The sequence below is a fragment of the Elaeis guineensis genome, chromosome 15 (assembly GCF_000442705.2).
Source record: "Elaeis guineensis isolate ETL-2024a chromosome 15, EG11, whole genome shotgun sequence".
Taxonomy (NCBI): domain Eukaryota; kingdom Viridiplantae; phylum Streptophyta; class Magnoliopsida; order Arecales; family Arecaceae; genus Elaeis; species Elaeis guineensis.
The window spans coordinates 19,489,750-19,561,838 of NC_026007.2; positions in this window are offsets into that span (position 1 = coordinate 19,489,750).

The window sequence follows — 72,089 nt, forward strand, 5'->3', positions numbered from 1 at the left end:
ATCAATGATTAAGAATCATTCTAGGGTTAAACGATCAATACGATTGACATTTAACCTAGTGCAAGTGTGCAGGGAGGATCGATTAGTAATTCGATTGCTAATTGGCTTAATTTGATTAAACCAATGGATTGAGATTAAGTCTAATTGAATATAATTTAATTAAATTTAGTTTGAACTTGATTGGATCAAGTCCAATTGATTTATTGGATAAGCCAAGTGTAAGAAAAAACTAGTCCTAGTTCAATTAGGACTTGGGTCAACCTAATTTCTAATTTGATTAGAAATTAAATTAGATTTAAATCTAATTTAATTTGATTAAATTAAATTTTTAATTAGGTTAAGACCTATTTTAATTGGATTGATTTGGTTTTGGTTTGATTTGATTTGAGAAACCAAATTTGAACAAGTCATAGATTGAACCCTAGTAAGACTAGGATTCCACCTTGTGCCACCTTAGCCCCCCATGCCCACTATCTCTTATTTTGTGCAAACAAAACCTTCTCTCCCAGGCTTTCTCACATGCCCAAAGCTTTCCACTCTTTCTCTCTTACATGAAATGTAGTTGTGAACCAAGTCAAAGTAGGAATTAATTTGGATTTCAAATTCTATGAGATAGAATTTTAGGAAACCAAAACTCTTTCCTTATGGCACTGATTTTACCTGAATTTTTTTTGAGATTTTTATTATTTTTATGACACATGTTATCCATCCTTTTCTAGTGGTCCATGATAGAAAAAGGAGGGGGCACCCAAGTGTTGAAGCACCCATTGTCTTGCCCTGTTTGGATTTTCTTTGACTAGGTATTTGACCTAGACAAGGATTCTTTATATCTTTTGATTTAAGATAAATTTCTTCTTAAAATTTTTATGAATTATAGAGCATTGAGAGACCTTTGGGGTGTGTAAAAATTAGGGTGAAAGAGTATTGTGGCATGGAGATATAATGACACAAAACTAAGTGTCTGGGGTTAGAGCAAAGAGAAGAAGAAGAGGGTCTTCTTCTAGGGTTGCTGAGTTCACCTCTTTTCTTCCTCCATCTGTGAGTTTTCTGAGAGTGTCTGATATCTAAAACTCCTTCTCCTACTTTTCATCTTTGAAAGAGTCCAAATCAAGAAGAAGGAGGCATCTGATCGACCATCGAAGAAGGATCAGTGCAGTACTAGCATACTATGCTGATTTCTTGGATCAGGACTTCTGATCGTGATTCATAGGCTTGTGTGGATGACTTCTAAAGGCCAGACATATGTACGGATCGCAACATCATCCTCAAGGCCGGATCAGCAAAGTTAGAATATCTAACTTGCAAGGTAATAGATCTGATCTATTATATTTTACATACATTAGATGTAATATAAAAACATGTTGATATGATCAACATATAGTTCTTGCTCTTTATATTTTAATTTTTGATTTAATGCCATATAATAATCATGTAATAGATCTTAGATTTAGAGATTCTCTAATTTTATAAGAAAAATTTTAATTTATTTTAGTCTTCCGCTGTCTGATCTTGAAAAAGTTTCAAGATCTAACCCTGAAATCCTAGATCTGGTTCCTTCAATTGGTATCAGAGCCTAGGTTATTTATTACATGATTATTTATACATGCTTAGATTATTTTTTAGATTAGATCTAATTTATAATCTGATTGTTAAATCTAAAATTAAAAATTTTTAGATCAATCATGAACTGTAGGTTATCCTGCTGTAAGGTTTACCCCTCACAGTGGTAAAGGTTGTCCTAGTTCGTATAGATCTATCTTTAATCATAAATTTGTTAGATATGATCTAGATTAATTTATGATTTATTAGATTTAAAAAATATTTAAATTTAAAATAAAATTATTTCAATTACATGAATCTATTTAGATTAGATCTAAAGTAGTTTCATGCTTATTTCACTTGTATTTTGATTATGAATCAAACATACAACTTGGTGGGTAGAACTATGTGTGTAAAAATATTTTACAAATATAAAAATTATTTTCGAAAAGTCGAACCCCAATCTTTAGCCCCAAAACTTAATTGAGAATTAAGAAGTTGTTTGATTAGGTTCTAGGATTGTGAATTGAAGAACCTAAGACACAAACCATAACACATTGGATTAATAGGTTAGTGGGAATTAGGTCCATTAATTGGGTTAGACCTAAGGTTAGATTAAAGATGAACTTAATTAGAGAATTGACTAAATCTAATCAATTGTTGTCTTAGATTAGGTCAAGGATTCTCTAGATCAATTACAATAGTTGTAGTTGGTCAAGTTCATGTCTTTAACGAGAACCAAATGGACTTGATTCTTGGCTAAGCGGTCTAGCATGAACTATTAGGTTGATCTAATTGAAACTAATTAAATCAGTTGGTGTCTAAGGTAAACCAGACCGATGGTTTTAATTGGCAGCCCGCTTACCTAGCCATTTCTGATTGTGTCTAAGGTAAGCTTTGGCAGACCCTCCCACCATCGAACTTACCTGGCCTCTTGGTAAAATTATATTTTGATCGGATCACTTGACTATCCGAGCTGACCCATGTCAGCTAGATAAATCAATGTGACTGATTTAGGTGCTCATAGACCAGCCCTTTTAATGGTCTCCCTTAAGCTGACTTGGTGAAGCTAGTGGGAGGATCATGATAAGCTGGTTCATCTGACCTCCTCATCTAAATCAATTAAATATTCTAAAATTATTAGGTCCTTAAAATGAAATAGTTATGGTGATAACTAGATCATAGCCTCCCATTAAGTGGATGATAATGGATCCATCAGTTCGATAATCATTGGAGGCCCAAAGGCCTGGTGCTTATCGACTGATAGGAATTATCATTCATAATATGATTTCATGACTGCATCTTTCTAAATGGTGGTTAGGTTAGCCAACCAAAGTTGGGTCTAATCATTCATTGGCTAGATGGGCCAAGTATGATCATATTAATGGTTGGACCTAACTAGATCTTTTCAGTGGAGGCCAAAGCCTACTGATTAGGGACTGGGAAAAAATTAAAATTACTAAAAATTATTTAGAGAAATAATTGGTTATGAACCTACCCTTAGATGTACATGGGTTGGCCAACCAAAGTTGGACTTGTGTGCAGTCTAAGTGGATTCTAATACCACTAAGGATTAAGGTAATTTCTCGAATTGGAGGTAGAGGCTACCAATTCGAATAAAATATTGGGAGAAATATTTTGATTAAAGTCCAAATCTTTAGGTTTAATGAATCAATTGCTAATTAGGTTAAGGTTTTCCTTTGTGTAGATATGGCCACTTCCCTATCACTCCGATCATTGTTGGACAATGATAAGTTGGTGGACCCAACTTTGGTAGCTGGTACCGAAAGTTGAAGATGTCCTAGAGCATGAACGGATCCTATATGTGATAATAGATCCTGCACCTGAGGAGCCAGCTGCCAATGCACGTAGAACAGTCAGAGACACTAACCAGAAGTTACTCAGTGATCGGATCACGATGTGCTACATCATGCTGGCTGCCATGAGCAATGAGTTCAATCGTAGATTTGAGACGGCTCAGCCAAAGGACATGCTTCAAGTATTGGAAGATGCCTTTGGCACACCCGATGATGTGGAGAGGCACAAGACTAGTTGTGCCATCTTCAATGCCAAAATACGAGATGGTGCCTCTATCACTGATCATGTATTGTACATGATCGAGCTGATGGAGTATTTGAGCAAGCTCAGCTTTTCCTTGCATGAGCAGCTTAAAAAAGATGCAATACTGAACTCACTACCCAAGTCTTATCTCCCATTCCTCACTCATTATAGAATGACAAAGCCTAAAGTAAACTACCACGGGTTACTAAGGTTACTTCAGAACTTTGAGAAGGATCACCAACTCCACAAAGAGTTAGTGAACTTAGTGGGAGGTTCGTGTTGGGAATAGTATCCCAAAGCCAATCGTCAGCCTGTTGACGGTTGTGCTCCTTTTGTATTAGTACATGAATTATAAATAAATAAAAGTTATTTTGATATTTTTTCATCACAAATGTTTCATCTTCTAATGAACTCCTGTGTTGTGGTGAAGTCCTTAGGACTATTTAGACTCGACAAAGGAGAATTTGTCGCTTAGTCCTTAAACATGTTCGCGACCAAATGATACGTTGTTACCAAGGACGACAACGTTTATCGAGCATAGGTCGTTGTGTGCCATATGGGTTGGTTGTCCTCATAACCAAAAGTGTGGAGACACTCCTATGGCATACAGGTGAGATGTAATGGTACATCTGCACTGAATGTGACCAACTCCAAAGCTATTTCTGCTGTCAAGATTTGCTCTAATGGGATATGGGTATAAATGTCCCTCCGACCTGAGATCGCCACGGTGACTTGCAAGCAACTCACTGCACTTAGGCACTGGACTACCTGAATTTCTAATTCAGTGACGGAAGGCTGCTGGGTGTAGTCAAGTACTTGACTTGTCGGTGCGTGTGTCAAGATGGGATTGACCACTCCAGTTTAGGAGCTGTGTACAGTCGTGTTTAATTTTGTAAAACCTTGGCCAGGGTAGTCCTAGTGAGGAGTCACAGGACTAATTGAGTTGAGCATGATTCGGATGATCTCATCAGGGTTGACAGTTTAACCCTGAGTCGTCCTAAACACAGGGGTCAAAAGGGATGAATTATATGGTAACCATATTCACGTAGGTTCTGAATTTGTGATTGCGATTATTCGACCTATCCGATCATCGGGTACCATTGCTAGATGGTCACTTCGATTAGTACAGGAATTGGTTCCTGTGCTACCGGCTTAGGTTCGAACCTGCAGGGTCACACACATTAGAGTTCCTTTCTGATCTGATGGCTGATTATGAGTCTTATCTATCTGGAACTCTATGATTGAGAATTAGAATTCTCTGATCATGAGTTCCACACATTTTGGATACCGGGGTCAAAATTTTGAATTTCAAATTTTGAATTTAAAATTTAATTCTTTGATCAGGGTTTCATATCGATGGTCTCTGATGCCTGATTGCCCATCGGATTTGGACTCAATATTTATGAGAGGTTTAATTAGTGATTTGATCACTAATTAACTTAATTTGATTGAGTAATTATTTTTGGATCAAGTCCAATTGAATTGGATTCAGTTTGGATTGACCCGATTAGGTTAAATGTTGACCTAATCGCTAAGGTGGTTTAGTCCCTGATTTGATCAGGGGTTAGGCTTAGTTAATTCCTGATTTAATTAGGATTTTATTGAGCTTAATTAAACCTAATTATGTTGGGATTTAATCTGTCTAATTGTGCTTAACCTATTTTAAACTAGGTTGGCTCAATTTGAATCAAACCACCTTGTTTTAAATTCCTGCGACACCCAATTCCTTGCACCCATTTGAATTCACGAGAAGAAACTTCTCATGAAATTTTTCTCATGCAAAACCCTTCCCCACGCCCTCATTTGTGCACCATATGGATGGATAAAATAATTAGTTAGCCATTCAAATTCAAAGCATGTTTGAATTTGAATGGATAACTTATCACTTGCCCCTTCATCTTATCCATTTTGTGCCCACATTACTTACACGAGAAAAGGTTTCTCGTGAAATATTTTCACACACAAAGAGCCACCCCTTCTCTTCTCACCCCAAAAGGATAGGAATAAGTTGGTTTTCGTTTGAATTCAAATTTGATTTGAATTCAAATGTGTAACCACTTGTCTTTATCCTCTCACACGGATAAGACACGTTCGACGTTGTTTTAAAAATGGCAGAAAGGTGGGGCATGTGCAAAAAAATTAAGAGAAAGAAAGTGGGGCATGAGAAAGGTTTGTGCACAAGGTGAAGGTCCAAAACCTTTCGAAAGAAAAAGAAAGAAAAGAGAAACATTGGGCGCAGGGTTTTTGGTGTGTACCCTAAGGTTTCTACCTAGGGATCGGGAAGGAGATTGGTGTGCCACGAGTGTCGTGAGTCCACCAAATTTTAGGGAGAGATCCATCAGCCTCTCAAAAACTATGCAAACAATCCAGAGTATTTGAGAAGTCAGCACACATCGATCGAAGGAGTTCGATCAACATCTGCCATCAAAAGGGTGAAATCATGAACTAGCATTCGTGAGGAGCTGATCAGACGGGAGCTTCGTGTGGATGATCCACAGAGGTCAGACATTTATGTGGCTATGACGTGATGATCAGAGCCCCCCGACGGTGATCAGATTCGGTGATCGACTACCCGCAAAAGGTGATGTGTTCTGAACACAGTACTGTAAAAGGTTTACTGATTCAAATTTGAATTTCAAATTTAAATACATGCTGTTGTATCATATTTAGATCCTAGTGTAGGGTTAATTAGTATTAATTAATGAGATTAATTAATAATTTACTGTAAAATAGTAATTTTGAAAGAGATTTAAAATTACCATTTTGCCCCTGCACTAAATTTTTGCTTCAAATGGTATCAGAGCATGGTTCTAGAATATGATATAAATATGCATGCATAGATTAAGATATAATCTATAAGTTTAAATTTAAAATTCAAAATTCAAAATTTGAAATAAATTTGAAATTGAAATTTGAAATTTGTTAGAAATTTCAAATTTGAAATTCAAAATTTGAAATTTGAAATTTGGTTGAAATCTCAAATTTAAATTTGAAATTTGAAATTCAAAATTTAAAATTTAAAATTCAAAATTTAAAATTCAAAGATTGAAATTCAAAATTTGAAATTTGGTTGAAATCTCAAATTTAAAATTTAAAATTTGAAATTTGAAATTTGAAATTTGAAATTTGAAATTCAAAATTTAAATTTTGAAATTGGTATATTTAGATATACTTGATCCAAGTAGCAAGTAATCTAATTGGGTTGGTTGCCATGGCCGTCGATCATAGGAGAAAATAGGGTTTAAAGGCCTCTCTTCCCATTCGATGGGGCTCCTATGGCGGTAGGGGTGCCGATGCAATTATATCCCATGCCGATGAAGCAGCGAAAGGACTTAATTATAAAATTTATCATGAATTGTTAGATTAGATCTAAAAAAAAATTTATGATTTATTTTGAGTTATTTTCTGTTATGAATGAGCAATAGATTGCTGTTTATGAATTGTGCTGACCCGTTTGTGAAATGAGTCAACACATTTGTGAACAAAAATAAAATCTTTCAAAATTTAAAAATTATTTTCGAAATGCCAAACCCGACCCATCAGCCCAAGTACTTAATTAAAAGAATTAAGTGTTGTCTAGTAGGTCTAGAATTGTGAATTAAGACCTAAGAAATTGCATAAACTTGTGGGTCAATGGGTTAGATGAATTAGGTCCATAATTGGGTTAGACCTAAGGTTAGCTTAAAAAATAGACTAAATGGAATAATTGGTCAAATCTAATCAAAAGTTGAATTAGATTAGGTCAAGGATACTCTAGACTCAACTTCAATAGTTGTAGTTGAATGGGTCCATGTCTTTAACTAGACCAAGATGGACTTAATTCATGGCTACGCGGTGGAGCCCTATTTACTAAGTTGATCAAAATTAAAACTAATGAACCGGTTGGTGTCTAAGGTAAGTTCGGCAGTTTTGACCAGTGGTTCTTAAGCGGGAGCTACTCGCATTGATTCGATCATTGACGAGTTAATGGCAAATCCCACCACTGATCTCACTTACCTGGCCAATCTGGTAAGTTAGATTTTGATTAGATCACTTGGTGATTAGAGCTCACCCATGTCATTAGGTAAATCAGTGTGACTGATTTAGATGCTCCTAATGTCAGCTTTAATTAAATCCTTTTTTAATCTGACTTGGTGAAGTCAGTGGGAGAATTGAAATTGGCTGGATGATTTCTTCTCTACTATTCTTTAATAAAATCCTCAAAATTATTAGGTCCCTAAAATGATTAAGTTATAATGAAAACTAAGTCATAGCCTCCCATTAAGTGAATGATAATGAGTCCATTAGTTCAATGATCATTGGAGGCCCAAAGGCCTGGTGCTCATTGGCTAATAGAATTATTATTCATAATATGATAATTTGATTGAGTCTTTCTGATGGTGGTTAGGTTGGCCGGCCAAAATCGGACCTGATCATTTATTGGTCCAATTCACTAAATTAAGTCATGTTAATGGTTGGACCTAACCAGATCTTTTCAGTGGAGGCCAAAGCCTACTGATTAGGTTCTGGGCAAAATCAATTACTAGAAGTTGCTTAGAGAAATAACTGGTTAAGAACCTACCCATAGATGCACATAGGTTGACCAACCAAAGTTGGGCTCGTGTATAGTCTGTGTGGATTCTAGTACCCATTAAGGAATTAAAGTAATTCCTCGAATTGGAGGATGAGGCTACCAGTTCGTAAAAATATTGGGAAAAACTTTAGACTAAAGTTCAAGTCTTTAGTATTAATTTATGTACTAATAGAGGTCTCATTTTCCTTTATGCAGTTATGGCCACTATCCTGTCGCTCCGGTCATTATTAGATAATGACAAGCTCATGGGACCCAATTTCGATAGCTGGTATCGAAAATTGAAAATTGTCCTTGAGCATGAGCGGATCCTTTATGTAGTAACGGATCCAGCACCTGAGGAGCCAGCTCCGAACGCTAGTAAGGCGATCCGAGACACTTACTTGAAGTGGCTCAATGACCGCACCACCATTCGATGTATTATGCTGGCAGCAATGAATGACGAGTTCAGCCGAAGGTTTGAGAACGTCCAGCCACAGGAGATGCTTCAAATGTTGAACGACTCCTTTGGCACGCCTGACGATGTTGAAAGGCACAAAACTAGTTGTGCCATTTTCAATGCTCGGATGAGGGATGGGCCCTCAGTCACTGATCATGTACTGTACATGATCGAGATGATTGAGCGCCTAAGCAAATTGGGCTTTCCTCTGCACGAGCAGCTCGGTAAGGATGCTATCCTTAATTCCTTGCCCAAGTCCTTCCTCCCATTCCTTACTCATTTTCGAATGACAAAGCCTGCAGTAAACTACCACAGATTGTTGGGGTTGCTGCAGAACTTTGAGAAGGATCACCAACTCCATAAGGAGTCGGTGAATGTAGTGGGAGGTCTTCTTCTCATCGTCAACCCTTTGGGAAGGGGAAGAAGAACAAGAAGAAGAAAAATAAGAAGGTGCAATCTCATGCTGGGACAGTAGCACAGGGTCAGACCAAGAAGCGCAAGCACGACCAGAGCCAGGTGGAGTGCTTCTTTTGCAAGAAGCAGGGCATTGGAAGAGGAACTGTCCTCAATACATTGCCTCCCTGGACCTGAACAGGCCAAAGAAAAGCAAGGTAATTATATGATAACTCCTTGCAACTTTTCGATTTGTGATACTACTGCCTGGGTATTGGATACCGGAAGCTCTTATCATATTTATAATTCGATGCAGGGTCTGCAGGTCAGTAGGAGATTTGATGAAGGCGAGAGGTTCCTGAACGTTGGAGATGGAAGCAAAGTTCCAGTTCTAGCTTTAGAAATCATGAGTCTTGTAATCAATTCTCGTAATGTAATTCTGAGTGAATGTCATTATTGTCCAAGTTTTTTATTAAATATAATTTCTGTAGGCCTTTTGGCCATGTACGATTATGATTTTTTAATAAAAAAAATATTTACAATATCATTTTGAATGGTGTTACAATATTTGTTGGATAATTAAATAATAGAATTTACTTACTATCACAGCCTGTTAATGTGGTTCAAAACTTCGGTAAACACTCTAGAATAGATAATGTGTCAGAAGTCTACCTTTGGCACTGTAGGCTAGGTCATATCAATAAGAACAGGATAAACAGGTTGGCTGAAGAAGGAATTCTTGAAGTTAGTGATTGTGAATCACTTCCAACCTGTGAGTCCTGTCTTCTTGGGAAGATGACCAAGTCACCTTTTACTGGAAAAGGTGAGCGAGCCAGTGAACTCTTAGGTCTGGTACATTCTGATGTATGTGGACCCATGAGCTCAAGTGCAAGAGGTGGATTTTTCTACTTCATAACCTTCACAGACGACCTATCTAGGTATGGGTATGTCTATTTAATGAAGCATAAGTCAGAATCATTTGAAATGTTCAAACTATTCCGAAATGAGGTAGAAAAATAAACTGAAAAGTGTATTAAAACTCTTCGATCTGATCGAAGAGGTGAATACCTTTCCAATGAGTTTCTGACGTATCTAGGGGAGAATGGGATTCTCTCTCAGTGGACTCCTCCTGGAACACCACAGCATAATGGTGTGTCTGAAAGGAGGAATCGGATCCTGTTAGACATGGTTCGATCCATGATGGGGTTTGCTGGTCTGCCGCTCTTCCTCTGGGGATATGCGCTCGAATCGGTTTGTTACCTTCTAAATAGAGTTCCGAGTAAGTCTGTAGCCAAAACGCCATATGAGATATGGATAGGACGTAAGCCAGTACTCTCGCACCTTAGGGTTTGGGGGTGTCCGACTTATGTTAAACATTTAATTACAGACAAGCTTGGACCTAGGTCTGACTAGTGTAATTTTATAGGGTACCCAAAAGAGACCAAAGGGTATTATTTCTACCTTGCTGATGAGCAAAAGGTGTTTGTCAGCCTTAAGGCAATTTTTTTAGAAAAGGAGTTCCTTAGTGAAAAAACTGTTGCCTCTAAGGTCGAACTTGACGAAGTTCGAAAGGTAAAAAAATCGACACATGTTACTGAACCTGTACCGGATCTGATTAGATCAGATCCGGAGCCCATTGATTATGCACCCTTAAGGCGGTCTGGTAGAGTACCACATCAACCGGACAGATACTATGATTTCTTGGTCCGGGATGGTGATCTTGTCGAACTTGATGAAAATGATGAGGATCCGATCACCTACATGGATGCAATGCAGAGACCTGACTCTGAGAAATGGCTAGAGGCCATGAAATCTGAAATGAAGTCCATGAAGGTCAACGATGTGTGGACATTGGTTGACCCACCCGAAGGAGTAAAACCCATAGGGTGTAAGTGGGTCTTCAAAAGGAAGAGGGGCACAGACGGAAAGGTGGAGACCTATAAAGTCCGTCTGGTTGCCAAGGGATATCGTCAACGTTATGGTATAGACTATGATGAGATATTTTCTCCTGTGGCAATGCTCAAATCCATTCGAATTATGCTTGCGATAGCTGCCCATCTGGACTATGAAATCTGGCAGATGGATGTGAAGACAGCTTTCCTAAACGGAGAGCTGGACGAAGAGGTGTATATGATACAACCTGAAGGGTTCACATCCACAGATGAGTCTAAGGTGTGCAAGCTACAGAGGTCCATTTATGGACTTAAGCAGGCATCTCGGAGTTGGAACATACGTTTTGATAGGACGATCAAAACGTATGGCTTCGTTAAGAACGGAGAAGAGCCCTGCATTTATAAGTGGGCTAATGGTCCAGTAGTAGTATTTCTTGTATTGTATGTGGATGACATTCTCTTAATTGGGAATGATGTCCCTGCATTACAGGGAATAAAGATTTGGCTATCGTCACAGTTCTCCATGAAGGATCTGGGAGAAGCTTCCTACATCCTAGGGATGAGGATCTATAGGGATAGATCCAAAAAGTTGCTTGGCTTATCTCAGTCCACGTACATTGATACTATGCTGAAAAGGTTCAGCATGAAAAATTCTAAGAAAGGCTATCTACCGATAGGCCATGGAATTTCTCTCTCGAAGAGGGATTGTCCGACAACACCTCAAGAGAGAGAGCGTATGGGTAGGATTCCATATGCTTCGGCAGTGGGATCTATCATGTACGCCATGACATGTACATGACCAGATGTGGCATACTCACTAGGGGTAGTGAGTAGATACCAATCTGATCCAGGAGAGAATCACTGGAAGGTTGTTAAAACCATCCTGAAGTATTTAAGAAATATTAAGGACCAGTGGCTTATATATGGTGAATCGGACTTGAGACTTATAGGGTTTACAGACTATAGTTTCCAGTCTAATCGCGATGATAGCAAGAGTGTGTCAGGATTTATTTTTACCCTTAATGGTGGGGCTGTCTGCTGGAAGAGTTCCAAGCAGCACACTGTGGCTGATTCAGTATGTGAGGCGGAGTATATTGCTGCATCAGATGCTGCCAAAGAAGTGGTGTGGCTGAGGAAATTCATCACCGAGCTCGAAGTAGCACCCTCTCTTGTTGGTCCAGTTCTGCTCTACTGCGACAGCTCTGGAGCCATCGCTCAGGCGAAGGAACCAAAGGCACACCAGCGGACGAAACATATTCTGCGCCGCTACCATCTCATCTGGGAGATCGTGGATCGGGGTGATGTCGACCTTCAGAAGATCGACGGAAAGAAGAACCTGGCCGACCCATTCACTAAATCCATTACGATGAAGGAGTTCAACGACTACAAGTCGAAGATGGGTATTAGATACTGCACCGATAGGCTTTAGGCCAAGTGAGAGATTGTTGGGAATAGTATCCCAAAGCCAATCGTCAGCCTGCTGACGGTTGTGCTCCTTTTGTATTAGTACATGAATTATAAATAAATAAAAGTTATTTTGATATTTTTTCATCACAAATGTTTCATCTTCTAATGAACTCCTGTGTTGTGGTGAAGTCCTTAGGACTATTTAGACTCGACAAAGGAGGATTTGTCACTTAGTCCTTAAACATGTTCGCGACCAAATGATACGTTGTTACCAAGGACGACAACGTTTATCGAGCATAGATCGTTGTGTGCCATATGGGTTGGTTGTCCTCATAACCAAAGAGTGTGGAGACACTGGTATGGCATACAGGTGAGATGTAATGGTACATCTGCACTGAATGTGACCAACTTTGGAGCTATTTCTGCTGTCAAGATTTGCTCCGATGGGATATGGGTATAAATGTCCCTCCGACCTGAGACCACCACGGTGACTTGCAAGCAACTCACTGCACTTAGGCACTGGACTACCTGAATTTCTAATTCAGTGACGGAAGGCTGCTGGGTGTAGTTAAGTACTTGACTTGTCGGTGCGTGTGTCAAGATGGGATTGACCACTCCAGTTTAGGAGCTGTGTACAGTCATGTTTCAATTTGCAAAATCTTGGCCAGGGTAGTCCTAGTGAGGAGTCACAGGACTAATTGAGTTGGGCACGATTCGGATGATCTCATCAGGGTTGACAGTTTAACCCTGAGTCGTCCTAAACACAGGGGTCAAAAGGGATGAATTATACGGTAACCATATTCACGTAGGTTCTGAATATTGCGATTGCGATTATTCGACCTATCCGATCGTCGGGTACCATTGCTAGATGGTCACTTTGATTAGTACAGGAATTGGTTCCTGTGCTATCGGCTTAGGTTCGAACCTGCGGGGTCACACACATTAGAGGTTCCTTTCTGATCTGATGGCTGATTATGAGTCTTATCTGTCTGGGACTCTATAATTGAGAATTAAGATTCTCTGATCATGAGTTCCATACATTTTGGGTACCGGGGTCAAAATTTTGAATTTCAAATTTTGAATTTGAAATTTGAATTCTTTGATCAGGGTTTCATATCGATGGTCTCTGATGCCTGATTGCTCATCGGATTTGGACTCAATATTTATGAGAGGTTTAATTAGTGATTTGATCGCTAATTAACTCAATTTGATTGAGTAATTATTTTTGGATCAAGTCTAATTGAATTAGATTCTGTTTGGATTGACCCGATTAGGTTAAATGTTGACCTAATCGCTAAGGTGGTTTAGTCCCTGATTTGATCAGGAGTTAGGCTTAGTTAATTCCTGATTTAATTAGGATTTTATTGAGCCTAATTAAGTCTAATTATGTTGGGTTTAATCTATTCTAATTGTGCTTAACCTATTTAGATTAGGTTGGCTCAATTTGAATCAAACCATCTTGTTTTAAATTCCCTACGACACCCAACTTTTTTGCACCCATTTGAATTCATGAGAAGAAACTTCTCGTGAAATTTTTCTCATGCAAAACCCTTCCCCACACCCTCATTTGTGTGCCATATGGATGGATAAAATAATTAGTTAGCCATTCAAATTCAAAGCATGTTTGAATTTGAATGGATAACTTATCACTTGCCCCTTCATCCTTATCCATTTTGTGCGCCACATTACTTACACGAGAAAAGGTTTCTCATGAAACATTTTCCACACACAAAGAGCCACGCCCCTTCTCTTCTCACGCCCAAAAGGATAGGGATAAGTTGGTTTTCATTTGAATTCAAATTTGATTTGACTTCAAATGTGTAACCTCTTGTCTTTATCCTCTCACACGGATAAGACACGTTCGACGTTGTTTTAAAAATGAAAGAAAGGTGGGGCGTGCACAAAAAAATTAAGAGAAAGAAAGTGGGGTGTGAGGAAGGCTGGTGTGCAAGGTGAAGGTCCAAAACCTTCCGAGAGAAAAAGAAAGAAAAGAGAGAACATTGGGCGCAGGGTTTTTGGTGTGTACCCTAGGGTTTCTACCTAGGGATCGGGAAGTGAGATTGGTGTGCCACGAGTGTCGTGAGTCCACCAAATTTCAGGGAGAGATCCATCAGCCTCTCAAGCAACTGTGCAGATGATCCAGAGCATCTGAGAAGTCGGCACACATCGATCGAAGGAGTTCGATCAACATCTGCCATCAAAAGGGTGAAATCACGAACTAGCATTCGTGAGGAGCTGATCAGACGGGAGCTTCGTGTGGATGATCCGCAGAGGCCAGATATTTATGTGGCTACGACGTGATGATCAGAGCCCTCCGATGGTGATCAGATTGCGGTGATCGACTACCCGCAAAAGGTGATGTGTTCTGAACACAGTACTGTAAAAGGTTTACTGATTTAAATTTGAATTTCAAATTTAAATGCATGCTGTTGTATCATATTTAGATCCTAGTGTAGGGTTAATTAGTATTAATTAATGAGATTAATTAATAATTTCGCTGTAAAATAGTAATTTTTGAAAAAGTTTTAAAATTACCATTTTGCCCCTGCACAAAATTTTCGCTACACTATAAGGACTCATTGAGGCTATATTTATATGTAGTTAAACTCCAGTAGCCTCACTGTGAGTAGCCATGGTGCCGCAGGTCAAAGAATCGGTCACACCACTGCAGCATCGAAAAAGTCACTAACGAGTGAGCAGACATCCATGTGACTTCTTGTGTTGGTCACGTTCAGTGCTAGTTGTACTCTAACAACCATTTATACTCTCGCTCCAATATTCCTACACTGCAGACTTGAGACTCATCTATCCGAAGGAAGTGATTCGTGCATTGATCTATCCAAATCAATCACCGTTCTCATGATAATTCTATGGCTAGAAGTAATTTAAAAATTAACTATTAATGATATATACCTCAAATTTTTAACTCTTTGAGAATATGTGTCATTATCTTGTTAATCCCTCGGATGATTTATGAACACATATAATATGAATAAAATTAAAATTTTTATTAAGTATAAAATCATGTCCTAGAAATATGATATGCGTTAGTCAAGATTGACTTCTAGGACATACATCTAACAATCTTTCACTTGTACTAAAGTCAATCTGCCATATTACTAAGCCCCATCTTCTCAAGACAGGCTAAGGTCTTCAGTTGGCTAAGTGACTTGGGCCTACCATATCCTATGTGGAGTCTACTCTCTACACCTCTATTTATTTCTACTCGAGGTAGTTGCATATACTATTGTTCTATGTGCTTGAATTCTGGTGAAACCTTGACTCCTTAGTGAGGGCTATGGACCATTGTCTTTGCAGTACAGTGTCATGGCATCTGATAGCATGACATCAAGTTCCGTAAATAACATAAGATCCAGAATATGTCTTACATATCCATAACATATTCAGCTTCTATTGAATGGTTGCTTGGAACCCTTCCAACATACCAAACCAAGAACACACCTTGATGTAGATATTCTATTATCAACATCTATGTATCCTCCCACTCTCAGCTCTGATCTTCTCCAAAGATCAGGAACAATCCTTAGTACTTCTCAAGTACTTAAGGATATTTTCATGACAATCCAACGCTCCTAACTTGGATTTGACTGATATCTGCTGGTGATACTCATAGCAATGACTATATCAAGTTGAGTATATAATATGACATACTCCTATGTCCAAGAGGGTAGCAGACCCCTCTTAGAGATTTTTATGCTGAACCTTTTCAGTATCTCCTTTATATACTTTTCTTGTGAAAACTCAAGCATCTTCTTAGATCCATCTCTATAGATCTTTATATTCTAAGAATATGCGATGCTTGCCCTAGGTTTTTCATGGAGAATTCTATATACAATCATATTTTAACTGATGTCAACATGGGACACTCCCACTGATCTTCATATAAATACATGAGTCCTCCTCATTCTTGATGAAATCAAACAATTTGATTACACCATTGAAAGGAATATTCCAACTTCGAGATATTTACTTAAGTCCATATATGAACCTTAGCAGTTTATAATCTCCATCATTGGAAGTAAAATCCATAGGCCATTCCATATAGATATCTTCTCAAGATATCCATTTAGGAAAGCTATCTACACATCCATTTTTTGAGTTGGTATCAACCATCGTCTCGTTGTAGGTTTTGAAATCATCTCTATATTCCCTATCTCCTATGAGAAATATTTTCTCTACACCCTCTATAAGCATACCAAGTACCTTTCATAAGGATGGGAGATCCTACTAAATCTACAAGGTGGAGGTACTTTATGTTCTCGCTCATCATGAATAGGTTCTACGGATCCTATGATTCATTACTGTCAGAGACTCTTTGTTTGAGCTTATCCTCCCACTATCTCTATCTTGGATAAACTATTTTTCAAGAAGATAATATGAAGGGTTACAATCACATTGTGATCCTTTGGGAAGAAAAGTAATATCTTCAAACTCTTTAGGATACCCAATGAAACGAATTCTCATAGATCGGACCTCTAGCTTGTCCTGCCTGCTGTTATTGACATACTACAACAAAACCCTTTTTTAGTGGAAAATAATTAGAGGTGAAAGCATAATTGCCACGAATGTAATTTAAGATATCAAAATTTAGTGGCAAATAAAAATAATTCCTGCTAATTTCTATTTTTTAGTGGCAAATGTATAAATTACCATTATAAATCATAATTATTCCGACATTTATTAGTAATTGCCATTATAAATCATAGTTATATCGGCATTTATTAATAATTATCATTATAAAATATATTTTTATCGATTTTTATCAATAATTATCATTATAAGATATATTTTTATTAATATTTATTAATAATTATTATAATTTACTTATTTTTTTATTATTTTTTGCCCATGTATTTTTTTCTTTTCCGCCAATTCCATGCTCACGCTTATTTCGTTTCGCACATAGAAAATTTTCCCCCGATCTAACTCAGTCCTATGTACTCTCACTCCATTCTCTTCCATTTAATTCATCCCAACAAGTGACTATGGAAAATCCTCGTCCCCTAGCTACTGATCCGATCACCGTTCGTTGCACTAAAGGTTAGCTTCCACCTTCTTATCGTTTTTGTGCCCTATGTCCCTTAACTAATACTTTCTGTTAGAGATTTATCCTATTTCCTTCGCCGTCGAGCCAATGCTATTCTTCTCTCCCCTCTTTCTCTCTCTCTCTCTCTCCTTTTCTATGTTCCTCTCTCCCCTCTCTTTCGTCTTCCCACATCTTTATCTTCTGCAGCTCTTCTCGTGAAAAGGCGAGATCTCCTTCCTTTTTTCTTCGAGCATTGAGGCCTCCTCTGGTGATTCCTTCCTCCGATGGCTACCAGACCTCTCTCTCTCTTCTTCTCCTTCTCTCTCGCTCTCCCTCTCTTTCTTTCTCCCCTCTCTCTCCCTCCCTCTCCTCCCCACTCTTCCCCCATCATCTCCCCTCCCTCCAGCAGACGGCCGACTCTGAGTCCTTTTTGATCTTCTCTGGCTGATGGCGAGGGATCTTGGCTCTTCCTCTTGCTCTCCCATCTCCAATTGGGAGCCGACCGTACTTGAGACCCCTCCCTATTGTGCTCCTCGTTTGCTCCCTTGCTATTGGAGTTCTATGAGGAATTGCTTGGTCGGGGCCTTCTTTCTCCTCTTCCTGCTACTCCCCCATCTCTGGCTAGGAGCTGGCCGTACTCGAGACCCCCTCTGACATTCTATGGGGAGTCACCATTTTTCCTCGATGAAGATCAATCTTCGAACATAAGTGGCCCCATTTCCACTTATGGTAGGCACCCTTCCTTCTCCGGTCGGGTTTAATCCTCTCCCTTTCTCTCTTCTCGCAGGGGGTTGTCGATCTTCGAAACCTGGTTGGTCCCTTCCTACCTCTGATCTCCGATCAGTGGATCATTCGTCGGAATGGCATCGGACTCCTTGCTCTCGCTCCCCTCCTCTGACTGTTTGCTGTCAGAATTTTGCGGGGAACCCATGCCAGACCCCTGCTCTCCCTCCCCTTCTCCGACTGTGATTTTATGCCTACAATCTATTTGTAGTTTTGTTTTTGCAATGAAAAATCTATTTTTGGATTTTTTTTTGTTTGATTTTTCTTTATTGTCTTAAATCATGAGTCTTAAGTGATTTCACGCCGACATCCATTTGTAGTTTTATTTTTACAATAAAAAATCTATTGTTTGGAGACTGAGGATTTAGATATTTCTCTTATCTACCCTTCGATGCATATTTCTTTGCTTTTTCAAAATGTTAGATGGGATTGAAAAAAATTGGAGAAGAAAGATTTTCTGAACTTTTGATCCTCAGATTCTTTTATCCTCTGTCCTCTTCGAACTCCATGAATGCTGACAGCAAACATTTTTTGTTCATTATGTGGCAGCCCAACTTGCTATAGTATTGTAGCATGTCAAGATTTAAATTCTAATACCTATCTTCAGAATTTTGTTTTAAGATTTGTATGAAGAGGCTGTGACGACTTTGGGTTAAATTTTGCTGATTCAATTATTTCAAATAGCAACAATCTTGGACAGTTTGCTTCTATAGACAACCGATTGCAGTCATTTTGATTTAGCTGCAGATTAAATAATAAATCTGAGCCTCCTCTTCTTCTTTCCTTCTTTGTTGTTCTAATTATTTAGTAATTATGTATACTGATTTTTTAATTTTGGATTAAATATTTCACTTAAAGTTGTCATCCAGACTCTTCTTGATATTGGTTCAAAAAGTTTCACTCATTTAATCACAGTTTTGGAGAGATATGGTCAAGTCATAGCTAAGTTATGTCCTGATCATGATAAGTTTTGCTAATAGATGAAGTCAGTTCCTACTGGAAGAACAATACTCAGATGACTGTTATTGCTATTGACAGAATGATGAGTTATCGACTCACATCCAATTTGTCAATTGTTAGATGAATTTTTTCGCTTTCTAATGTCAACCAATTCCATATTTCAGATCGTCCATGGGAGTTATATGCTTTGCATCTTAGTACTTTTATAATCTATTATAGTTTATTGGTAAGATTCATGACGTTGTTGCATTTTGCCATAGAACTTGGCCAGCACTATGCGGTAAGTTTAACAATAGTGGACCACCAAGATTTCCTTCAAGATTTACTTTGTAATAATTTCCTCTCAATAATAGTTGTTTTCCCCAAATCTTTCTGCTATTCTGTTTTGGGCCCATTATCAGAAACCATTGTAGTTTGGTTACATTAAGAATGATTATTATTATTATTATTATTATTATTATTATTATTATTATTATTATTATTATTATTATTATTATTATTATTATTCAAAAACCTTGCTAAAAGTGCTAAGCAGAGTTGTTTAGTGATGTGGACTCACCTGATGTTATTAAGATATTGCCTGTCCAATAGTTTTTAGCTTAATATTTGTGTGAAAGTCTTAGCCAATTTGTGATTGTCCAATGTTCACTTTTTTTTGGATTTTTTTTTTCTTTTTCATGAAGTTAAGAGAAAAATATTTGTTTGATAAATTAAATTCTATCTAATTGAAGCTTGTTTTTATAAATGCAGATAAACTACAGGTTTTGGACATATACTTGACTAAATGTAAGAGAACTATAGTATATTTTGAAACTTAATTATATTAGAGCTAAATAAAAAATGGCTTTGAATTTGTTTCAAGTTGTAATCAGTCAAACTTGAAACCATTACTACTAAGGTATTTACAGGCATGTAACATTTGCATGACTTCCACTTAATGAAAATTAACACAATTCCTTTGTGTAGTTCTAGTAAATTATCTCCATAGTATATTTAATTCAAATAACACTAGTGTTACATGTGTGTGGGTTTACAAATCAAAACAAAAGTAAACACTATACTTTGGTGTTGCTCTCTCATCCCTGAATCAACAACAGCCACTATGCTTGTAAGCAGTTTCATGCACAAATACTTACTGTCGTGCAGAGTAATTTTATTAACATTCTACTTAATTTATCATTTTGAATAACGATATATTTTCATTGTCTTTCGTACTATTTCAAATTCTGTCATTGGTAACTATATATATATATTTTTTCGGCACCTGTACTTTAAGACATGTATTTCCTGCTTGAGTAGCTTTATGACATAATACCTGAAAATGTACTTTTTGATTTATATTTATCATATCTTAATGCAAACCATGATCAAGGGTTATTAGGTGTACTTGTAGTAAAAATTGACCCATTGATACACTTTATACTGATTGATTATTTCTTTGCAATGTTTCTCATGATTGCTTGTTTGTTTAAATTGTATTTACTATTTACTGTAGTTTTTTCTTGATCTTCTCAAAAGTCATGTGAGCTTATTTGAATCATGAGGTGTGCATATTTTTGGTTAGAATACCTTTTATTTTTCTTCACTTTTCTATCAAGATTTTAGGCTAATTTATATCACATTGAAATGATATAGTAAATAGATAGATAATATTTTTTTTATTCTATATCATTTGTTGGATTAATGATAATCAAGTAAAATATATATTTTTTTTTACTTCTTAAGTAGGTTTCGAATGCTTTTGGTGCTCATGGAAATATACAATGGATTCATGGACAATACAAGGTCACTTTTTTTCTTTTCATATCTCAAACTCCAAGTCAAGATAAAGCATTGTATTTCATAAGTAATATTATAAAATACTTTATGGTGGCTGGTTTAAGAATTTGCTTTGTGATGACTACATTAGTTTGGCAACTTGCTATGAGGTAGTTGATTTTAGAATTTGCTTTATGGTGGCTGTCTTGAGAACTTAGTTTATGTTGACTGGTTTAAGAACTTGGGATATGGTAGATGTGTTGGAATTTGAGGTTTAAAGCATACATGTGTATTTCAAAATCTTATTTTCTCAACACCACAGCGGAATATAAGATTAGAATATTTTTAATCTGAATCATACATGCATAAAAATATAAAACCACAAGGATCTAGTTCATATGCAGAAATTCAGATTGTGATCAAATCGCATACTTGTTTCGCAATCCCTTTCTTCAAATCTGGATCTGAAAGAAAAAATATTTTTTTCTAGCCGCACAAGTGTTCGATCTCTATAGGTATCCACTCGGGATCAACCCGGAACAGCTCTCTTCAAGTTGAATTTTTTTCTCTAAGAAAATTCAGTCTGCTGAATCTGAACGAAGCCTAGATCGCGATCAACTCTTGATCTCTTTCCTTGGTCTTCTTCTTCTCTTCTTCTCTTGTCTTTCTCCCTTGCTTTGTGCTACTATCAAACACTAGAAACCAGCAGCAAAGAGGATGCCCAACAGCCTTGGCGTGGAGGAGAAGTGGGACGCCCAACAAGAGAGGACATGTGGGACGTCCTAAGGAGAAGAGAGGGAGAGAGGAAGAGAGGGCATGGGGCTTTGTTTATGGCATGTGGAGTGTTGGTTTGGATTGCATGGGGATCTTAGGGGAGGTCTTCTTAAATATGCAAAATGATTGAATCCTATTCAATCTCATAATACAAGTCCTACTTGCATTAGGTTTTCTAATAGCTTAAGTTATTCAACTTCCATTAGGAATCCTTTTAGGAGCCAACTCTTAGAATCCTTGCACCTACATAAACACATCTCAAAGTACACCCAAGGGATGCCTCATATGAGATCCATAAGCCCTCTAATCATGGGACACACCCAACTTGATCAAATCAAGATGGCACCCAAGAATAACTATCAAGAAAGTTAATTAGGGTCTTGCCCCTTAATTCATATGATCCAAAATCTTAGACACCCAACAATTGGAGTCTAATAAATCTAATTTATTTAGGTTATTAGCAGGTAATTAAGTTTGAATTATCTTATCAAATAAGTATTAGGAATAGTATCCCACAGCTAATTGTCAACCTGTTGACTATTGTACTCTTTCTTGTATTAGTATATGAATTATAAATTAATAAAAGTTATTTTGATATTTTTCATCATAAATTATTTCATCTTCTAATGAACTCCTGTGTTGTGGTGAAGTCCTTAGGACTATTTAGACTCGATAAAGGAGGATTTGTCGTTTAGTCCTTAAACCTGTTCGCGACCAAATGATACATTGTTATCAAGGACAACAATGTTTATCAAGCATAGGTCGTTGTATGCCATATGGGTTGGTTGTCCTCTTAACCAAAGAGTGTGGAGACACTGGTATGGCATACAGGTGAGATGTAAGGGTACATCTGCACTGAACGTGACCGACTCCAGAGCTTTTTCTACTGTCAAGATTTGCTCCGATGGGATATGGGTATAACTATCCCTCCGACCTGAGACTGCCATAGTGACTTGCAAGCAACTCACTGCACTTAGACACTGGACTACCTGAATTTCTAATTCAGTGATGGAAGGCTGCTGGGTGTAGTCAAGTATTTGACTTGTCGGTGCGTGTGTCAAGATGGGATTGACCACTCCAGTTCAGGAGCTGTGTACAGTCGTGTTTTAATTTAGCAAAACCTTGGCCAGGATAGTCCTAGTGAGGAGTCACAGGACTGTTTGAGTTGAGCACGATTTAGATGATCTGATCAGGGTTGACAGTTTAACCCTGAGTCATCCTATACACAGGGGTAAAAAGGGATGAATTATACAGTAACCATATTCGCGTAGGTTCTGAATGTTGCGATTATGACTGTTCGACCTATCCGGACATCGGATACCATTGCTAGATGGTCACTTCAATTGGTATAAAAATTGATTCCTGTACTACCGGCTTAGGTTCGAACCTACGGGGACACACATATTAGAGGTTCCTATCTGATCTGATGGCTGGTGAAGAGTCCCACTGGATTGGGACTCTTCGACCAATAGTCCTAATGCTCAGAGACTCTGAGTCCTACATGTCTGGGACTCTATAATCGAGAATCAGAATTCTTTGATTATGAGTTTCACATATTTTGGGTATCGAGGTCAAGAGTCCCACTGGTTTGGGACTCTTCGATCAAGGTTTCATATCGATGGACTTTGATGCCCGATTGTCCATCGAATTTGGATTCAGTATTTATGAGAGATTTAATTAATGATTTGATCGCTAATTAACTCAATTTAATTGAGTAATTATTTTTGGATCAAGTTCAATTGAATTAGATTCAGTTGGGTTTGACCCGATTAGGTTAAGAGTTGACCTAATCGCCAAGGTGGTTTGGTCCCTGATCTGATCAAGGGTTGGACTTAGTCAATTTCTGATTTGATTAGAATTTTATTGAGCCTAATTAAGTCTAATTGTATTGGATTTAATTTAGTCTAATTGTGCCTAACCTATTTTAATAAGGTTGGTTCAATTAGGTTGATTTAATATTTGAAACCACTTTGACTTATCTCCCTGTGCCACCTCACTTCACCTGCGCCTATTTGAATTCACGAGAAACGAGTTCTCATGAATTTTCTCCCATGCAGAAGCCTTCCCACGCCTCACCTGTGTGCGCCATTTTGAGTGGATAAAGATGGTTGGTTGGCCATTCAAATTCAAATGATGTTTAAATTTGAATGGGCAACTAATCTTATGTGCCACCTTATCCATTTATGCGCCCCATTCTCTACATGAGAAAAAGTTTCTCGTATAAACTCTCCACGCACAAAGAACCCATGCCCCTTCTCTTCTCACACCTTGAGTGGATAAGGATAGGTTGGTTGGCATTTGAATTCAAATTCGATTTGAATTCAAGTGAGCAACCACCTAGCTTTATCCTCTCATACGGTAAAAACACTGAAAAGATGCAGTCTTGCACCGTTTTAAAATGAGAGAGAAGGTGGGGCGTGCGACATCTGATCCATGAGAGAAAGGGTGGAGTGAGAAAGGCCTTGTGCGTGAGAAAAGAAAAGAAAAGAAGAGAAAAAAAAGAAAACAGAAAGGGCGCAGGGTTTTTCTGAGAGTACCCTAGGGTTTCTGCTTAGGATTCGGAAAGTGAGAAGGTGAGCTACGAGTGTCATGAGTCTACCAAACTTCAGAAAGAACTTCATCAACCTCTCAAGTATCTCTACTGATGATCCAGAGTGTCCGAGAAATCGACATACACCGATCGAAGGAGTTCGATCAGTATCGACCGTCGAAAGGATTCTGCAACGAACTAGCATTCGGGAGAGCCGATCAGACTGGAAGCTTTGTGTGGATGATCACGGAGGCCAGACATACTGTGTGGCTGTATTACGATGATCAAATCTTCTCAACGGTGATCAGACTATAGCAATCGACTACCTGCACGAAGGTAATGTATTCTGAACACATAACAGTAAAACGTTTACTGTAGAATTCAAAATTTCAAATTTAAATACATGCTATATATATCATATTTAGATTTTTATGTAAGATTAATACATATTAATTAATTAGATTAATTAATAATTTTTTCTATAAAATTATAATTTTAAAAATATTTTAAAATTATCATTTTACCCCTGCACTGAAATTCACTTCAAATGGTATTAGAGCAGGTTCTAAAATATAATATACATTTGCATGCGTAGATTAAGTAGTAATCTAAAAGTTTAAAGTTAAAATTTGAATTTAAAATTTGAAATTCAAAATTTGAAATTTGAAATTCAAAATTCAAAATTCAAAAATTTGAAATTCAAAATTTAAAATTTATTTAAAATTTTAAATTTAAAATTCAAAATTTAAAATTCAAAAATTTAAAATTTAAAATTTATTTAAAATTTGAAATTTAAAATTTAAAATTTAAATTTTGAAATTGGTATATTTAGATATACTTGATCCAAGTAGCAAGTAGTCTAATTGGGTTGGTTGCCATGGTCATCTGGTCATAGGAGAAAAATAGGGTTTAAAGGCCCTCTCCTCCCATTTGATGGGGTTCTCCTATGACGGTAGGGGTACCGAGCGATTATATCCCATACAGATGAAGCAGCGAAATGACTTAATTATAAAAGTTCAATTATAAAATTTATCATGAATGTGTTAGATTAGATCTAAAGGAATATTCATGATTTATTTTGATTGAGTTATTTTCTTAGCAATAGGATTGCTGTTTACGAAATGTGCTGATCAGTTTGTGAAATGAGTCAACACATTTGGTGAACAGAAAATAAAATCTTTCAAATTTAAAAATTATTTTCGAAATGCCAAACCCTAACCCATCAGTCCAAATACTTAATTAAAAGAATTAAGTGTTGTCTAGTTGGTCTAGAATTGTGAATTAAGACCTAAGACAATTGCATAAACTTGTGGGTCAATGGGTTAGATGGATTAGATCCATAATTAGGTTAGACCTAAGGTTAGCTTAAAGAAATGGACTAAATTAGAGTAATTGATCAAATTTAATCAAAAGTTGAATTAGATTAGGTCAAGAACACTCTAGACTCAACTCTAATAGTTGTAGTTGAATGGGTCCATGTCTTTAACTAGACCAAGATGGACTTAATTCATGGCTACGTGGTGGAATCCTATTTACTAAGTTGATCAAATTAAAACTAATGAACCGGTTGGTGTCTAAGGTAAGTTCGACAGTCTGACCAGTGGTTTTTAACTGGGAGCCACTCGCATTGATTCGATCTTTGATGAGTTAATGGCATATCCCTTCCACTGATCTCACTTACCTGGCTAACCTGGTGAGTTAGGTTTTGATTAGATCACTTGGTGATTAGGGCTTACCCATGTCATTAGATAAATCAGTGTGACTGATTTAGGTGCTCCTAATGCTGGTTTTAATTAAATCTTTTTTTAATCTGACTTGGTGAAGCCAGTGGGAGGATTGAAATTGGCTGATCAATTTTTTCTCTTCTATCCTTTAATAAAATTCTCAATAAAATTTAAAAATGATTATGTTATATGATAACTAAGTCATAGCCTCCCATTAAGTGAGTGATAATGAGTCCATTAGTTTAATAATCACTGGAGGCCCAAAGGTCGAGTGCTTATTGACTAATAGAATTATCATTCATAATATGATAATTTGGTTGAGTCTTTCTGATGGTGGTCAGGTTGGCCGGCCAAAGTCGGGTCTGATCATTTATTGTCCGATTCACCAAATCAAGTCATGTTAATGGTTGGACCTAACCAGATCTTTTCAGTGGAGGCCAAAGCCTACTGATTAGGTTCTGGGGCAAAATTAATTACTAGAAGTTGTTTAGAGAAACAACTGGTTATGAACCTACCCATAGATGCACATGGGTTGACCAACCAAAGTTGGGCTCGTGTGTAGTCTATGTAGATTCTAGTACCCACTAAGGAATTAAAGTAATTCCTCGAATTGGAGGTTGAGGCTACCAGTTCGTAAAAAATACTGGAAGAAATTTTAAACTAAAGTTCAAGTCTTTAGTATTAATAATTTATATACTAATAAAGGTCTGGTTTTTCTTTATGTAGCTATGGCCACTACCCTGTCGCTTCGGTCATTATTAGATAATGACAAGCTCATGGGACTTAATTTTGATAGTTGGTATCGAAAATTGAAAATCATCCTTGAGCATGAACGAATCCTTTATATAGTAACGGATCCGACACCTGAGGAGCCAGCCTCGAACGCTAGAGGGACGGTCCGAGACACTTATCAGAAGTGGCTTAACGACCGCATCACTGTTCGGTGTATAATGCTGGCGGCAATGAATGATGAGTTCAGCTGCAGGAGATGCTTCAAATATTGAACGACTCCTTTGGCACGCCTGACGACATTGAAAGGCACAAAACTAGTTGTGCCATTTTTAATGCTCGGATGAGGGATGGGGCCTCAGTCACCGATCATATACTGTACATGATCAAAATGATTGAGCACCTAAGTAAACTGGGCTTTCCCTTGTACTTGCAGCTCGATAAGGATGCGATCCTTAATTCTTTGCCCAAGTCCTTCCTCTCCTTCCTTACTCATTTTCGGATGACAAAACCTGCAGTGAATTATCACGGCTTGTTGGGGTAGCTGTAGAACTTTGAGAAGGACCACCAGCTCCATAAGGAGTCGGTGAATGTTGTGGGAGGGTCTTCTTCTGGTCGTCGACCTTTTAAGAAAGGAAAAAAAAATAAGAAGGTGCAGCCGCATGCAGGGACGTCTGCACAGGGTCAGACCAAGAAGCACAAGTCCGATCAGAGCTAGGCGGAATGCTTCTTTTGCAAGAAGCAGGGGCACTGAAAGAGGAATTGTCCTCTATACATTGCCTCCCTGGATCCAAACAGACTGAAGAAGAAGCAAGGTAATTATATGATAATACCTTGCAACTTTTTCATTTGTGATACTACTGCCTGGGTATTGGATACCGAAAGTCCTTATCATATCTGTAATTCGATGCAGGGTCTGCAGGTCAGTAGGAGATTTGATGAAGGCAAGAGGTTCCTGAACGTTGGAGATGGAAGCAAAGTTTCAGTTCTAGCTTTAGGAATCATGAATCTTGTAATCAACTCTCGTAATGTAATTCTGAGTAAATGTCACTATTGTCTAAGTTTTTTTATTAAATATTATTTCTGTAGCCCTTTTGGCCATGTACAGTTATGAATTTTTAATAAAAAAATATTTGCAATATCATTTTGAATGTTGTTATAATGTTTGTTGGACAACTAAATAATAGAATTTACTTACTATCACAGCCTGTTAATATGGTTCAAACCTTCGGTAAACACCCTAGAATGGATAATATGTCAGAAGTCTACCTTTGGCACTATAGGCTAGGTCATATCAATAAGAACAGGATAAACAGGTTGGCTCAAGAAGGAATTCTTGAAGTTGATGATTGTGAATCACTTCCAACCTGTGAGTCCTGTCTTCTTGGGAAGATGACCAAATCACCTTTTACTGGAAAAGGTGAGCGAGCCAGTAAACTCTTGGGTCTGATACATTCTGATGTATGTAGACCCATGAGCTCAATTGCAAGAGGTGGATATTTCTACTTCATAACCTTCACAGATGACCTATCGAGGTATGGGTATGTCTACCTAATGAAGCATAAGTCGGAGTCATTTGAAATGTTCAAACTATTCCGAAATGAGATAGAGAAACAAGCTGGGAAGTGTATTAAAACTCTTCGATCTGATCAAGGAGGTGAATACATTTCCAATGAGTTTCTGACATATCTTGGGGGGAATGGGATTCTCTCTCAGTGGACTCCTCTTGGAACACCACAGCATAATGGTGTGTCTGAAAGGAGGAATCGGACCTTGTTGAACATGGTTCGATCTATGATGGGGTTTGCTAGTCTGCCGATCTCTCTCTGGGGATATGCGCTCAAATCGGCTTGTTACCTTCTAAACAGGATTCCGAGTAAGTCTGTAACCAAAATGCCATGTGAAATATGGATAGGACGTAAGCCAGTACTCTCGTATCTTAGGGTTTGGGGGTGTCCGGCTTATGTTAAACGTTTAATTACGGACAAGCTGGGACCTAGGTCTGACAAGTGTTATTTCATAGGGTACCCAAAAGAGACCAAAGGGTATTATTTCTACCTAGCTGATGAGCAAAAAGTGTTTGTCAGCCTTAAGGCAATCTTTTTGGAAAAGAAGTTCCTTGGTGAAGGGATTGTTGCCTCTAAGGTCAAACTTGAGGATGTTCGACAGGTGAAAAAACTGACACAAATTGCTGAACCTGAACCGAATTTGGTTAGATCAGATCCATAGCCCATTGTTCCTGCACCCTTAAGGTGGTATGGTAGAGTACCACGTCAACCGGACAGATACTATGATTTTTTGGTCCAGGACGGCGATTCTATCGAACTTGATGAAAACGATGAGGATCCGATCACCTACATAGATGCAATGCAGAGACCTGACTCTGAGAAATGGCTAGAGGCCATGAAATCCGAAATGGAGTCCATGAAGGTCAACGATGTGTGGACATTGGTTGACCCACCCGAAGGAGTAAAACCCATAGGGTGTAAGTGGGTCTTCAAAAGGAAGAGGGGCGTAGACGGAAAGGTGGAGACCTATAAAGCCCGTCTGGTTGCCAAGGGATATCGTCAACATTATGGTATAGACTATGATGAGATATTTTCTCCTGTGGCAATGCTCAAATCCATTCGGATTATGCTTGCGATAGCTGCCCATCTGGACTATGAAATCTGGTAGATGGATGTGAAGACAGCTTTCCTAAATGGAGAGCTGGACGAAGAGGTATATATGATACAACCTGAAGGGTTCACATCCACGGATGAGTCTAAGATGTGCAGGCTACAGAGGTCCATTTATGGACTTAAGCAGGCATCCCGGAGTTGGAACATACGTTTTGATAGGACGACCAAGATGTATGGCTTCGTTAAGAATGGAGAAGAGCCCTGTATTTATAAGTGGGCTAATAGTCCAGTAGTGGTATTTCTTGTATTGTATGTGGATGATATTCTCTTAATCAGGAATGATGTCCCTGCATTACAGGAAATAAAGATTTGGCTGTCGTCACAGTTCTCCATGAAGGATCTGGGAGAAGCTTCCTACATCCTAAGGATGAGGATCTATAGGGATAGATCTAAAAGGTTGCTTGGCTTATCCCAATCCATGTACATTGATACTATGCTGAAGAGGTTCAGCATGGAGAATTTCAAGAAAGGCTATCTACCGATAAGCCATGGAATTTTTCTCTCGAAGAGGAATTGTCGGACAACACCTCAAGAGAGAGAGCGTATGGGTAGAATTCCATATGCTTCGATAGTGGGATCTATCATATATGCCATGACATGTACACGATCAGATGTGGCATACTTACTAGGGGTAGTGAGTAGATACCAATCTGATCCAGGGGAGAATCACTGGAAGGTTGTTAAAACCATCCTGAAGTATTTAAGAAATACTAAGGACCAGTGGCTTGTTTATGGTGAATCGGACTTGAGATTTATAAGATTTACAGACTCTAGTTTTCAGTCTGATCATGATGACAGCAAGAGTGTGTCGGGATTTATTTTTACCCTTAATGGTGGGGCTGTCTGCTGGAAGAGTTCCAAGCAGCACACTGTGGCTGATTCAGTTTATGAGGTAGAGTATGTCGCTGCATTAGATGCTGCTAAAGAAGCGGTGTGGCTGAGAAAATTTCTCACCGAGCTTGGAGTAGCACCCTTCCTTGTTGGTCCAGTTCTGCTCTACTGTGACAGCTCTGGAGCCATTGCTCAGACAAAGGAACCGAAGGCACACCAGCAGACGAAACATATTCTGCGCCGCTACCATCTTATCCGAAAAATCATGGATAGAGATGACGTCGACCTTCAGAAAATCGACGGAAAGGAGAACCTGACTGGCCCATTCACTAAAGCCATTGCGGTGAAGGAGTTCGACGTCTTCAAGTCGAAGATGGGTATTAGATACTGCACCGATTGGCTTTAGGCCAAGTGGAAGATTGTTGGAAATAGTATCCCAAAATCAATCGTCAGTCTGTTGACGGTTGTGCTCTTTCTTGTATTAGTATATGAATTATAAATTAATAAAAATTATTTTGATATTTTTCATCACAAATTATTTCATCTTCTAATGAACTCCTGTGTTGTGGTGAAGTCCTTAGGACTATTTAGACTCGACAAAGGAGGATTTGTCATTTAGTCCTTAAACCTGTTCGCGATAAAATGATACGTTGTTACCAAGGACAACAATGTTTATCAAACATAGGTCATTGTGTGCGATATGGGTTGGTTGTCCTCTTAACCAAGGAGTGTGGAGACACTGGTATGGCATACAGGTGAGATGTAAGGGTACATCTGCACTGAACGTGACCGACTCTGGAGCTTTTTCTGCTGTCAAGATTTGCTCCGATGGGATATAGGTATAACTATCCCTCCGACCTGAGACTGCCACAATGACTTGCAAGCAACTCACTGCACTTAGGCACTGAACTACCTGAATTTCTAATTCAGTGATGGAAGGCTGCTGGGTGTAGTCAAGTACTTGATTTGTCGGTGCGTGTGTCAAGATGGGATTGACCACTCCAGTTCAGGAGCTGTGTATAGTCGTGTTTCAATTTAGCAAAACCTTGGCCAGGGTAGTCCTAGTGAGGAGTCACAAGACTGTTTGAGTTGAGCATGATTCGAATGATCTGATCAGGGTTGACAGTTTAACCCTGAGTCGTCCTATACATAAGGGTCAAAAAGGATGAATTATACAGTAACCATATTCACGTAGGTTCTGAATGTTGCGATTGTGACTATTCGACCTATCCGGATGTCGGGTACCATTGCTAGATGGTCACTTCGATTAGTACAGGAATTGGTTCCTATGCTACCGGCTTAGGTTCGAACCTGCGAGATCACACACATTCGAGGTTCCTATCTGATCTGATGGCTGGTGAAGAGTCCCACTGGACTAGGACTCTTCGACCAAGAGTCCTAATGCTCAGAAACTCTGAGTCCTACATGTCTGAAACTCTGTAATCGAGAATCAAGATTCTCTGATCATGAGTTCCACACATTTTGGGTACCGGGGTCAAGAGTCCCACTGGTTTGGGACTCTTCGATCAAGATTTCATATCGATGGACTTTGATACCCGATTGCCCATCGGATTTGGACTCAGTATTTATGAGAGGTTTAATTAGTGATTTGATCACTAATTAACTCAATTTGATGGAGTAATTATTTTTGGATCAAGTTCAATTGAATTGGATTCAGTTGGGTTTGACCCGATTAGGTTAAGAGTTGACCTAATCGCCAAGGTGGTTTGGTCCCTGATCTGATCAAGGGTTGGGCTTAGTCAATTTTTGATTTGATTAAGATTTTATTGAGCCTAATTAAGCCTAATTATGTTGGATTTAATTTAGTCTAATTATGCCTAACCTATTTTAATAAGGTTGGTTCAATTAGGTTGATTTAATATTTGAAACCACCTTGACTTATCTCCCTACGCCACCTCACTTCACCTGCACCTATTTGAATTCACGAGAAATGAGTTCTCATGAATTTTCTCCCACGCAAAAGCCTTCCACGCCTCACCTGTGTGTGCCATTTTGAGTAGATAAAGATGGTTGGTTGACCATTCAAATTCAAATGATGTTTGAATTTGAATGGGCAACTAATCTCATGCGCCACCTTATCCATTTATGCGCCCCATTCTCTACACGAGAAAAAGTTTCTCATGTAAACTCTCCATGCACAAAGAACCCACGCCCCTTCTCTTCTCACACCTTGAGTGGATAAGGATAGGTTGGTTGGCATTTGAATTCAAATTTGATTTGAATTCAAGCGAGCAACCACCTAGCTTTATCCTCTCACGCAGTAAAAATGCTGAAAAGATGCGGTCTTGCACCGTTTTAAAATGAGAGAGAAGGTGGGGCATGCGACATCTGATCCGTGAGAGAAAGGGTGGCATGAGAAAGGCTTTGTGCATGAGAAAAGAAAAGAAAAGAAGAGAAAAGAAAAGAAAACAGAAAGGGCACAGGGTTTTTCTGAGAGTACCTTAGGGTTTCTGCCTAGGGTTCGGGAAGTGAGAAGGTGAGCTACGAGTGTCGTGAGTCCACCAAACTTTAGAAAAAATTTCATCAACCTCTCAAGTATCTCTGCTAATGATCTAGAGCATCCGAGAAATCGACAGACACCGATCGAAGGAGTTCGATCAGCATCGACCGTCGAAAGGGTTCTGCAATGAACTAGCATTCGAGAGAAGCCGATCAGACTGGAAGCTTCATGTGGATGATCCGCAGAGGCCAGACATACTGTGTGGCTGTATTACGATGATCAGACCTTTCTGACGGTGATCAGACTGCAGCAATCGACTACCTGCATGAAGGTAATATGTTCTGAACACATAACAGTAAAACATTTACTGTAGAATTCGAAATTTCAAATTTAAATGCATGCTATATATATTATATTTAGATCTTTATGTAGGGTTAATACATGTTAATTAATTAGATTAATTAATAATTTCTACTGTAAAATTATAATTTTAAAAAAATTTAAAATTATCGTTTTACCCCTGCACTGAAATTCACTTCAATAAGAAATCTAAATGAAAAAAAAATGGGTCCAACCATGTGTTAGCAAGGTTACCTTAAACCCAATCAGATTTTTCTAAACTCAATTGACACTTCATAAGTTCAATTGCTAATTTCTGGCCTAATTCTTTTGTTGTGTGACCCCATAGGTTCAATTTTATCTGGTAGTGAGATATACAATAATCTCTATCAAAGTATTATTGAAACTCTTTTCAGTAGGTCGGAATAATTCTACTCTAACTCATCAAGGATTGTCGATCCAGAACAACCCTAGTGAGCTCTTACAATCCACCAGTGACATCTAACAGTATGTAGTGGCAACTCAGTAGAACCGAAATGAACCTGTGGGTGTAGTTAACGTGTGATATAGTCCATCTATCGTGAATCTCGATTAGATGACAGGTAATGGATAAATCATCAAACTTCAACATCAGTCATATGATAGATTCAATCAGCTCAAGTCCAATTGACTTCTATGAAAAATTTTTTTCATCAATCACACTGTTGTGGTCATAGACTCTTGGATTTAGTCTCTCAAATCTCATAGGACTACTCCTCTCTATCAAGATCGATAGATCCCATCTTGATATGCACCCTACTCTTACAGTGGACCAACTGTTGTCAACATCCACTACAAGGGTTCATTGAGACCCATATTTATGTGTCAATCAAACTTCAGCAGCCTCACTGCGAGCAATAGTACCATGTCAGGTCAAAAGACTAATTACACAACTGCAGTATCGAGACAATTATTGACGATTGAATAGAAATTCAAGTGATCTCTCATATGGTCACACTCAGTACTAGTTGTTCTCTAATAACTATCCGCATTCATCGTCCAGTGTCTCTACACTGTTGAATAGAGATCCATCTATCCCGAAGGAAGTAATCTATATGCCAGTCTATCCGAATCAATCACCATCCTCATAATGATCCTATGTCTGCGAGCATTTAGGAATTAAATACATATCTCTAATTCTCAACTCTTTGAGAATATATATCGAAAGCTAATTTCATGGACGATTCAAGGACATATCACACTTGAATGAAATATAAACTTGCCCTTTTATTGATCATATCAATATATTAAGTATAAATTATATTCTAGATTTATTATAATGTGTCAGCTATATTGGCTTCTAGGATATACATCTAACAATCTTCCACTTAGACTAAAGCCAATTGGCCACTAATCTAAATCCCATCTTCTCAAGGTGGACTTTCATTTTCGGTTGACTCAATTGCTTTGTCAGCGGGTCATCACGTTGTCTATGGAGTCTACTCTTCACATCTCGACATGTTTCTTTTCGAGATAATCGCGTATGATATGATACCGCCGCTTGATATGCTTTGATTTTTTATGAGACCTCGGCTCTTTAGGAAGTACTATGGCTCCATTGTTGTAGCAGTAGAGTGTTATGGCATCCGATATCATAACCCCAAGTTCCACGATGAACTTCTTGAACCAGAAGCCTTCTTTTGTAGCATCCGAAGCAGCGACATATTCAGCCTCTGTGGTCGAATCCGCTATGATGGGTTGCTTGGAACTCTTCCAGCTGACTGCACTACCATTGCAAATAAACACATATCTTGATGTAGACTTTCTATCATCAAGATTAGACATTAAGTCTAAGTTAGTATACCCCTCAACTCGCAACTCAGAGTCTACTCTAACGACCAAGAACAGATCCTTAGTCCTTCTTAAGTACTTAAGGATGTTATTCACAGCTATCCAGTGCTTCTCGTCTGGATTCGACTGATACTTGCTTATGACACTCACAGCAAGGACAATATCAGGTCAAATACACAGCATGGCATACGTGAGGCTTCCTATAGTCGAGGCATCAGGAATCCTACTGATGTGCTAAACTTCCTCAGATGTGGTCGGACACATCATCTTGAAAAGATTAATACCATGCCTAAGAGGTAAAAGTCCTCTTTTAGAGTTTTTCATGCTAAACCTCTTCAGCACCTTCTCTATGTACAGCTTTTGTGATAGACCTAGCATCCGTTTAGGTCTATCCCTATAGGCTTTTATTTCAAGAATATAGGATGCTTCTTCTAAGTTTTTTCTAGAGAATTTCTTGGACAACCATCTTTTGACTGTGGTCAGTATGAAAATATTATTTTCAATGAGGAGAATATCATCCAGATACAATACGAAGAATGTTATTGCGCTCCTATTGATCCTTTTGTATACACAGTTCTTCTTTATTTTTGATGAAATCAAACGATTTGATCATCTCATTAAAACGATAATTCTAACTCCGAGAAGCTTGCTTTAATCCGTATATTGACCTTTGCAGCTTGCAGACTCTATGATCACCATCACCAGATGTGAAACCCATAGGCTGCTCTATATAGATATCTTCCACAAGATATTCATTCAGAAAAGTAGTTTTTACATCCATCTACCTAATTTCATAATCATAGGAAGCTGCAATAGCAAGCAGAGTGTGGATGGATTTCAGCATTACTACGGACGAGAAGGTTTTCTGATAGTCAATACCCTCGTGCTGACTATAATCTTTAGTTATAAGCCTAACTTTATAGGTCTCTACCTTACCACCGGTACCTTTTTTTTTTGTAGATCCATTTATACCCAATGGACACAATTCCGTCAAGTGGATCCACTAAGGTCCATACTTGATTCGAGTGCATCGAGTCAATTTCTGACTTCATAGTATCTAATCATTTTTCGAAATCGATGTCAGACATCACCTCATCAATGGTATTAGGATCATCACTGTGATCCTTATCTCCCATAAGAAATATTTTCTTTACTTTCTCTGTAAGCATACCCATATACCTTTCAGGAGATCGGAGATCCTGCTAGATCTACGAGGTGGTAGAGGAACGTCAACTACTGGCTCATGAATAATAGGTTTCTGAAGATCTATAGCTCTTTATTCTTCAGAGACCTTCTCTTCGAACTCAACTAACCTCCTATTGCCACCATCCTGGATAAACTATTTTTCTAGGAATATGGCATTCCGAATCACAATCACATTATGATCTTATGAAAAATAGAAGTAATATCCAATAGATTCTTTTGGATACCCTATAAACGAGCTACTACAGATCTATCCTCTAGTTTACCAGCCATCTTTCTCTTGACATAGGTCGGATGATCAGTGCATCAAATGTAACATAAAAAGTATTAAAATCTCTGATATTTAAGTCATATTATTTTATATTTAATATTTTATATATATTTTTTAAAAAATAATTGATTATGAGATTTAATCATAAATTAATAAGTAAACGGTCCTTCAATACGTGCAGATGAAGCTTTTGTCCAAATTCAAATCTACTGAATGTACGATACGTAATAGTTCATAGGTGTCAGACAAGAATTTAATGAATAAAAGTAAAAAAAAAAAGAAATATAATTTATGGTGAGAAAGAAGAGGTGGACCAGATTATTTGAAGGGGCCATGGAGATTCAAAGCATTAAAAGCTTTTGGCTGGGTGTGGCTCATGAAATAAAGTGGATTGCTGGAGCTCACAATGGGATTCAAGTGGAAATAGGGTGCAGCGTGAATTTGGTGCGAGTGTGGCGTGGGTCCAGGAGGTTTAAACGCACCTAGGCGCAACGGGTCATTTGGGCGCGATCCTGGTGGTGCAAGAGCAGTGCGGTTCACAACCAGGGCGAACAAAGAAATAACGCGGTGCAGCTTACAGAGGATTCGAGCAAGGCTGGACCAGAGAGTTTACAAACGCAGAATTGGGTGAGGCGCTGGGATGTGGAAACGCGATGCGATGAACAGAGAAGCCGTAAGATTTTAAATCCTAAAAAAAAAAAAAATAAAGTCGTCCGTGGTGAATTAGGATGCTGAACATAACGTTTTGTAATCCTACATCGCTAAACAATAAAAATTCCTCTCTTTCTAAAGTCTATAAAAAGGACCCACATTACCAAAAAAAAATATTCAAAAGTGAGAAGGTATAGAGAGAAGACAGCAAGCGGCAGTGGAAACAGAGAGAAAGCACGGGAGCAAAAGAAGTTGAACAAAATTTTTTTATTTTATTATTTTAAATCTAAAAAAAAAAAAGAACATGGAGTTACAGTTTTTGATGCATGACTAAATCCCTTCAATCCGAGAATACGTTGAAGTTTGTAAATAAATTTTTATTTTTTTATATATTTAATTTTTATATAATAAAATTATATTTTTATTTCATATCTTTTTATTTTGAGATATTGATCTAACCTACACGACGCAAACCATCTACTAACGTGTCATGCCTCCGACCCGAGATTGTGAATCGAGAGTCGCGGCAACCGCCGCATACTCATGAAGAACTCTCTCTATAAGCATGCAAGGCATCTCATCACGATATCAATGCATCACAGTGGAATAAATTCAAATAATTATTATTCAACTTTGATTCAAGTAATTTAAATCAAATATCTTACATCTGATAAAATTTTACTAAAAATAAAATAATAGATCTAAATTCAATGAAATTGACAATGCTAAATCTCGCCGCTAAAAGCTCTGTCCCAATATTTCTTCCCATGCTCGAAATTAATTATCTGAATCTGAAAAATAGAAAGAAAGGTAATGAGCTAGACAGCCTAGTAAGTAACAAATATCTCAACTAGATAATTCAGATATTATCAAATTTTCAAGAACAATATTGCAATTAAACATAAAAATATATTTGATGCTGATTTAATGCAAATCCAATATTTTTAAATATTCACATATAATATAATCATAAATCCGATTCGATTCAAAACACTCGTAACTCAACAGCCTCGACTATGACCAACGTTTAACCCCCATTGGCGGGGTCCACAGAATACCAGCGCATAATCCCCACTGGCAGGGTCCACAAATACCAGCGCACAACCCCCACTGGTAGGGTCCACAAACACCAGCGCACAACCCCCACTGGCAGGGTCCACTGAGTACCAACATATAATTCCCATTGGCGGGGCCCACTGAAACATAGTCAGGCTGTGAGCATAAATCCGATTTGTATCAAAATACTTTGTACCATAATATATCATAATTTTTCTCACTGAATGTGTGCATAATCGACGTACCATAATATTTCAAACGCACTTTTCTTTCAAAACATAATTTCATAAATCATGCATAATTTCAGAGAATAATTATTTTTTTCAGAATAAATATAGAATATCTCGAGAAGTTGATCATTACTTACCTTTCACGGAGCACTGAATGAACAGATCGACTAACTTCTAGGAGATTCTTCCGTGCCTATTATCCAAAATTATATTTTTTACATTAATTTTAATTCAAAATTCAATCTAACAGATTCTAAATCAAAACCTCACTTAAAATCAGACTCTTCCCTAAACTCGATCAAAATCATCAGATGAAGCCTTCCACTACGCTAATCCTAGAGGAATAACTTTAGAGAGAGAAATCCATCAAGAGAGAGAAATAATCTAGAGAGAGAAAATTTTAGAGATAGAAAGTAGAGAGAGAAAGTCCAATTTCAGAAAGAGAAAGTCAGGGTTCAGACTGAAAGAAGAGAGAGAAGAGAGAGAAACTCTCTCTCTCATCATTTTTTTTATTTATTTTTATTTATTTATTCATTTATATATATATATATAAGTATATATATATATTTTGTTATTATTATTATTATTATTATTATATTTATTTTTTCTTTTCTTTTCTTTTTCTCTTTTTCTTCTTTTTCTTCTTTTTCTTTCCTTTTTCTTTTCTTTTCTTTTTCTCTTTTTCTTCTTTTTCTTTCCTTTTTCTTTTCTTTTTTTTTCTTCTTTTTCTTCGGGCTCCTTCCAGGCCGAATAGGGGACGGCAGTCCCCTCCCTGTGCCGGGCCGTTCAGGCCACGGCCGCCGCGGTGGAGGCCGGCGGCAGAGGGGGGCCACTCCCCCGGTCACGGAGGAGCATGGCCGGCGATCGATTGCGATCGCCGGTGCCGGAAAATTCACGGTAAAAAGAGACCAAAATAGAGGTCCCTTTTTTCGACCGAAAATCGGTGACTCTCGTCGCCGGCAGCCGCGCACAAGGGCACGAGAGGAAGGGGAAGGAAGAGGGGAAGAAGAGGAAGATTCATCTCGGCCTCCGGTGACCCTACCGGCGAGCAATCACGGTGAGAACGAAGCAAGGATCCGCGGCTCTAATTCGGGAAAATCGGAGAGGAAAAGAGAGGAAAAGGGCTGATGATCGGCTCCAAGGGAAAGAGAAGGTCTTTTTATAGAGGATCATAGGACTCCGAGAGGTCCTAGGATTCCCGATCTCGCCCGGATCTCGTCGGAGAAGAAGACTCCTATCGGGAGTCTTCTTCCCAATTTTTTTCTTTTTTTTTTTTTTTGGGCTTTGGTGGGTTGAGATTTGTTGGGCTTGGGCTATAACATTCTTCACCCCTAAAAAAAAATTTCGTCCTCGAAATTTTTCATACCTGTCACCAGTGTTTTGGAAACCTGTGCATTCTGTTGAGTAAGCGCATAAACTCTTCCCTGGGTTTTAGAAATCTGTCCACCACCCTTATGTTGTCCTTCATGAGTTCTTTGGCCAACTTGATTTTCAGTATTTAGCGGACAGCTAGCAATTTTATGATCCATCTGACCACATTTGAAACAAGCACCTGTATTCCAATAGCAATCCTTGTCTGCATGATTTTTGCCACATCTGGAGCACTGCTCACCATCAATTTGTTGAGTCTTATTATCTATTGCTCCCTTAGCTGATCTTTTGATGTTTTTATTATTCTGTCCTTGTGTATCATTTGATTTTGCTCTCTTTCTTTGCTTTCTTTTCCTTTCCATGCGTTCTTCATTGACTTCCCTTTCAATTATCAGTGCTTTGTTTACCACATCGGCATAAGTTGTCAATTCATATGGAACCACTTGTTTTCGAATCTCAGTTCTCAGTCCCATCTCAAACTTGTGAACACGTTCTTGCTCACCATCCACTGATCTTGGAGCAAATTTTGCTAACTCTGTAAATTTTGCTTCATATTCAGTCACACTCATACCCTTTTGCTTCAAATAAATAAACTATTGCTCTTTCTGGATCCTTATACTCCGAGGGAAATATTGATCGTAGAATGCAACCCGAAATCTTTCCCAGGTAAGTATTTCGCCGTCTTGTTCATGCTTGCGCTGTAGTCGCTGACACCAGTTGTATGCTTTTCCTTGTAGTAAATAAGCTGCATATCGAATCTTTTCTTCATCAAGACACTCTTGGACAGTGAAGGCCTTCTCCATCTCCATTATCCAGTTATCAGCCTCCAAAGGTTCAGTAGTCCCCTTGAAAGCTGGAGGAGCAAGCTTTTTAAATTCTGAAATATTGTTCCGTTGTACTAGTTGCTCTCCATGTTGTGGTGGTGGATGCTGATGTTGTTGTGTATCTCGTTGTATTTGCTGTTGTTCAAGCATTTGCTGCTGTATTTGTTGTTGTGCTTGTACCATTCTGATTAAGGTCTGTATTAACTGAGCCATATCTGGTTCTTGACGTGCTCTCGAAGTACTCCCATTAGGATCTACGACTCCCTCCTCCTGAGGGGTGCCACTGATCAGATGGAGAGTGCTACCATCCCGTGGTTGTGATGTCTGTCACGCCCCAAATCCGGGACATAACATGGTCATGCTATCGAGGGATGGAGCCCACGATAACACGAAGCCAATTCATCATAATCATCTAAAATCCGTCAAATAAAAAGATTCAATTCTATTATTCATCAAATAATCGAACCAATATAGGTTCAGAGCATCTAAATCCAAAAGCAAGTACTAACCCGAATCTCAACATTCATAAATAACTATAAATTCATGATTATAAAATAAATTAAACTTCTGTTGTCAAATTTTTCAGCTTGCTATGCCGATCTTCAAACTTGAATTCCTTTTGCCGATCCTAACCTTATTTCTCTGTTCAAACAAAAAAAAACAAAAAGAATATGAGCTACACTAGCCTAGTAAGTAGAACTTGTACTTCCTTATCGGATCAAGCATAAGTTTTTCATGATAATGCAATATTTAGAAAATAATAGATAATACAAAATAAAGTATTTCATAGAGCATATAACAAAACAAGTTATAAATTCATCATGCATGTATAAATCATGTATATTTCACAATCATGAATCGTAAATCATTTTCATCATGCATTCATGTCATGTTTCAAAACATTGCTCACAGATATTCGTGCTAAGGTCACTATTATACCCGTGACAGGGCCATGTTTCTTAATCGACAGAGTTCTTAATTCATGTGCCAACTTTATACCCACTGGCAGGGCCACGTTTCGTGTGGATGCTAGCTCCGGATGTCGACCTTCCCGAAGGGATTCATTCATAGCCATCTGAGAGCCTTTGAAATCATTATATCTTTTTCTTAAAGTATACATATACATAGATGGAAAAATAATAAAATTCATGCTTCATAATCATGCTATTTTCATAAAACATATTCATGAAATCAATGCTCATAATAAAACATACTTTTTCATATCACATATGCCGATCCTTATTTTATGAAAGATTATGATTTCATCAATAGCAATTCTTTACATAAAAATATGATCATTTAAAAATAAATAAGGAGCATAAGATCCACTTACCTCGTTCATCTTAGATCTTCAGACTTCGTTAGAAGAATCAGCTAATCCTATTTAAAATATCAAATCATTATCAAATTCTATTTCATAAATATAACAAGATTAAATCATAAGGAAAGAGGACTGTTGTCCGGATGTGTCGGACCATCCAGATACCAGGGCAATTCAGGATTTCTGATCTGAGGGTCAGATTCAAGTGACTTGATCAAGAAATCGTGAAACACAGATCGAATTAAGATCAAGTTCAATCAATAGGGTTCTTTAATAATGGTTTTGAAAAATACTTGATATGGCCAAATGAGGTTGACATTCAGCACGGATATCAAAGCAATTTCGGATCATCTTATTAGAGTCAATATGAGCCTCTAAAAGATGAAGGCATGACTCGATATAGGATTCATAGACCTTTTTTTAGAGAGAGAAAGTCGATCATGAGAGAGAAAGTAGAGAGAGAAAGTGGAGAGAGAATCTTCGTATCCCTCAAAAGTGACAATCATGATTGAGATAATCAGAGGTTATATCAGGATGACTTAATATGGATTAACCATGATCGATGTTATCAATTTCGAAGAAGGATCGGATCAAGATCTAATCTACTGCACGAATTTTGGAGCAGTCTCAGATCATCATATTTTCATCTCAAGTTTATCCTAGGGTCTGTGATGAAATCAGAGAGAGAATGACCCTAGAGAGACGAAATCCATAAAAAGAGATAAAAGGTCTAGAGAGAGAAAATAGGAAGAAAATCTAGAGAAAGAAAATAGAAAGAGAATGTAAAGAGAGAAAGTTCAATTTTAGAGAGAGAAAGACTTAAGAGAGAGATGAGAGAAACTTTCTCTCACATATATTTTTTATTATTATATTTTTTTTTCTTTTGTTTTTTCTTTTTCTTTTTAGAGAGAGACAATAGAGAGAGAAAGAGAGAAAAGAGAGAGAAAGAGGGGAGAGAGAGAATTTTTCTCTTTTTTTTTTATTTTTCTATTTTGCATTTTCTTTTCTTTTTTTTTTCTTTTTCCTTTTTTCTTTTCTTTTTCTTTTTCCTTTTTCCTTTTTCTTTTCTTTTTCTTTTTCCTTTTTCTTTTCTTTTTCCTTTTTTTTTCTTTTCTTTTCTTTTCTTCTTCTTCTTCTTCTTCCCGGGTTTTCGTTGGGCCGAAACAGGGGAGCTCTTGCTTCCCTTGTTTCCGACAAGAAGAACCCCCCTCCCGGCCTACAACCATCGTGGCCAGAGGGGCAACTCCTGGAAACCCTCGACTGGCCGAGTCCAACGACCGACGGTGGCCAAACGGTGCCGAAAATTCAAGAATAGCCAGAGAAGAAACAGGGGTTTTCTTTTCCAGCAAAATCCGGCGACCCCGTCGCCGGCAATCGTGCCCACAGGCACGGGAAAGAAGGGAGAGAAGAGAGGGAGACCTTACCACAACCTCCGGTGACCCCCCCACCGGTGTGAAATCGCGGCGAGCACAGGTCGATGGGCCGCGGCTTCAAACGAAAAAATCAGAGAAAAACTCCGACGATCGTCGGTGCCTGTTGGATCTACACTTAGAGGAGAAGAGGAGATTCTTATAGAGCTCGTCCTAGGGTCATTTAATGGCCCTAGGACTCCGATTTTTGATCGAAAATGGGGAAGAGGAAGACTCCGATCGGGAGTCTTCCTGCTCTATTTTTTTTTTTTTCTGGTTTACTGGGCTTTGTGGGCCGAGTTTTCACAATGTCTCTCTTGCAATTTCTTGAGTAGTTCTTGTCATTCTACGGGGAGGCATGGTAACCTTGTAGTAGTAAAACCTTATTAGATTCATTTATCTATTTGTTAGGATAGATTTATTATGATGCTCATACTTTAACGTCCCAATATTCTTAATGTTTATCCATCTACACTCATACTATGTCAAATTCTATGTGTCATAATTTATCCACTTATACTCTAATACCATATTAATTGTCATGCCCCCGACCCGAGATTGTGAATCGAGGGTCGCGGCAACTGCCGCATACTCATGAAGAACTCTCTCCATAAGCATGCAAGGCATCTCATCACGATATCAATGCATCACAGCAGAATAAATTCAAATAATTATTATTCAACTTTGATTCAAGTAATTTAAATCAAATATCTTACATCCGATAAAAGTTTACTAAAAATAAAACAAGATCTAAATTCAATGAAGTTGACAATGCTAAATCTCGCCGCTAAAAGCTCTGTCCCAATATTTTTTCCCACACTCGAATTAATTATCTGAATCTGAAAAATAAAAAAAAAGGTAATGAGCTAGACAGCCCAGTAAGTAACAAATATCTCAACTAGATAATTCAGATATTATCAAATTTTCAAGAATAATATTGTAATTAAACATAAAAATATATTTCATGCTGATTTAATGCAAATCCAATATTTTCAAATATTTACATATAATATAATCATAAATCCGATTCGATTCAAAACACTCGTAACTCAACAGCCTCGACTGTGACCAACGTTTAACCCCCATTGGCGGGGTCCACAGAATACCAGCGCACAACCCCCACCGGCAGGGTCCACAAATATCAGCGTACAACCCCCACTGGCAGGGTCCACAAACACCAGCGCACAACCCCCACTGGCAGGGTCCACTGAGTACCAACGTATAATCCCCATTGGCGGGGCCCACTGAAATATAGTTAGGCTGAGAGCATAAATTCGATCTGTATCAAAACACTTTGTACCATAATATATCATAATTTTTCTCACTGAACGTGTACATAATCGACGTACCATAATATTTCAAACGCACTTTTCTTTCAAAACATAATTTCATAAATCATGCATAATTTCAGAGAATAATTATTTATTTTCAGAATAAATATAGAATATCTCGAGAAGATGATTCATTACTTACCTTTCACGGAGCACTGAATGAACAGATCGACTAACTTCTAGGAGATTCTTCCGTGCCTATTATCCAAAATTATATTTTTTACATTAATTTTAATTCAAAATTCAATCTAACAGATCCCAAATCAAAACCTCACTTAAAATCAGACTCTTCCCTAAACTCGATCAAAATCATCAGATGAAGCCTTCCACTACACTAATTCTAGAGGAATAACTTTAGAGAAAAAAATCCATCAAGAGAGAGAAACAATCTAGAGAGAGAAAATTCTAGAGAGAGAAAGTAGAGAGAGAAAATCCAATTCCAGAGAGAGAAAGTCAGGGTTCAGACTGAAAGAAGAGAGAGAAGAGAGAGAAACTCTCTCTCTCATCATTTTATTTATTTATTTATTTATTTTTATTTATTCATTTATATATATATATATATAAGGATATATATATATATATTGTTATTATTATTATTATTATTATTATTATTATATTTATTTTTTTCTTTTCTTTTCTTTTCTTTTTCTCTTTTTCTTCTTTTTCTTCTTTTTCTTCTTTTTCTTTCCTTTTTCTTTTCTTTTCTTTTTCTCTTTTTCTTCTTTTTCTTTCCTTTTTCTTTTCTTTTTTTTTTTCTTCTTTTTCTTCGGGCTCCTTCCAGGCCGAACAGGGGACGGCAGTCCCCTCCTTGTGCTGGGCCGTTCAGGCCACGGCCGTCGTGACGGAGGCCGACGGCAGAGGGGGGCCACTCCCCCGATCACGGAGGAGCATGGCCGGCGATCAATTGTGATCGCCGGCACCGAAAAATTCATGAAAAAAAGAGACCGAAACAGAGGTCCCTTTTTTCGATCGAAAATCGGCGACTCTCGTCGCCGGCAGCTGCACACAAGGGCACGAGAGGAAGGGGAAGGAAGAGGGGAAGAAGAGGAAGACTCACCTCGGCCTCCGGTGACCCTACCGGTGAGCAATCACGGTGAGAACGAAGCAAGGATCCGCGGCTCTAATTCGGGAAAATCAGAGAGGAAAAGAGAGGAAAAGGGCCGATTATCGGCTCCAAGGGAAAGAGAAGGTCTTTTTATTGAGGACCCTAGGACTCCGAGAGGTCCTAGGATTCCCGATCTCGCCCGGATCTCGTCGGAGAAGAAGACTCCTATTGGGAGTCTTCTTCCCGATTTTTCTCTATTTTTTTTTTGGGCTTTGGTGGGCTGAGATTTGTTGGGCTTGGGCTATAACATAACGTGTCGTAATTCCTGGATACGGTACGTGCCTAGGAGAGATAAATCATGGTATATTAGATTAAATCTTATATCTTATAATTAAATTTAGATAGTTCATACTCTAATAAGATAAGCCGTGATCTACTGATACAGTCCATACCCCTTAGAGATAAGCTATAATAATATCCTAATCACAAGAATTAATATTATAATAAAAAAAAATAAATCTAATTTGCATGGTGGATTCAAAATTTTTGGATTATCTCTCTGACTTATTTTTTTTCATAAATTAATTTATATTTGTAATTGAATTCTTGCTATTTTATTCTTTCTTTATTTCTTCTACAATCAATTCTCTTTTATTTCTTCTTCTTCAAAAAAAAAAAATAATCGTCCTAGATCTCCATGGAAACAATTCCGACTCACCCTATCTATATAGTTTGAGTTGATTTTTATTCTTGATCGCCTACCACAGCGATCACCGGACATCTCTAAGTTTTAAGATAACCTAGACTCAGTTTTTTACCGTACCATATCTCATATAGTGTGGTAGGAACAGACTTTGATAGAACCCTACTTAACAGGTGAATTGCAGTTAACAAGGCATGTCCCCAAAGATATAAAAGTAGATCAGTGAAGCTCGTCATGGACCTGACCATATCCAATAGGATCCTGTTCCTTCTTTCGGATATCCCGTTGAGCTGAGGTGTTCCAGGAGGAATCCATTGAGAGACTATACCGTTGTCCTTAAGATACCCGAAAAATTTTCGACTAAGGTATTCACCTTCTTGATCAGATCGAAAAACCTTAATGAGTTTGTCTGTATATTTTTCTACTTCACTTCTGAATTCTTTGAACTTTTCAAAAGCTTCAAACTTGTGTTTTATTAGATACACATATCCGTACCTAGACAGATCATCAGTACAGATAATGAAGTACCTATAATCATCTCTGGTCGGCACATCAAATGGCCCACACACGTTGGTGTGTACCAGGACAAGTAACTCAGTGACCATTTTTTCATGTCCTACAAAGGGTAACTTGACCATTTTTTTTCGAAAGCAAGATTCGCAAGCTGCATACGACTCTGGGTTAAGAGAGTCAAGGATACCATCTTTTTTCAGTTTGTTTATCCTGTCCTCTCCAATATGACCTAGTCTATGATGCCACAAGTACTTCTGATTAAAATCATCTCTGAATCTCTTTTGACCTACGGCACTCACTATTTACTCGTTTAAGTTTACATTTGCATCAACATGCAAGTGATAATTGTTAGATGTGTGTCCTAGAAGCCAATTTTGGCTGATACATAACTTTCTCTAGAGCATGTTTTATACTTGATGGGCAGTCTTTATAACCTATCATGTTTATGTGTCTATGATTTGTCCTAGAAATTAACAAAGACGATTTTGTATATTCTCAAGGTGTTAAAAATTTGGGACATACATCATTAGTAGTTAATTTTTGAATGCTCCCGATCGAAGGATCATCACGGAGGATAGTGATCAATCCGTTCAAGATCGGTGTATGGATCGCCTCCCTTTAAGGCAGATGAGTTTTGAGTCTACGGTGTAGAGACACTGAGATGAGAGTACGGATGGTTATTAGAGAACAACATGTACTGAGCGTGACCAACATAAGAAACTACTTGGATATCTACTTACTCATTAGTGGTCTTTCTCGATGCTGTAGTGGTGTGATTGGTCCTTTGACCTGCGGTGTATTGGCTATTTGCAGCGAGGCTACTTAGTTTGACTGCATGATCCCTTGGTCTCTAGCCATTCGGGTCTTTGTTGTGTATGTTGGCTATTATAAGTTCAGATTTGCTGTTTGAAGTAGGATGCACCTAGATAGAATCTATCGATCTTGGTAGAAAATGAGAAGTCCTATGCTATTCGTAACACTGAGTTCAGAAAATCTCTAGTCAGAATAAGTGTGAATACTGAAAAAGAATTTTCACAGAATTCACAAATGAACTCGAGTCGAGCCAATCTAGCGTATGATTGACGATGGGATTTGACGAGTTCTCCATGACCTCCGTCAAGTCGGAACTCACGATAGAAGGATTGTATCACACGATAACTGTACTTAAGGATGTACTTTTCTATTATGTTGGATTACCACTGCATGTTGCTAGACATCACTGATGAATCATGAGAACTTAATAAGGTCATTTTCAGATCAATGATCTTTGTTGAGGTGAGTTGGAATCGTTTCAATCCATCGAAAAGAGTTTTGATGATACTGTGATGGAGATCACGATATGTCCTACTACCAGACAGAATAGAACCTGAGGGGTCATATACAAAAGGAGCATGACCTGATCAATGGCTTGGATCATATTCGAATTATCAATCGGCTTGATAGTTTGAATTTTAGAAACTGCTAATTTATAAGCGTTATAATTTTGGCAGCCACTAATTGTTAGCACAGGGACTTAATTATAAATATTATAATTTTTTTAGAACTAATTAAATTATAAATTAAGTCTTAATTAATTTAAATTAGATTTAATTTAATTTAATTTAATTTAATACTAATTAGATTCAATTATCCAAATCAGATTTGGATTTCAGGCTTGATTGGATTAGGCTTGACAGCCTTTTCAAATTTGGCTTGTTTTGGACTCGATTTGAATCCTATTAAGACCTATTTGAACTAGATAACCATGACTCGGAGAGTCCAAGTTTTTGAGACTCTCTCTCTAGAAATCATACCAAAAAAAGAAGTGGGGCATTATTTTTCTCGAGCTCCTTTCTTCTTGCGTGCGTGAAGGAGAGGGGGCGCCAATAGTTGGTGCCCCACCGCCAATAGTTGGTGCCCCACCTTATCTGGAACTCTTTTTCATCTAATTTTTTTTTATTTAAATTTGATTCAAAATAGAATAGAAATTTATCTGATTGGATGTGTAAGGATATATTTTTATGTGAAAAAATTTAAGAAAAAGTAGACATGCACTTATGGTGAGAAGATATTTCTTTTTTGCATCACATCCTTATCTCCACACCTTTCCAATTTTTGATTTAATTTCAATGCCTTAGATTAAATCAGATGAGATCTTTTTGGGCATTAAGGAGAGGGTGTGCATGAGATAAGAGAGTTGTTGTGCGATAAAAATTTCAAGTGGGCATGAAGAGTTTTTTCCATGAGAGGAGATGTCCAACCTTTCTTGCGCTAACCACCTTTCTTTGTTACATCCCAACGCCTCTTCCTTTCTCCAGTTCATGTCCATGCTAAGATCTGATAGAGATCAGATCTAAGAAAAGAAAAAAGAGAGAAGAAGAGAAGAAGAAGGGTTTTTCTTCTCTTCATGGTGATTTGGTTCAGATCCCATCGGATCTGCACAAAAGAGTTCACACAGTGATCTCCTTCTTCAAGATCTGAAAGAAGAGATCTAGATCCAAAGATGAGGAGCGAGATCTGTAAGGTGCTAGTACATCAGTGATCTCGATACTCTGATTAGACGGCTCCATATGGATACCAGCAGAAATCGAGTGTGTGCGCGGCTACGATCAGAACCAGAGACATTCTCAAGATCTAAGGTGTGGAGATCTGATCTCCAACTTATTTTTGGCTAATGATTCTTTTTTTTTCAGATTTCAGATTATGGTTAAATATTCGTATCAAGATCCATGCTACGATATTCAGATCTGATCTACTACATGTTCAAATTAAAAATATTTTAACTTATTTACTTCTGCTGCTTCATATTTAGAAAAAGTTTTGAACTATACGTACGAAACCGTAGCAATTTTCTAACAGTGGTATCAGAGTATAGGTTCTGATATGAACATGAAAACCTCTCAGATCTAAAATTTGATGTATACAAATCATATCTGAAAGTTAATAAGATGATCATATCATTCTGAAATAAGGTTGTCCTGGCATAATCCTATTATGCTGAACGGTTATCCTAGAATGATGTAGAACATCGTTTTAAGTTAGATATGATTTTTGTGCATGCTGTAATATGATTACAGATTTATTTTGGACCTAAAATCATTTTAGATCTGAAACAAATTATGAGTTATTCAGATCTGAAATTGGTTTTAGATCTAAAAATATTAATTGAGGTTTAATTTGCATCTAGCACGATTGCTGAAATTTTTCTTACATGCATAGATTCGATGTTATTATTCATATGTTTGACACGTGAAAGATAATTAGATCTGATTTTTAGTTGATTACAAATGTGATATGTTAGATTAAATTCTTAGTAGCTTAGTAATCGAATTAGAATAATCACCATGGCTGTCTGATCATAAGATGATGGAGGGATTAAAGTCCCTCTCTAGCCCATTCGATGAGTTCTCTCTTATGACGTGTAGGGGTGCCGACTGTGATATTTTCCATGAAGATGAATAGCGAACGAAAAATTTATATATGATATATATTTTAGATTTAAATCAGATTATGCATATATTTTTATATATTTTAGATTGATAAATATTATATGTGATATATTATTTTGATACATGATCTAAAACTTAATTTCTATAAAACTCTAGATCTAAAATCTTAGGTTCTGTATGCATGAAATCGTGAAACTGTGATTGGTATGCCTATGGAGTCGACTTGATTCTCAATTGGGTCGTCTCGAGTACTTGATGAGTTGACTCATTTTTGTTGGAGTCGACTCGAGATCTTGGTAGGTCGGCTTATTTGCTGATGAACCGACTCAAGTGTGTAGGTTAGGTCTATAGGTTTCTATTTGTCTCAGTGTTGTGCTGACTCACTGTGATAAGTCAATTCATGTACCAGGATGAGTCAACTCGATTCTGCAAACAGCGATATTATACGAGATATAATAAATTATTTAGATTAGAAATTGTTTCAAGATCTAAACTTAAATTTATGTACATAATGTACTAAATTGAGAATTAAAAATTAAAATTATAAGATCTAAAATTATGAATTTAAGATCTAAATTTCAATGCATAACACATGGGCTTTGGATATGGGTTGAACAAATTAAGTTTAGAGACTAAACTACAACTAGGATCATTGATTAGATCAGGTTAGAATTCTTTTCGATTTTGAGCAGTTGATCGAACTTAATCAAGAGTTGGTTGGGATTAGGTCAAAGTGGCTCAAAAATTGAATTTAATTGTAGTTGATCAAATTGATTCACATATGATGTGAATTGATTAAGTCAAGATCGAATTTGGCTTAGCGGTTCGAGTCCAGGTCTATAGGTTAACCTAATTAATTCTAATCAACCAATTTGGTGTCTAAGATAAGTATTAGATGGTGGTTATTTAATTGGTTCTGTTGTCTGATCTAGCCAATTCATTGGTGTCTAAGGAAAGCAACAGAGGGACCCCCACTCATCTTCACTTACCTGGCCATTTTGGAAGATTAGGTTTTATATTAGGTTACTTATTGACCCGAGTTCACCAATGCCGACTAGGTTGGTCAGACATGAAATGTGCTGACCCAAATCAGATTAGCCATTACATTATATGTATGTGACTAATTAGAAGAGATCTGAACCTAAATCTCCTCATTAAATATTAAGTCTACTGATCTTCTACCATTGTAAAGATGCGGGTGCCTTTTCCGACATTGATTGTTTTCAGCTGGTTATAGTAGTTCGATTTCATTGGAAAGGCACAACAACTCTATTAGTATTAGATGTCTTGGGATAAAGATGGGGTTGGACCCAATAACTATTAGGTGAGGGATTCCATGACGGCTTTGCACTCACTAGTGAACGGTGGGTCAGACTTAACTAAGGAATATGCTAATAACTGTTAGGTGAGGCTACAGGACTTAGAGACCAAGTCGCTACAACATACTTAGAGAAGTATTTGGATAAAAAGTTATCTATGCATTGGTATACGTGTCACCAATAACTATTCGGTGAGGTGCCGTACATCAATGGGACCGCAGCACCCACTAGAACCAATTATCGCATTAAGATTTCTGTTTCTCCACCCAAAGAGTTTGAGAGACTCATAAAATTAGTGAGAGCTTTTTGTTTATTTTTAAAGTTCTTAGAACAAACTATTACAAGTATAATCATCTAATTAAATATTTACTCTCTATAGTCAATTCTTCAGCTTCCAACACTCTAGCTTGAATCCTAGATATTAACCACCTAACCGAAATTAAATTATATATTCTGGCTCATAGTTCTTAGCTTTTAAAAATTAAGCCATATTCTTGACCAGGTTAACCCAATATCATCAGCTTGTCCAATCCATGGTCAACGAGCTATACTTGACAAACAGTTAGACATTGACAATTAGGTTAGGTACTATAAATTGGACTTCATAGTTGATAAAATTCAATGTATGCATAAGGATATGTAGACTGCCAATTACATGCTGATTCATCTACAATAGTTGTGAGATGATCCGAGTCACACAGTGTATGAGATGCGTGATGGACAGTTTATCCATGATCGATGATCAAGGACATTGAAGAACTTGATAGCTTGACATGACCATGCATAAAATATTACTTATGGATTTGATCCTACAATTTTTGATTCATACGGATAGTTTGCAAAACTATTATATGAATAAATATTATAGCATCTTAATTGAATTGGTCGATAAGCTGATAACTAAGGGACCTTGAAAAGTTTAGAAGTACATATCTAGAGAATCTAAAGAAATATTGACATGCTTTCGGAAGGTATGTCAAATTGCTCGAAACTGATCTTGTGATTTTCTCTTTTTATTAGACTCTAGTGCATATTATGCACTTTAATATAAGATCTAAGGAAGAAAGAGGACTGAGAAAAGGTGAAGTGACTCTTTTGAGTCGGCAATGGTGCAAGAGTTGCACTGAGGTCATGAGCACCTGATCTCGGTGATTACCGTTTGGATTTAATTTTATCATTTGCATGGTGATGCATTTATAAAAATTATTTGAGCAAATAGTGAATGCCATTGAGTCTGAGAGATTCAGAACCAAATAACTTGAAATATATAAATAGTTCTTTTGGCTAAGTCATGTATGAGAAGAAATGATTTGCCGACTGAAAAAAATGGGCCTTTGGGCTTATTGACTGTTATGTCATATCTAGTCTGTGAATCATCTCTTTGAGGATTAATGATAAAGCTGTCCTTTGTGGGTTAAAAGAATAGCACCACTGAAATACTTATCCTAGTATACATACGATGTGCATGGCCCATTTGATGAGCCAAGACTAGGAGGTTATCACTACTTCATCACCTTTATCGATGAGGAATCATGGTACAGGTATATGTATGTGAGATACAAATATGAAAGGCTTTGAAAGGTTCAAAGAATTCAGATATGAAGTAGAAGAGATATATTGAAAAAACTCTAAAGGTACTTCGATCAGATCGAGGATGTAATATCGAATAAAAAATTTATCGGTTATTTAAAGAGAATGGCATAATTTCATGATGGAATTCTTCTTGTACACCTCATCACAATGGTGTATTTATGAGGAACAATGGCGCTGTATGAGATATGGTCTGATCCATCATGAACGTCACTAATTTAACTATTATTTTTTTAGGAATAAGATTTAATTTCTAAAATTTAAATAAGGTTTCCTCTAAAGTTGGTTTCACCACATTGTATGAGATATGATATGATGGATAAGTTAGAGGATAGGTATGTGAGAGCTCATTTATGGGGTATCCTAAAAGGATTTGGGATGCCATTTTTTCTTTCTAGTAGTTCATAATGTGATTGTGAGCAATCATATTATTTTTTTGAAAATAGTAGGAGGATGAAGTCAAAGAAAAAATCTCTACGGAATAACGAGTCACAGGACCTGTACAACCTATTTAATATGAGCCAGTATATGTAGTACTTCCTTCACCTCGTAGATCTAGTAGGATCTCCCATCCTTTAAAAGGTACTTGGTATTCTTACAAAGGATTCAGAGAAAGTATTTTTTGAGGGAGATTGGGAATATAGGGATGATTTCAGAACCTATAATGATGTGATATGAGGAATCATGTAGTTACATGAAGATCAGTGGAAGGATCCCATACTGACATCTATTATGATATGGTTACATATAGAATTTTTTTTTCAAAGACCTAGGTCAAACATTCTGAAAATAAAAGTCTATAAAGATAGATCCTAAAAGGATATTTGGTTTTCACAAATAAGTACGTAGAAGAGGTGCTAAAAGGGTTCGACATTGAAACCTCCAAGAGGGATCTGTTATCCTCTTAGGCATGGGGTTATGCCATGCTATGTACTTGACTTGGTATATCTTGTTGTGAAAGTCACGAGTAGATATTAGTCGAATCCAAGCTGGGTACATTGGATTACTGTGAAAACATCCCTAAGTACTTGAAAAGCACTAAGAGATTATTCCTCATCTTTGAAGAAGAATTAGAGCTAAGAGTGGGAGGATATACTGATGCTGATGGTAGAATATCTACATCAGCATGTATTCTTAAGTTATGTTGGTTCGATTTGTTGGAAGGGTTCCAGACGATCAACCAATGGAAGCTGAATATGCTGTAGATATGCAGGATGTGTTCTGGTTCTTATGATAGTTGCAGAACTTGATATTATACCATTGATGCTTTGACATTGTACTACAAAGATAATGATCCATAGCCCTTGCTAAGGAGCCAAGGTCTCACCAGAAGTCTATGTACATAGAGTAGGGATATATGCGATTACCTCAAGTAGAAATATATGGAGGTACAAAGAATAGACTCCATATAATAGTGGTAGGCTCGAGTCTCTTAGCCAGCTAAACACCGAAGCCTATCTTCAGAAGATGGGGCTCAGATATATGGCATATTGGCTTTAGTGCAAGTGAGAGTTTGTTAGATGTGTGCCCTAGAAGCCAATCTTGACTGACATATAACTTTCTCTAGGGAATATTTTGTACTTGATGGGCAGTTTTTATAACCTATCATATTTATGTATCCATGATTTATCCTAAAAATTAACAAAGATGATTTTGTATATTCTTAAGATATTAAGAATTTGAGACATACATCATTAGTGATTAATTTTTAAATGCTTCCGATCGAAGGATCATCACGGAGGACAGTAATCAATCCATTCAAGATCGATGCACGAATCACCTCCTTTTAGGACAGATGAGTCTCGAGTCTGCGGTGTAGAGACACTTGGGTGAGAGTGTGGGTGGTTGTTAAAGAATAACTTGCACCGAGCGTGACCAATACGAGAAACTACTTGGATGTTTACTCACTCATCAGTGGTCTTTCTCGATGCTACAGTGGTGTGACTGATCCTTTGACTTGTGGTGTGTTGGCTATTCACAGTGAGGCTACTTATTTTGACTGCATATTTTCTTGGTCCCTAGCCATTCGGATCCTTGCTGTGTATGTTGGCTATTGTAGGTTCAGATTTGCTGTTTAGAGTAGGATGCACATAGATGGAATCTATCGACCTTGGTAGAAAAGGAGAAGTCTTATGCAATTCGTAAGACTGAGTTCAAAAAATTTCTGGCCAAAGTAAGTGTGAATATTGAAAAAGAATTTTCATAGGATTCACAAATAAACTCAAGTCGAGCCAATCTAGCATATGACTGACGATGGAGTTTGACGAGTTCTCCATGACCTCCGTTAAGTCGAGACTCACGATAGAGAGATTATATCACACGATAACTGCACCTAGGGGTTTACTTTTCTATTCTGTTAAGTTGCCACTACATGTTGTTAGACATCATTGATGGATCGTGAGAACTCACTAAGATCATTTTCGGATCAATGATCTTCATTGAGGTGAGTTGGAATTGTTTCAGCCCATCGAAAAGAGTTTCGATGATACTGTGATGGAGATTAGAAAATGTCTCACTACCAGATAGAATAGAACCTGAGGGGTCACACATAAAAAGAGCATGACCTGATCAATGGCTTGGATCATATTCGAATTATCAATCAGATTGAGAGTTTGAATTTTAGAAACTACTAATTTGTAAGCGTTACATTTTGGCAATTGCTAATTGTTAGCGCAGGGACTTAATTACAAATATTATAATTTTTTTTGAAGTTGATTAAATTATAAATTAAGTTTTAATTAATTTAAATTAGATTTAATTTAATTATACTTAATTTAATTTAATACTAATTGAGTTTAATTATTCAAATCAGATTTGAATTTTAAGCTTGATTGGATTAGGCTTGAAGCCTTTTCAAATTCAGCTCGTTTCAGACTCGATTTGAATCTGATTGAGGACCTATTTGAACCAGATGAACCATGACTTAGAGAGCTTAAGTTCATTGGGACTCTCTCTTTAGAAATCATGCCAAAAGGAGAAGTGGAGTGTTGTTTTTCTGGAGCTCCTTTCTTCTTGCGTGTGTGAAGGAGAGGGGGCGCCAATAGTTGGCACCCCACTATTGGCGCCCCACCTTATCTGAAACTTTTTTCATTCAATTTTTTTTTATTTGAATTTTATTCAAAATAGGATAGAAATCTATCTAATTGGGCATGTAAGAACATATTTTTGTGTGATAAAGATTTAAGGAAAAGTGGACGTGCGCTTATGGTGAGAAGATATTTCTTTCTTGCATCACATCCTTATCTCCGCACCTTTCCAATCTTTGATTTAATTTCAATGCCTTAGATTAAATTAGATGAGATCTTTTTGGGTGTTAAAAAGAGGGTGTGCATGAGATAAGAGAGTGGTTGTGCGATAAAAATTTCAAGTGGGGCGTGAAGAGTTTTTTTCGTGAGAGGAGGAGACGTCCAACCTTTCTTACGCTAACCACCTTTCTTTCTTACATCCCAACGCCTTTTATTTTCTTCTCCACTTCATGTCCACACCAAGATCTGATAGAGATTAGATCTAAGAAGAGAAAAGAGAGAGAAGAAGAGAAGAAGAAGGGTTCTTCTCCTCTTCATGGTGATCTGGTTTAGATCCCATCGAATCTGCGCGAAAGAGTTCGCACAGTGATCTTCCTCTTCAAGATCTGAAAGAAGAGATCTAGATCCAAGGATGAGGAGTGAGATCTGTAAGGTACTAGCACATCGATGATCTCGATGCTCCAATCAGACGGCTCCATGTCGATACTAGTAGAGGCCAAGCGCGTGCGCGACTACGATCAAAACCCGAGACATCCGCAGGATTCAAGGTGTGGAGATCTGATCTCCAACTTATTTTTGGCTAACGATTGTTTTTCTTTTTCAGATTTTAGATCATGATTAAATATTCATTTCAAGATCTATGCTATAGTTTTCAGATCTGATCTGGTACGTATTCAGATTAAAAATATTTTAATTTATTTACTTCTGCTGCTTCATGTTTAGAAAAATTTTTAAACTATACGTACGAAACCATAGCGATTTTCTAACAATAAAGACTGTCAATTAAAAGATCTCATACAACTAATTTATTTTATAAATAAATAAAATAAAAGTCTTTATTGAAATTAATTTCAAAATCTTCTTGTGCTAGCATAGACACGAAAATCAAATTTCAACTAGCTACAAGAACATATTAACTGTCCTTTAAATCTAATCTAAAATCAGATGGTAATTGAAAAAGATAAGTGCCAATGGCCTCTGCAGTAACTTTTGCTCCATTGCTGACCCGTAAGATCATGTCACCTTCCTTCAACCTCCTACTTTCTATTAGATCCTTCAAGGTACATATATGAGCACTCGAATCAGAGTCCAATACCTAACTAGAAGTAGAAGAAACCATGAGGTTAGATTCAATTATGAGCATACCTTTTGAAGGTTTGTCATCTTTTTTGGTCTTTAGGCACTCCAGGTAAAGTGGATAGTTCCTCCTCCAGTGGCCTTCAGCATCACAGTGGAAACACTTTTCTTTTGCTTTCGTCTTCTTAGAAATTTTCTTCTTTGGCCTGTTCTCCTTCTTCTGCTTCTTAGCAGATTTAACCTTCTTCTTCCCAGTAGACTTTCTTTTGGAAGAAGTCTGCTCTAATAGTGAGAACAGTGCCCCTTGTACTCTTCAAGGTTCCTTCCGTAATGACCAACATGTTGACCAGTTCGAGAACAGTGCAATTAAGTTTGTTCATATGAAAATTTATAATAAATTGACTATATGAACTTGTAAGAGATTGAAGGATCAAATCCATCTGTAATTCTTTTTGCACATCAAGCCCGAGCTTCCCAAGCTCCTCAATGTCCTTGATCACTTCATATAGTGCTCATGGATAGATTGTCCTTCGTACATCTTTAGATTGAAGAGTCTTTTGGGCATCTCGAAGCACACTGTACAGCTTTGCTCACCATACAACTCTTACAGATGAGTGATCATAGCCCTGGCAGTGGGCATATGCTCATACTAGCTTTGCAACTTATTTGACAAAGAAGCCAGTATATAGCACTTGACCTGACTGTCTTCATCCATCCACTTCTAAAAAACAACTCTTTGCTCAGCAGTACGACGGTTTGGTAGCACTATAGATTTCTGATCAAGTACATGACCTAGTTTTTCTGAGATCAGGATAATCCTAAGATTTTTGAGCTAGTCTTTGTAATTAGTTTTGATCAAACGATTGGTTCTAAGGATGCGGGCTAGAAGATTAAGGCTGATATTGTTTAACTGTGAGAGTAGAAATTCAAGTTAGACTTTGTACTTAATATTGTATTTGCTTCAAGAAACTTTAAGATGCAAATAATGATTTCCACTAATTCTTCGAATCCCTCCACTCCTCGAGAAGGAAACAAAAATCCTAATGTGACCAAGGATTCCTAGTGGGTGCTATGGTCCCACCGATGTCATGCATCTCACCTAATAGTTATTGATAACATGCACATCGATATATAGGCAACTCTTTATCTAGATGCTTCTCTAAACATGTTGCAGCGACTTGGTCTCTAAGTCATGTGGATTCACCTAACAGTTATTGAGTACACTCCTTAGTTAAGCCCGACCCACCGTTCACAAGCAGGTGCAAGGCCGTCATTGGGTCTCTCACTTAACAATTATTGGGCCCAACCCCATCCTTACCCTGAAGCAACTCTTTGCTAATAGAGTGGTTGTGTGTTTTCGATGCAACTGAACCACTATGACCAATCATGAATATTCAACATCGGTAGCATGCCCGCACATCTACAACGGTGGAAGACCTATGGACTTAATATTTGTGAGGAGGTTTAGATTTAGGTCTCATCTACTTAGTCATCATATGACCGATCTAATTGGTTTGGGCTAAACCAAACCACTAAGCAACCTTATTTAAGACCCAATCTTCCAAATTCACTAGATAAGTGGAGATCGATGGGGGGTCCCCTCGTTGCTTTCTTTAGACATCAATAAATTGACCAAGTAAGTAAATGAAATTAATTAAATAATCATATTTTAATTATTTATCTAAGACACCAACAAGTCAATTGGTCCAAACAAGTTAGCTCAAGCAAATCAGGCTCAAACCATCGAGTCAAATTAGGTCCTTAAGTTAATTGATTCTATATATGGGACTCAATCGATTCGATCAACAACAATTACATGATCATTTAACTTAATTGATCTAATTCTAATCAATACTTGATTCGGTTTGATCAATTATTTAATCGAATTAGACCTATATGATTCAAATCAAAAACCTTAGATACAATCCTATTACATGACCTAATTTTGATTTTTCATGACCAAAATTTTTGTTGGGTATAAAATACCCTCGACCGAAGTTCTTGGAGGAATTGACCCTCGCAAGTCTCTTTCGACTTTCGACTGCCGTTGGTGAACTCCCATCACTCCGCCCGGATTCCTATGGGAGCCGGGCTCCGTCCTCGACTCCAACGGCTACAGACGGACTTCGTCCGGACTCCTACGGGAGTCGGACTCCACCCACGACTTCGACCGCAAGTAGACTCCGCTCGGACTCCTACGGGAGCCGGGCTCCATCCTCAACTCCAACTGCTAGTAAGCCTTGTCCGGACTCCTACGGGAGCCGGACTTCGCCTTAGATTTTAATTGCAGGAAGACTCCACCCGGATTCCTACGGGAGCTGAGCTACGTCCTCGACTCCAACGGCTGCAGACGGACTTCGTCCGGACTCCTACGGGAGCCGGACTCCGCCCACGACTTCAACCGTAAGTAGACTCCGCCCGGACTCCTACGGGAGCCGGGCTCCGTCCTCAACTTCAACTGCTAGTAAGCCTTGTTCGGACTCCTACGGGAGCCGTACTTCGCCTTTGATTTTAATTGCAGGAAGACTCCGCCCGGATTCCTACGAGAGCTGGGCTCCGTCCTCGACTCCAACGGCTGCAGACGGACTTCGTCCGGACTCCTACGGGAGCCGGACTCTGCCCACGACTTCGACCGCAAGTAGACTCCGCCCGGACTCCTACGAGAGTCGGGCTCCGTCCTCAACTCCAACTGCTAGTAAGCCTTGTCCGAACTCCTATGGGAGCCGGACTTCGCCTTTGATTTTAATTGCAGGAAGACTCCGCCCGGATTCCTACGGGAGCCGGGCTCCGTCCTCGACTCCAACGGCTGCAGACGGACTTTGTCCGGACTCCTACGGGAGCTGGACTCCGCCCACAACTTCGACCGCAAGTAGACTCCGCCCGGACTCCTACGGGAGCCGGGCTCCGTCCTCAACTTCAACTGCTAGTAAGCCTTGTCCGGACTCCTACGGGAGCTGGACTTCGCCTTTGATTTTAACTGCAAGAAGACTCCGCCCAGATTCCTACGGGAGCCGGGCTCCGTCCTCGACTCCAACGGCTGCAGACGGACATCGTCTGGACTCCTACGAGAGCTGGACTCCGCCCATGACTTCGACCGCAAGTAGAATCCGCCCGGACTCCTACGGGAGCCGGGCTCCGTCCTCAACTTTAACTGCTAGTAAGCCTTGTCCGGACTCCTACGGGAGCCAGATTTCGCCTTGGATTTTAATTACAGGAAGACTCCGCCCGAATTCCTACGGGAGCCGGGCTCCGTCCTCGACTCCAACGGCTGCAGACGGACTTCGTCCGGACTCCTACGGGAGCCGGACTCCGTCCACGACTTCAACCTCAAGTAGACTCCACCCAGACTCCTACGGGAGTCGGGCTCTATCCTCAACTTCAACAGCTAGTAAGCCTTGTCCGGACTCCTACGGGAGCCAGACTTTGCCTTTGATTTTAATTGCAGGAAGACTCCGCCCAAATTCCTACGGGAGTCGGGCTCCGTCCTCGACTCCAACGGCTCCAGACGGACTACGTCCGGACTCCTACGGGAATCGAACTCTGCCCATGACTTCGACCGCAAGCAGACTCCGCCCAGACTCCTACGGGAGCCGGGCTCCGTCCTCAACTTCAACTGCTAGTAAGCCTTGTCCGGACTCCTACGGGAGCCGGACTTCGCCTTTGATTTTAATTACAGGAAGACTCCGCCCGAATTCCTACGGGAGCCGGGCTCCGTCCTCGACTCCAACGGCTGCAGACGGACTTCGTCCGGACTGCTACGGGAGCCGGACTCCGCCCACGACTTCGACCGCAAGTAGACTCCGCCCGGACTCCTACGGGATCCGGGCTCTGTCCTCAACTCCAACTGTCCTCAACTCCAACTGCTAGTAATACTTGTCCGGACTCCTACGGGAGTCGGACTTTGCCTTTGATTTTAATTGCAGGAAGACTCCGCCCGGATTCCTATGGGAGCCGGGCTCCATCCTCGACTCCAACGGCTGCAGACGGACTTCGTCCGGACTGCTACGGGAGTCGGACTCCGCCCACGACTTCGATCGCAAGTAGAGTTCGCCCAGACTCCTACCGGAGCCGGGCTCCATCCTCAACTTCAACTGCTAGTAAGCCTTGTCCGGACTCCTACGGGAGCCGGACTTCGCCTTTGATTTTAATTGCAGGAAGACTCCGCCCGGATTCCTACGGGAGCCAGGCTTCGTCCTTGACTCCAACGGCTGCAGACGGACTTCGTCCGGACTCCTACGGGAGTCGGACTCCGCCCACGACTTCGCCCGCAAGTAGACTCCGCCCGGACTACTACGGGAGCCGGGCTCCGTCCTCAACTTCAACTACTAGTAAGCCTTGTCCGGACTCCTACGGGAGCTGAACTTCGCCTTTGATTTTAATTGCAGGAAGACTCCGCCCGGATTTCTACAGGAGCCGGGCTCCGTCCTTGACTCCAACGACTACAGACGGACTTCGTCCGGACTCCTACGGGAGCCGGACTCCGCCCACGACTTCGACCGCAAGTAGACTCCGCCCGGACTCCTACGGGAGTCGGACTCCGTCCTCAACTTCAACTACTAGTAAGCCTTGTCCGGACTCCTACGGGAGCTGAACTTCGCCTTTGATTTTAATTGCAGGAAGACTCCGCCCGGATTTCTACAGGAGCCGGGCTCCGTCCTTGACTCCAACGACTACAGACGGACTTCGTCCGGACTCCTACGGGAGCCGGACTCCGCCCACGACTTCGACCGCAAGTAGACTCCGCCCGGACTCCTACGGGAGCCGGACTCCGTCCTCAACTTCAACTGCTAGTAAGCCTTGTCCGGACTCCTACGGGAGCCGGACTTCGCCTTTGATTTTAATTGCAGGAAGACTCCGCCCGGATTCCTACGGGAGCCGGGCTCCATCCTCGACTCCAACGGCTGCAGACGGACTTCGTCCGGACTCCTACGGGAGCCGGACTCCGCTCATGACTTCGACCGCAAGTAGACTACGCCCAGACTCCTATGGGAGCCGGGCTCCATCCTCAACTTCAACTGCTAGTAAGCCTTGTCCGGACTCCTACGGGAGCTGGACTTCGCCTTTGATTTTAATTGCAGGAAGACTCCGTCCGGATTCCTACGGGAGTCGGGCTCCGTCCTCGACTCCAACGGCTGTAGACGGACTTCGTCCAGACTCCTACAGGAGCCGGACTCCGCCCACGACTTCGACCGCAAGTAGACTCCGCCCGGACTCCTACGGGAGCTGGGCTCCGTCCTCAACTTCAACTGCTAGTAAGCCTTGTCCGGACTCCTACGGGAGCCGGACTTCGCCTTTGATTTTAATTGCAGGAAGACTCCGCCCGGATTCCTACGGGAGCCGGGCTCCATCCTTGACTCCAACAGCTGCAGACGGACTTCGTCCGGACTCCTACAGGAGTCGGACTCCGCCCATGACATCGACCGCAAGTAGACTCCGCCCGGACTCCTATAGGAGCCGGGCTCCATTTTCAACTTCAACTGCTTGTAATCCTTGTCCGGACTCTTACGGGAATCGGACTTCGCCTTCGATTTTAATTGCAGGAAGACTCCGCCCGGATTCCTACGGGAGCCGGGCTCCATCCTCGACTCCAACAGCTGCAGACGGACTTCGTCCGGACTCCTACGGGAGCCGGACTCCGCCCACGACTTCGACTGCAAGTAGACTCCGCCCGGACTCCCACGGGAGTCGGGCTCCATCCTCAACTTCAACTGCTAGTAAGTCTTGTCCAGACTCCTACGGGAGCCGGACTTCGCCTTTGATTTTAATTGCAGGAAGACTCCGTCCGGATTCCTACGGGAGTCGGGCTCTGTTCTCGACTCCAAGGGCTGCAGACGGACTTCGTCCGAACTCCTACGGGAGCCAGACTCCGCCCATGACTTCGACCGCAAGTAGACTCCGCCCGGACTCCTACGGGAGCCGACCTCCGTCCTCAACTTCAACTGCTAGTAAGCCTTGTCCGGACTCCTACGGGAGTCGGACATCGCCTTTGATTTTAATTGCAGGAAGACTCTGCCCGGATTCCTATGGGAGCCGGGCTCCGTCCTCGACTCCAACGGCTGCAGACGGACTTCGTCCGGACTCCTACGGGAGCTGGACTCCGCCCATGACTTCGATCGCAAGTAGACTCCGCCCGGACTCCTACGGGAGCCGGGCTCCGTCCTCAACTCCAACTGCTAGTAAGACTTGTCCGGACTCCTACGGGAGCTGGACTTCACCTTTGATTTTAATTGCAGGAAGACTCCGTCCGGATTCCTAAGGGAGCCGGGCTCCATCCTCGACTCCAACGGCTGCAGACGGACTTCGTCTGGACTCCTACAGGAGTTGGACTCCGCCCATGACTTCGATTGCAAGTGGAGTTCGCCCGGACTCCTACGGGTGCCGGGCTCCATCCTCAACTTCAACTGCTAGTAAGCCTTGTCCAGACTCCTACGGGAGCCAGACTTTGCCTTTGATTTTAATTGCAGGAAGACTCCGCCCGGATTCCTACGGGAGCCGGGCTCCATCCTCGACTCCAACGGCTGCAGACGGACTTCGTCCGGACTCCTACGGGAGCCAGACTCCGCCCACGACTTCGACCGCAAGTAGACTCCGCCCGGACTCCTACGGGAGCCGGGCTCCGTCCTCAACTTCAACTGCTAGTAAGCCTTGTCCGGACTCCTATGGGAGCCAGACTTCGCCTTTGATTTTAATTACAGGAAGACTCCGCCCGGATTCCTACAGGAGCCGGGCTCCGTCCTCGACTCCAACGGCTGCAGACGGACTTCGTCCGGACTTCTACGGGAGTCGGACTCCACCCACGACTTCGACCGCAAGTAGACTCCGCTCGGACTCCTACGGGAGCCGGGCTCCGTGTTCAACTTCAACTGCTAGTAAGCCTTGTCCGGACTCCTACGGTAGCCGGACTTCGCCTTTGATTTTAATTACAGGTAGACTCCGCCCGGATTCCTATGGGAGCCGGGCTCCATCCTTGACTCCAACGGCTGCAGACGGACTTCGTCCGGACTCCTACGGGAGCCGGACCCCGCCCACGACTTCGACCGCAAGTAGACTCCGCCCGAACTCCTACGGGAGCCGGGCTCCATCCTCAACTTCAACTGCTAGTAAGCCTTGTCCGGACTCCTACGGGAGCCGGACTTCGCCTTTGATTTTAATTGCAGGAAGACTCCGCCCGGATTCTTACGGGAGCCGGGCTCCATTTTTGACTCCAACGGCTGCAGACGGACTTCGTCCGGACTCCTACGGGAGCCGGACTCCACCCATGACTTCGACCGCAAGTAGGCTCTGCCCGGGCTCCTGCGGGAGCCGAGCTCCGTCCTCAACTTCAACTGCTAGTAAGCCTTGTCCGGACTCCTACGGGAGTCGGACTTCGCCTTTGATTTTAATTGTAGGAAGACTCTGCCCGGATTCCTACGAGAGCCAGGCTCCGTCCTCGACACTAACGACTGCAGACGGACTTCGTCCGGAATCCTACGGGAGCCGGGCTCCGCCCATGACTTCGACCGCAAGTAGACTCCGCCCGGACTCCTACGGGAGCCGGGCTCCATCCTCAACTTCAACTGCTAGTAAGCCCTATCCGGACTCCTACGGGAGCCGGACTTTGCGTTTGATTTTAATTGTAGGAAGACTTCGCCCAGATTCCTACGGGAGCCGGGCTCCGTCCTCGACTCCAACGGCTGCAGACGGATTTCGTCCGGACTCCTACGGGAGCCGGACTCCGCCCACCACTTCGACCGCAAGTAGACTCCGCCCGGACTCCTACGAGAGCCAGTCTCCATCCTCAACTCAACTGCTAGTAAGCCTTGTCCGAACTCCTATGGGAGCCGGACTTCGTCTTTGATTTTAATTGCAGGAAGACTCTGCCCGGATTCCTACGAGAGCCGGGCTCCGTCCTCGACTCCAACGGCTGCAGACGGACTTCGTCCGGACTCCTACAGGAGCTGGACTCCGCCAACGACTTCGACCGCAAGTAGACTCCACCCGGACTCCTACGGGAGTCGAGCTCCATCCTCAACTTCAACTGCTAGTAAGCCATGTCCGGACTCCTATGGGAGCCAGACTTCGCCTTTGATTTTAATTGCAGGAAGACTCCGCCCGGATTCCTACGGGAGCCGGGCTCCGTTCTCGACTCCAACGGCTGCAGACGGACATCGTCTGGACTCCTACGGGAGCCGGACTCCGCCCACGACTTCGACCGCAAGTAGACTCCGCCCGGACTCCTACGGGAGCCCGGCTCCGTCCTCAACTTCAACTGCTAGTAAGCCTTGTCCGGACTCCTATGGGAGCCGGACTTCGCCTTTGATTTTAATTGCAGGAAGACTCCGCCCGGATTTTTACAGTAGCCGGGCTCCGTCCTTGACTCCAACGGCTGCAGACGGACTTCGTCCGGACTCCTACAGGAGCCGGACTCCGCCCACGACTTCGACCGCAAGTAGACTCCGCCCGGACTCCTACGGGAGCCGGACTCCGTCTTCAATTTCAACTGCTAGTAAGCCTTGTCCGGACTCCTACGGGAGCCGGACTTCGCCTTTGATTTTAATTGCAGGAAGACTCCGCCCGGATTTCTACGGGAACCGGGCTCCATCCTCGACTCCAACGGCTGCAGACGAACTTCGTCCGGACTCCTACGGGAGTCGGACTCCACCCACGACATCGACCGCAAGTAGACTCCGCCCGGACTCCTATAGGAGCCGGGCTCCGTCCTCAACTTCAACTGCTTGTAATCCTCGTCCGGACTCTTACGGGAACCGGACTTCGCCTTCGATTTTAATTGCAGGAAGACTTCGCCTGGATTCTTACGGGTGCCGGGCTCCATCCACGACTCCAACGGCTGCAGGCGGACTTCGTTCGGACTCCTACGGGAGCCGGACTCCGCCCACGACTTCGACCGCAAGTAGACTCCGCCTGGACTCCCATGGGAGTCGGGCTCCATCCTCAACTTCAACTGCTAGTAAGTCTTGTTCGGACTCCTACGGGAGCCGGACTTCGCCTTTGATTTTAATTGCAGGAAGACTCCATCCGGATTCCTATGGGAGTCGGGCTCCGTCCTCGACTCCAAGGGCTGCAGACGGACTTCGTCCGGACTCCTACGGGAGTCGGACTCCGCCCACGACTTCGACCGCAAGTAGGCTCCGCCCGGACTCCGAGGGGAGTCGGGCTCCGTCCTCAACTTCAACTGCTAGTAAGCCTTGTCCGGACTCCTACGGGAGCCGGACTTCGCCTTTGATTTTAATTGCAGGAAAACTCTGCCCGGATTCCTACGGGAGCCGGGCTCCATCCTCGACTCCAATGGCTGCAGACGGACTTCGTCCGGACTCCTACGGGAGCCGGACTCCACCCACGACTTCGATCGCAAGTAGACTCCGCCCGGACTCCTACGGGAGCCGGGCTCCATCCTCAACTCCAACTGCTAGTAAGACTTGTCCGGACTCCTACGGGAGCCGGATTTCGCCTTTGATTTTAATTGCAAGAAGACTCCGCCCGGATTCCTAAGGGAGCCGGGCTCCGTCCTCGACTCCAACGGCTGCAGACGGACTTCGTCCGGACTCCTACGGGAGTTGGACTCCGTCCACGACTTCGATCGCAAGTAGAGTTCGCCCGGACTCCTACGGGTGCCGGGCTCCATCCTCAACTTCAACTGCTAGTAAGCCTTGTCGGGACTCCTACGGGAGCCGGACTTCGCCTTTGATTTTAATTGCAGGAAGACTCCGCCCGGATTCCTACGGGAGCCGGGCTCCGTCCTCGACTCCAACGGCTGCAGACGGACTTCGTTCGGACTCCTACGGGAGTCGGACTCCGCCCACGACTTCGACCGCAAGTAGACTCCGCCCGGACTCCTACGGAAGCTGGACTCCGTCCTCAACTTCAACTGCTAGTAAGCCTTGTCCGGACTCCTACGGGAGCCGGACTTCGCCTTTGATTTTAATTACAGGAAGACTCCGCCCGGATTCCTACAGGAGCCGGGCTCCGTCCTCGACTCCAACGGCTGCAGATGGACTTCGTCCGGACTCCTACGGGAGCCAGACTCCACCCACGACTTCGACCGCAATTAGACTCCGCTCGGACTCTTACGGGAGCCGGGCTCCGTCCTCAACTTCAACTGCTAGTAAGCCTTGTCCGGACTCCTACGGGAGCCGGACTTCGCCTTTGATTTTAATTGCAGGTAGACTCCGCCCGGATTCCTATGGGAACCGGGCTCCATCCTCGACTCCAACGGCTGCAGACGGACTTCATCCGGACTCCTACGGGAGCCGGACCCCGCCTATGACTTCGACCGCAAGTAGACTCCGCCTGGACTCCTACGGGAGCCGGGCTCCATCCTCAACTTCAACTGCTAGTAAGCCTTATCCGGACTCCTACGGGAGTCAGACTTCGCCATTGATTTTAATTGTAGGAAGACTCCGCCCGGATTCCTACGGTAGCCGGGCTCCATTCCCGACACCAACAGCTGATGACGGACTTCGTCCGGACTCCTACGGGAGCCGGACTCCACCCACGACTTCAACCGCAAGTAGGCTCTGCTCGGACTCCTACGGGAGCCGGGCTCCGTCCTCAACTTCAACTGCTAGTAAGCCTTGTCCGGACTCCTACGAGAGCCGGACTTCGCTTTTGATTTTAATTGCAGGAAGACTCCGCCCGAATTTCTACGGGAGTCGGGCTCCGTCCTTGACTCCAACGGCTGCAGAAGGACTTCGTCCGGACTCCTGCGGGAGCCGGACTCCGCCCACGACTTCGACCGCAAGTAGACTCCGCCCGGACTCCTACGGGAGCCGGGCTCCGTCCTCAACTTCAGCTGCTAGTAAGCCTTGTCCGGACTCCAACGGGAGCCGGACTTCGCCTTTGATTTTAATTATAGAAAGACTCTGCCCGGATTCCTACGGGAGTCGATCTCCGTCCCTACTCCAACGGCTACAGACGGACTTCGTCCGGACTCCTACGGGAGCCAGACTCCGCCCACGACTTCGATCGCAAGTAGACTCCGCCCGGACTCCTACGGGAGCCGGGCTCCGTCCTCAACTTCAACTACTAAAAGCCTTATCCGGACTCCTACGGGAGCCGGACTTCGCCTTTGATTTTAATTGCAGGAAGACTTCGCCCAGATTCCTACGGGAGCCGGGCTCCGTCCTCGACTCCAACGGCTGCAGATGGATTTCGTCCGGACTCCTACGGGAGCCGGACTTCGCCCACAACTTCGACCGCAAGTAGACTCTGCCCGGACTCCTACGAGAGCCGGGTTCCATCCTCAACTCCAACTGCTAGTAATTCTTGTCCGGACTCCTATGGGAGCCGGACTTCATCTTTGATTTTAATTGCAGGAAGACTCCGCCAGGATTCCTACGGGAGTCGGGCTCCGTCCTCGACTCCAACGGCTGCAGACGGACTTCATCCGGACTCCTACGGGAGCTGGACTCCGCCCACGACTTCGACCGCAAGTAGACTCCGCCCGGACTCCTACGGGAGCCGGGCTCCGTCCTCAACTTCAACTGCTAGTAAGCCATGTCCGGACTCCTACGGGAGCCGGACTTCGCCTTTGATTTTAATTGCAAGAAGACTCCGCCCGGATTCCTACGGGAGCCGGGGTCCGTCCTCGACTCCAACGGCTGCAGACGGACATCGTCCGGACTCCTACGGGAGCCGGACTCCGCCCACGACTCCACCCGGACTCCTACGGGAGCCGGGCTCCGTCCTCAACTTCAACTGCTAGTAAGCCTTGTCCGGACTCCTATGGGAGCCGGACTTCGCCTTTGATTTTAATTGCAGGAAGACTCCGTCCGGATTCCTATGGGAGCCGGGCTCCGTCCTCGACTCCAACAGCTGCAGACGGACTTCGTCCGGACTCCTACGGGAGCCGGACTCCGCCCACGACTTCGACCGCAAGTAGACTCCGCCCGGACTCCTATGGGAGCCGGGCTCCGTCCTCAACTTCAACTGCTAGTAAGCCTTGTCCGGACTCCTACGGGAGCTGGACTTCGCCTTTGATTTTAATTGCAGGAAGACTCCGCCCGAATTCTGACGGGAGCCGGGCTCCATCCTCGACTCCAACGGCTGCAGACGAACTTCGTCTGCACTCCTACGGGAGCCGGACTCCGCCCACGAATTCGACCGCAAGTAGACTCCGCCCGGACTCCTACGGGAGCCGAGCTCCGTCCTCAACTTCAACTGCTAGTAAGCCTTGTCCGGACTCCTACGGGAGCCGGACTTCGCCTTTGATTTTAATTGCAGGAAGACTCCGCCCGGATTCCTACGGGAGCCGGACTCCGTCCTCGACTCCAACGGCTGCAGACGAACTTCGTCCGGACTCCTACGGGAGTTGGACTCCGCCCACGACTTCGATCGCAAGTAGACTCCTCCCGGACTCCTACGGGAGCCGGGCTCCGTCCTCAACTTCAACTGCTTGTAATCCTTGTCCGGACTCCTACGGGAACCGGACTTCGCCTTTGATTTTAATTGCAGGAAGACTCCGCCCGGATTCCTACGGGAGTCGGGATCCATCCTCGACTCCAACGGCTGCAGACGGACTTCGTCCGGACTCCTACGGGAGCCAGACTCCGCCCACGACTTTGACCGCAAGTAGACTCCGCCCGGACTCCTACGGGAGTCGGGCTCCATCCTCAACTTCAACTGCTAGAAAGTCTTGTCCGGACTCCTACGGGAGCCGGACTTCACTTTTGATTTTAATTGCAGGAAGACTCCACCCGAATTCCTACGGGAGTCGGGCTCCGTCATCGACTCCATCAGCTGCAGACGGACTTCGTCCGGACTCCTACAGGAGCCGGACTCCGCCCACGACTTCGATCGCAAGTAGACCCCGCCCGGACTCCTATGGGAGCCGGGCTCTGTCCTCAACTTCAACTGCTAGTAAGCCTTGTCCAGACTCCTACGGGAGCCGGACTTCGCCTTTGATTTTAATTACAGGAAGACTCCGCCCGGATTCCTACGGGAGCCGGGCTCTGTCCTCGACTCCAACGGCTGCAGACGGACTTCGTTCGGACTCCTACGAGAGCCGGACTCCACCCACGACTTCGACCGCAAGTAGACTCCGCCCGGACTCCTACGAGAGCCGGGCTCCGTCCTCAACTTAAACTGCTAGTAAGCCTTGTCCGGACTCCTACGGGAGCCGGACTTCGCCTTTGATTTTAATTGCAGGAAGACTCCACTCGAATTTCTACGGGAGTCGGGCTCCGTCCTTGACTCCAACGGCTGCAGACGGACTTCATCCGGACTCCTACGGGAGCTGGACTCCGCCCACGACTTCGACCGCAAGTAGACTCCGCCCGACCTCCTACGGGAGTCAGGCTCCATCCTCAACTTCAGCTGCTAGTAAGCCTTGTCCGGACTCCTACGGGAGTCAGATTTCGCCTTTAATTTTAATTACAAGAAGACTCTGCCCGGATTCCTATGGGAGTCGGGCTCCGTCCCTACTCCAACGGCTACAGACGGACTTCGTCCGGACTTTTACGGGAGCCGGACTCCTCCCACGACTTCGATCGCAAGTAGACTCCGCCCGGACTCCTACGGGAGCCGGGCTCCGTCCTCAACTTCAACTGCTAGTAAGCCTTATCCGGACTCCTACGGGAGCCGGACTTCGCCTTTGATTTTAATTGCAGGAAGACTCCATCCGGATTCCTACGGGAGCCGGGCTCCATCCTCTACTCCAACGGCTGCAGATGGACTTCGTCCGGACTCCTACGGGAGCCGGACTCCGCCCACAACTTTGATCGCAAGTAGACTCCGTCCGGACTCCTACGAGAGCCGGGCTCCATCCTCAACTCCAACTGCTAGTAAGCCTTGTCCGGACTCCTATAGGAGCCGGACTTCACCTTTGATTTTAATTGCAGGAAGACTCCGCCCAGATTCCTACGGGAGTCGGGCTCCGTCCTCGACTCCAACGGCTGCAGACGGACTTCGTCCGGACTCCTATGGGAGCTGGACTCCTCCCACGACTTCGACCGCAAGTAGACTCCGCCCGGACTCCTACGGGAGCTGGGCTCCATCCTCAACTTCAACTGCTAGTAAGCCATGTCCGGACTCCTACGGGAGTCGGACTTCGCCTTTGATTTTAATTGCAGGATGACTCCGCCCGGATTCCTATGGGAGCCGGGCTCCGTCCTCGACTCCAACGGCTGCAGACGGACATCGTCTGGACTCCTACGGGAGCCGGACTCCGCCCACGACTTCGATCGCAAGCAGACTCTGCCCGGACTCCTACGGGAGCCGGGCTCCATCCTCAACTTCAACTGCTAGTAAGCCTTGTCCGGACTTCTACGAGAGCCGGACTTTGCTTTTGATTTTAATTGCAGGAAGACTCCGCTCGGATTTCTACGGGAGCCAGGCTCCGTCCTCGACTCCAACGGCTGCAGACGGACTTCGTCCGGACTCCTACGAAAGCCGGACTCCATCCACGACTTCGACATCAAGTAGACTCCACCCAGACTCCTACGGAAGTCGGGCTCTATCCTCAACTTCAACAGCTAGTAAGCCTTGTCCGGACTCCTACGGGAGCCGGACTTTGCCTTTGATTTTAATTGCAGGAAGACTCCGTCCGAATTCCTATGAGAGCCGGGCTCCGTCCTCGACTCCAACGGCTCCAGACGGACTTCGTCCGGACTCCTACGGGAACCGGACTCCACCCACGACTTCGACCGCAAGTAGACTCCGCCTGGACTCCTACGGGAGCCAGGCTCCATCCTAAACTTCAACTGCTAGTAAGCCTTGTCCGGACTCCTACGGGAGCCGGACTTCGCCTTTGATTTTAAT